This window comes from Copadichromis virginalis, linkage group LG2, assembly GCF_057382275.1.
Source record: "Copadichromis virginalis isolate Kocher_CV1m ecotype Utaka linkage group LG2, C_Virginalis_male_GT1.1, whole genome shotgun sequence".
NCBI lineage: Eukaryota > Metazoa > Chordata > Actinopteri > Cichliformes > Cichlidae > Copadichromis > Copadichromis virginalis.
The window spans coordinates 19,640,653-19,712,741 of NC_140619.1; the positions used below are offsets into that span (position 1 = coordinate 19,640,653).

At 40.4% G+C, this 72,089-nt stretch overlaps 2 protein-coding genes and 1 long non-coding RNA gene across 4 annotated transcripts; 2 read left to right on the top strand and 1 right to left on the bottom strand.

Annotated features, from left to right (window-relative positions):
• Positions 1–18,495: 18,495 nt before the first annotated feature.
• LOC146717180 (uncharacterized) lies at positions 18,496–24,942 on the bottom strand. Of its 2 annotated transcripts, XM_085472610.1 has the most exons (10): positions 24,741–24,942; positions 24,502–24,608; positions 22,255–22,373; positions 21,736–22,152; positions 21,426–21,651; positions 21,097–21,246; positions 20,186–20,403; positions 19,944–20,097; positions 19,753–19,862; positions 18,496–19,189 (listed from the first exon to the last, which is right to left on the bottom strand). In XM_085472610.1, exons 1-10 carry the CDS (start codon positions 24,869–24,871, stop codon positions 18,878–18,880), a joined length of 1,944 nt encoding a protein of 647 aa, XP_085328736.1. In that variant the 5' UTR covers positions 24,872–24,942; the 3' UTR covers positions 18,496–18,877. The 2 variants fall into 2 exon arrangements, with proteins under 2 accessions (XP_085328736.1, XP_085328733.1); XM_085472607.1 differs by lacking the exons at positions 21,426–21,651; positions 21,736–22,152; positions 22,255–22,373; positions 24,502–24,608; positions 24,741–24,942 and having other exon boundaries at positions 20,186–20,400; positions 21,097–21,154.
• A 180-nt stretch (positions 24,943–25,122) lies between these two features.
• On the top strand, positions 25,123–29,070 carry LOC146717181 (uncharacterized). Its single transcript, XM_085472588.1, has 3 exons — positions 25,123–25,503; positions 26,482–26,580; positions 26,713–29,070. Exons 1-3 carry the CDS (start codon positions 25,123–25,125, stop codon positions 28,837–28,839), a joined length of 2,607 nt encoding a protein of 868 aa, XP_085328714.1. The 3' UTR covers positions 28,840–29,070.
• Positions 29,071–35,215: 6,145 nt separating this feature from the next.
• On the top strand, positions 35,216–36,047 carry LOC146717182 (uncharacterized). Its single transcript, XR_014922904.1, has 2 exons — positions 35,216–35,406; positions 35,691–36,047. It is a non-coding gene; the product is annotated as an uncharacterized LOC146717182 (long non-coding RNA).
• The last annotated feature ends 36,042 nt before the right edge of the window (positions 36,048–72,089 follow it).

Sequence of the window (72,089 nt, forward strand, 5' to 3'; positions counted from 1 at the left end):
AAATATTCCCTCAAACCAGCCAAGTATGGCATAAAGATCTGGTGGAAATATGATGCCAAAACTCATTTTACAAAACTGTGCTGAAAACCACTGATGCTCACATTATTAGAAATGTTTGCATCTATTATAGATGGAGGAAATGTAGGCAGGGTTAGCTCATTGATTGTATTTTGTATTGTAACACTGGTTAGACATTCTGGAGCAGTTAGCCAAGCCAGGCAGGGTTGTTCTGACTATGCCACCAACTGCACAGTCGTCCTGTTGAAAGTGTGACTATATTACAACACTTTAAGGTAATTTGTCAAAGGTGTGCATGTGCCGAGAATAGTGAACCTTGGGATGAGGCAGCCACACACAAAGACTTTGCATGACCAGTTCAGCAAATATCACACATGGGTGCTCATGCACACACATGCAGTGGTGTGCAGGCAGAAATATGGGGGGTGCAGGCAGCCAAATGAGTAAATATCACAAACACGGGGACACGCATCTTTGCACAGCCACATGCACTACATGAGCAAATATCAGCTGTAAAAAAATGTGATAGGCAGGAGGAAAAATCCATTTGTGGGTAGACAGGGAAAAGACATCCCGTTCAGAAGTTATGAATAATGTAACACAGTAATCACAGCCACTGGTAGAACCTTCTCACTGCACATATTCTTACTTCTGTGACTTCTCAGGATGTGTTTCATGACAACGGCTTACTCGAGAATAACGTTGTAACTGCTCACAGCTCTGAGGATACATCGGTTTAATTGGGGTGTTGATTTTTTTTATTGTAAAAGGACACAATTATAGTGGAGCCAAGCACCCGCCCTCATGAACCTTCAGCAGTACTGAGGCATTCATCTGCCTTACTAGATGCTTACTTATTGCCAGACTATCGAGGCGCATCCACTGCTTAGGTTTCATGTTACCTTCAGCTGAACTTTAGAACCCAATCTTTCATTGATAGACAACTGGCCATGTCAGCACTTTTTACACTAAGTTCTTTAAAAATCTATATGGCTTTGATGGCACTATAAGGGAAGACTTTAATCCAGAATTCCATAATTTAAAGCTAATTTACAATTGCTACCAGCAGAATGTGGTAGTAAACCACTTATTCTGATCGTTTTCAGGGGGAGGACACTTAGATGCACAGAGTTACAGTTAGAATATTAAGTGTTACTATGATTTGGGAAAAATCCTTCAATTCCACTGTTAACCCAGTGGCCAACTCATTAGGACACTAGTCAAAGTAAACTTTATTGTCATCTGTATCCAGTGCAGCATACAGAGAGACGAAACGACGAGGCTCCGGTTACATCAGTGCAACAATCGCTAATAAAAAGAAGAAGAAAATAAATATACGCTTAAGTCTTAAGAGATCGAGAGAAGTTACAATTAGAATTTACAATTTACAGTTTGGGGTGGTTTAAAGTGTAGCAGCTTGTAAACCTGGAGTAAAAAAATTATCCATAGATTTTTTTTGTTGGAAAGTTAATAATAAGATAAAATGGTGACGTTTGTCACAATGAAGAGACCTTTAAAAATCCAACCTGTCATGTTCAAGTTAATAAAATAAATCCGGCTTTACAGGCTCCAGGGTATAAATTAGCTTCCAGACTGCTAAAAGCATACATCTGGTCAACAGTGTTTTCAATATAAAGCTACAGAGTGGTTGTGAGTCTGAAGGGAAAGTGGGTTTGTTTATAGCTCTGAAGACCAGTTGTCCAGTCCCTGCTTCCACCAGTCTGTATGTTACAGAGTGCAGATGTATTCATCTGCCTGCATTCTGGATGTTTAGGCTTCTGGTCTATTCTTTGTATAACTTTTGTCCATGAAAATTCAATTATGTTGTTATCATTCAAGCCCAATGATTTTCTCCGAGCCAATGAAATTCTGTTCCTTGTGTCATTCTGCCTTTCAGATTCTGACTCGCTTCTTCCGGCTCCACCTCATCCTGATCAGCACAAGTGTCAAGACTCTCCTACTTCTATTGTTTGACTCTATTCTGCTTTGTAGCTTCTTCTGATTCTAATCGCCAATTTATTACTTAAACGCTATAATTCAGTAAATGAAATGAAGTTATTTTAAATGATCTCACCTCTGAGCCAAGCCTCTGCTATAATTTGAGCTAATTACTGAGCAGCTAACCTTAGGCTGAGAGTAAGTGAAACCTCCTTAAAGACACCATTGCTCCTTTCATTCTTCATGTGGCCACTGGAGGTCACTTACCTTTAAAACTACTTTTAGACTGCTGTGTCATGTGTGTCTTAGAGGGCGTTTTTATGTTCATACATGAACTTTTAACTAATTTGTGACAATTTGTTTGGGAGATTTTCCAAAGTTGTCCATTCTCAAGTGTGGCCCACAGCAGGAGACACTCTGAAGAAGTGTTCATTCTACTGGAAACATGTAAGGTCGAGGAGATGGAGTTTCCTGTATAGACTGTACAGGAGGCATGCACTGGACTGTTGTTTAGGATGTTCTGTTCAAACAGAGAGCTGACAGGTGAAACACAGACTAACGCCCGACATGACTGTGTCTTACATTTGGGTCCTCAGATGAACCTCCGTCTGCTGATATCCATACAAGTTCATGTGTGACAGTGGTTTCAGACACAGAGAGACCCTAGAGTTGCAATAAGTCTGTAAATGTGCTTAAGTCCATTGTTAGCTCACTGCTGCCTTGTGGTCTGTTGAACTGGCAAATACAGCAGAGTGAAGAATAACAACATAAGACAGAGTCATCTGCTTTCTAATGACTGCAACTAGTTGTTATTAGTCTGTTTACTATATACTGTATGGAAACTGGATACATAGGGTGGGCCATAGAGAACTGAAATCAGACAAAAAGTAAACAAACATTTGCCATCTTCATGCTTTTATGACAAGCAGGGAGGTTTTACAAGCTGTTCCAAGCCGTGTTGCAGATGTGCAGAATCCAAACAACCAGTCAAAACCTGGAGAGGCTCACAGGCTGTACAGTACACTCCAGAAGGAGACCGTCCTCCTCACTCGAGTGTGTTACCTAATTGAACTTTAGCTGCATGAGAGGCATGAAGCTGTATCTCATTAAGGCAGCGAGCATGAAGGATAGATCTCCCTCATATCTGTGTTTTAATTGCCAGCTCTCCTTTATAATCAGATTAGCTGGGAGAGCAGTGAAGAGGCAGATAAGACAAAGGAGTAATTGAATTAGAGGCAAGGCAAGAGGGAGAAGGAGGGAAGAGACCAGACAGGAGAGGATGTTTAAAAGAATGAGACAATAGTACACTGACTGCTTGTTAGTAAGAAATGAGGAGTGCAGGAAATGAAAAAGAAACCCAAAAACTAGAGACAGATGCTCTCTGTCTCTCTGCCTCAGTGTGTTGGTCGGCTCAAAGTCTTGCAAGGTTCATGCGTAAGCGTTGGCTGGGGTTTGGGCATCATTATTCAGTTTATTACAGGGTTATCGTTATAGCAACAGCTCTGTCCGCCTCTTGATAAGATAGTGGTTATCAAACCCACTCATCATCTGATGAAAGAATTGAGATGGCTGCAATGATCTGATCAGCAGGCAAAGTAAACACAACTCTGTTTTATTTGTATGGATGCAGGCTGAGTGATCATGCAAGCCTGCAATGAAAAGTCCTGTTGAAAAATCAAGTGCAGTGCGTGCAGTATTAATGTGGCTACACGGGGAACTGCTAAACACGACATACAGCACAGAATCATTTCACAAGTTATGTCCCAACTCATTAACAGCAGGTTTTATCCTGAAATCAAGGAAGCAAACAATTTACCAAGTTTGTCACGTTGTCTAAATAGCCTTGCAGGAGGTTGTTATTACTCCGTCATAATATGATTGTGTCTAATGCAAGTGTCTTGCTCTAAATGTAATTTGGGGTTCAGTTCAATTGGCAGGAGGATGCAGATCTGTAGCTGGTTGATAAATGTGTCTGACACGGGTGCCAACCTGTCAAGAGCTGTCTGCTAAGCTTCGCCTCTGCTAACTCGAGTCACTGAGCTGGACCACGTCTGGGCTTGCCTCCTGGAGCATTTTTAGTAAAATATTATAGTAGCCAAAATGCTAACCTCGAGCCTTTAAAAAATTCAAATCCACTGGGTGAAGATGTTTTGAGATGGAAGAAATTACACTATATATATATATATATCCGTAGCCAGTCTTGTTAATGATCTCACTGAGGGGGTTCAGGCCTATGCAGAACAGCAGTGGGGACAGAGCATCTCCTTGGTAGATCCCGCACTTGATGGTGACTTGTGCTATGGGCTTGGAGTTGGCCTCTAGTGTTTTACGCCACATCCCCATTGAGTTCCTGATGAAGGCTCTTAGGGTCCCATTGATCTTGTACAATTCTAGGCATTCCAGTATCCAGCTGTGGGGCATTGAGTCATAGGACTTCTTGTAATCAATCCAGGCAGTGCACAGGTTGGTCAGTCTGGTCTTGCAGTCTCGGCTGACTGTTCTGTCTACCAGAAACTGGTGTTTTGCGCCTCTGGTATTCTTGCCAATTCCTTTCTGTGTCCCGCTCATGTATTGACCCATGTGCCTGTTCATCTTAGCCGATATGATGCCTGACAGGAGCTTCCATGTAGTACTGAGGCAGGTTATTGGTCGGTAGTTGGAGGGGACCGGTCCCTTCTTGGGGTCCTTGGGGATCAGGACCGTCCGACCTTCGGTTAGCCATTCCGGGTGTCTCTCGTTAACTAGCAGCTGGTTCATTTGTGCTGCCAGACGCTCTTGGGGTGCAGTCAGCTTCTTTAGCCAGTAGGCGTGAACCATGTCGGGCCCTGGTGCTGTCCAACTCTTCATACTGGAGACCCTTTCTTGGATATCTGCCACTGTGATGGTTACTGGACCCTGTTCAGGGAGGTCGCTGTGGTCTGCCCTCAGATCCAGTAGCCACTGAGCATTGCCGTTATGGGTTGCGTCCTTCTCCCATATATATAGATCATTAACAAGACTGGCTACGGATACCGACTATGGAACGGAGCAGTTGTCAGCCACCTCCTGTACATGGATGACATCAAGCTGTATGCCAAGAGTGAACGAGACATCGATTCACTGATCCACACTACCAGGCTATACAGCAATGACATTGGAATGTCGTTCAGACTGGAGAAGTGTAGTCGGATGGTAACAAAGAGAGGGAAGGTAGTCAGAACTGAGGGGATTGAACTACCAGAAGGCAACATCGCAGACATAGAGGACAGTTACAAGTACCTGGGGATCCCGCAGGCGAATGGGAACCATGAAGAGGACACTAGAAAAGCTGCAACCACCAAGTATCTGCAGAGGGTCAGGCAAGTCCTGAGGAGTCAGCTGAATGGTAAGAACAAGATCCGGGCCATCAACACGTACCGTGATCAGGTACCCTGCTGGGGTAATAGGCTGGCCAAAGGAGGAGATAGAAGCCACTGACATAAAGACAAGAAAGCTCCTTACCATGCATGGAGGGTTTCACCCCAAGTCCAGCACCCTGAGGCTGTACGCTAAGTGGAAGGAAGGGGGCCGGGGACTGGTGAGTGTCAGCACCACAGTCCAGGATGAGACAACGAACAGTCAAGAATACATTGGGAAGTGACCAACTGACCGAGTGCTCAGTGAATACCTCAGGCAGCAGAAACCCAAGAAAGAGGAGGGAGACGAGGAACCATCATGGAAGGACAGGCCCCTGCACGGTATGTACCACCGGCAGATAGAGGAGGTGGCTGATATCCAGAAATCCTACCAGTGGCTGGACAAAGCTGGACTGAAAGACAGCACAGAGGCACTAATCATGGCAGCACAAGAACAAGCTCTGAGCACAAGATCCATAGAGGCTGGGGTCTATCACACCAGGCAAGACCCCAGGTGCAGGCTGTGTAAAGATGCCCCAGAGACAATCCAGCACGTAACAGCAGGGTGCAAGATGCTAGCAGGCAAGGCATACATGGAACGCCATAACCAAGTGGCCGGCATAGTGTACAGGAACATCTGTGCGGAGTATAACCTGGAAGTCCCGAGGTCAAAATGGGAGATGCCCCCAAGGGTGGTGGAGAATGACCGAGCTAAGATCCTGTGGGACTTCCAGATACAGACGGACAAAATGGTGGTGGCTAACCAACCGGACATAGTGGTGGTAGACAAACAGAAGAAGACGGCCGTAGTGATCGATGTAGCGGTTCCGAATGACAGCAATATCAGGAAGAAGGAACACGAGAAGCTGGAGAAATACCAAGGGCTCAGAGAAGAGCTCGAGAGGATGTGGAGGGTGAAGTTAACGGTATATATATATATATATATATATATATATATATACACAGTGGGGCAAAAAAGTATTTAGTCAGCCACCGATTGTGCAAGTTCCCCCACCTAAAATGATGACAGAGGTCAGTAATTTGCACCAGAGGTACACTTCAACTGTGAGAGAGAGAATGTGAAAAAAAAATCCATGAATCCACATGGTAGGATTTGTAAAGAATTTATTCGTAAATCAGGGTGGAAAATAAGTATTTGGTCAATAACAAAAATACAACTCAATACTTTGTAACATAACCTTTGTTGGCAATAACAGAGGTCAAACGTTTACTATAGGTCTTTACCAGGTTTGCACACACAGTAGCTGGTATTTTGGCCCATTCCTCCATGCAGAGCAGTGATGTTTTGGGGCTGTCGCCGAGCAACACAGACTTTCAAATCCCGCCACAGATTTTCTATGGGGTTGAGGTCTGGAGACTGGCTAGGCCACTCCAGGACTTTCAAATGCTTCTTACGGAGCCACTCCTTTGTTGCCCGGGCGGTGTGTTTTGGATCATTGTCATGTTGGAAGACCCAGCCTCGTTTCATCTTCAAAGTTCTCACTGATGGAAGGAGGTTTTGGCTCAAAATCTCACGATACATGACCCCATTCATTCTGTCCTTAACACGGATCAGTCGTCCTGTCCCCTTGGCAGAAAAACAGCCCCATAGCATGATGTTTCCACCCCCATGCTTCACAGTAGGTATGGTGTTCTTGGGATGCAACTCAGTATTCTTCTTCCTCCAAACACGACGAGTTGAGTTTATACCAAAAAGTTCTACTTTGGTTTCATCTGACCACATGACATTCTCCCAATCCTCTGCTGTATCATCCATGTGCTCTCTGGCAAACTTCAGACGGGCCTGGACATGCACTGGCTTCAGCAGCGGAACACGTCTGGCACTGCGGGATTTGATTCCCTGCCGTTGTAGTGTGTTACTTATGGTGACCTTTGTTACTTTGGTCCCAGCTCTCTGCAGGTCATTCACCAGGTCCCCCCGTGTGGTTCTGGGATCTTTGCTCACCGTTCTCATGATCATTTTGACCCCACGGGATGAGATCTTGCGTGGAGCCCCAGATCGAGGGAGATTATCAGTGGTCTTGTATGTCTTCCATTTTCTGATGATTGCTCCCACAGTTGATATTTTCACACCAAGCTGCTTGCCTATTGTAGATTCACTCTTCCCAGTCTGGTGCAGGTCTACAATACTTTTCCTGGTGTCCTTCCAAAGCTCTTTGGTCTTGGCCATGGCGGAGTTTGGAGTCTGACTGTTTGAGGCTGTGGACAGGTGTCTTTTATACAGATGATGAGTTCAAACAGGTGCCATTCATACAGGTAACGAGTGGGGGACAGAAAAGCTTCTTACAGAAGATGTTACAGGGTCTGTGAGAGCCAGAGATTTTCCTTGTTTGAGGTGACCAAATACTTATTTTCCACCCTGATTTACGAATAAATTCTTTACAAATCCTACCATGTGGATTCATGGATTTTTTTTCTCACATTCTGTCTCTCACAGTTGAAGTGTACCTCTGGTGCAAATTACTGACCTCTGTCATCATTTTAAGTGGGGGAACTTGCACAATCGGTGGCTGACTAAATACTTTTTTGCCCCACTGTATATATATATCCCTTGTGTGGTGTTCATATTTTTGTTACTCGGCCAGTGTTCATGGGTCTGGTGGACCCGCTAGAGTTTTGGCTTTCCAAATTAACACTATCAAACAATTTTATGTTAAATTACTCAACAGATGTTTACTTCATCCCAATTACAAGCCATATGAACAGCAAACATGGTTAATTTTTTCCCTTTACCTTTGTTAGATCACATTTATGAATTAATGTGCTTCTCGTTTTTGTTTTTTGTTTTACATAAAATGTTATAAAAAAAAAAAGCCCAGTTATAATCAATTGGAGTGAGTGGAAAGACAACACATTTACACGTGAAGCAATATGTTTCACAACTAAATGGGATCAGCTGCTCATCAATGGTGAAATTAGGCCCAGGGTTGTAAAACACGGGGAGGTGGTGCACACACTTATCCCACACTGTCCTGATGGCAGCTAGCTTGTCTCTCTGCCGTCGAGCTGGTCTGTCGTCTCGGTTATCAAAATGGATAATCCTGGAAATTTTGTGGAAGTTTTCCAGAGACATTGATGCATGGAAAGGTTCTTGCCGGTTTCTGCATCCCACAGGGATTCTGTGGATTCCCCTTTGGACCTGAAAACTCCTGCAAGGATAAGAACCCCAAAGTAGGCCTTTGGGGTTCTTAGATGAATTTGGTCCATCTCCTTCCACCTCTCTCCAAAAACATACCTTCCTTCTAGATTACTGCAATCCAGAATAATTTTCTGGATGGAATCTGGGATGAAAAGCTCAAATGAAGACTTGATGTCCTGCACATGAGTAACTGTCAGCCGTGTTGGCCCTGGCTTATCACAGTAACAGCTCTGCAGGGTGGCTCATTTCTTGGGCAAGAAGACCATTCAATTTCACCAGTTATTGACATCCATATTTCTTCACTTGCTGTCTGGTGGGCTTGTTCTGGTCCTGGAGCTGGCTGCAGATGGGGTACTCGTCTTCGTTTTGTTACTAAATGGTGCTCAACCTCATCCTCTTCTTCAAAGTCACTGTCAGACTCTGAATTTTCAGAAATGTCAAATATTCTGAAACGTCTTTGTCAACATCATCATCCGAAGCCCCTCTCTCTTCCAAAATCAATTGGATGGACCTCGCAGCAGATAATATTTTACCATCTTGATCAGTTGTGATAAAGAACCACACTGGAAAAGTCTTATTTATAGTATTATGCCCCTAATTTGCAGGTGGGACAGGGTATGAGAAAATAAAATTTGGATCCCTCAAGAAAGAGGGTAAAATGTGTGGGAATGTAAGAGCAGACGGTGTCGATAGTTGAATTTTCAACAATGTTGCAACTTTGTGCGGGAGCAGGAGGGGAAGAAAACACTATCAGCAGCACCAGAAGGGAGGAAGACAGAGTGTGGGAACACAGGACCTACACTTTCAACACTTTTATTAGACCTGGGTCCAGTGGACCCGAACACCTTGTATGTAATGTAAATGCGTGGGGGGAGGTACAGTATGAGGTCATTGAAAATTAGTTCGGATTTATGTTCTTCACAGAAAATAAGCCAAAGCCAATGAATTTCAGGTTGAAAAAATTATTAATTGTTTAATTTTTCTTTTGAGAAAAACTGAAAACGGGTCTCACAGACCCGAACACCATACAAGGGATATATATATATATATATATATATATATATATATATATATATATATATATAAAATTTGTTGCTCAATTGAATTGTCAAATTTGGAAACATATGATTGTATGAAAGCCTTGTATATGCCATATACAGTAGATGGGTGATTTCATGAAAGGTTTCATTGGTCCACTTGTCCAAGAACTAATAGGCATTATCCAGTATCTTTATAGTATCATATAGAATACAACAGTTCTGTTGCCTGGAATATTTTGCACCATGCCAAGTGTCTTCTTGAACATAACTCAACAATGGCAATCAGCAAAGGCACTTGGACGAATTTGATTGCAGCACCATGAAGGGCTTACAAGGAGCTGCCTCTTTGACCTGAAATGCTCTATTCATTTGGCAGTATGTGCTTAAATTGGGTGTTGAGTGATGGTTTTTATTTAATTTGTGCTTGAATTTTACTGACCTCTTCTCTTCCAGCAACCTTGAGAGCACATTGCTCTAAACAGCCTGGGTCTGTGATCAGCCAGAAACAGGAAGTGAGTTGATGTCATTATCGGCTGAATTCTGCTTTTACACTTTTAGGAATTTAACAGTTTGGCCAGGACGATTTCTGAAGCAGCCACCTTCATTGCCTAGTTAGAACATTAGTGAGATAAGACATTTAAAAAATGTTCAAATTTGACATTTACATTACTTTTTTTGAAATACTGTGTATACAATATTTGCATGAAATGCATTAGATTTTAAACTTTATTTTCATCTTTGCTGTATAGGTACAGTATATGAAGAGACGAGATGTTGAGACTCCAGTTACATTCAGTGCAAAAAACACATCAAACATAAGAAAAATAAGAAATAAATAGCATGATAATAAAGTTCCTTTGTTTATTTTTCCTCTTATTTTATTTATTTATTTATTTATTGTGTGTACAACCAAGAGCAACACTACAAATGGCTTTGAGGAGACAGTGTATCTTCAGTGTCTTCAGCTTCATCTGCAATAAGAACTACAAAGTCACATGAAAGACATTAAATTCTCGGAGAGAGATCAGCTGTGAGATGAAGCTGGAGGCGGCCATTACAGCCGGCTTTTTGCACTCCCCTCCAGTGTGGTGTTACTGATGTATACTGAAGTCTCTCTGGACAGAAGACAGTGTGACAAGCGACGCAGCGCCATCAGCTCCAGAACACCACACGTGTCTGCATAGGGATGCATTTAGGAACTTGTAAGTCACGTGCTTGTTGAAGGTGCTCAGATGCCATTACACAGTTGCTGCAGGTATGCTAGCAAAGCGAACAAAAACAGAGTTGGAGTGTAAAAATACAAATAACACAAAGGCCATTGAGTCAGCTAGCAGTTAGCATGAGCTAAACTAGGGTTAACATTGTACTCAACTACCACTGACTCATAGGAAAAGGCAAATCTCCAGTGAGCATGTAGCAGTGACCACAGCTTTAGATGAATGCTGATCTGCTATATTTCAATGGCCAACTGAAGAAGAAAGAAAGGGAAAAAAGAAATCAAGTCTTATAATTTTGTTCAGAATTTATTTGATGATTTCAAGGCATCTGTGAACAAAATTTTCAGTAGAGTGGAACTGGTGAAGATGATGTGATTAATTTTTGAGTAGCAACACGCTTCAAGACCTGGTGGCAAGGAAATTGCTGAGTGCATTAATTATTACTCACTCAGTATAAAACAGATGTCTAACCACAGCCTAGATGTATCAATTTTCTTTTCAAAGTCAAGAGCCAAGCAAATACTTCAGTCAGCGGGAAAGCCTAAGCAGACAGCTTGTCATCTCTTTATTGGAGTTGAGGTAGATGTAAACAAACACTTAAAAAAATCAAAAAATTAAAAAAAGACGTCCTTCTTGATCGCCTGTTGCATTGAGGTTTGTCCGTGTTGAGTGCATCATTAATGTTATCTGGGACTTCAGCCTCTACTAATTTTCATGTGATTCTGCTGGAGTAGTAATGATCTTTAAAGGCAAAAATAAAAAGGTACAGTATTTAACTGCAAGTTTAAAAATCCCCAATGGGAATGCTGTTAGCAGCAAAACAGCCAACAGCACGACTGGCTAGCAGACATGAACACTGAGAGTTTGTTTTTGCCAAATTCGTCCTATAAAATATGGTATTTTGGTCAAACTGTAATTAGACATCTGTTCAGTATCAAACATATAGTCACTTTAGTGCTCATATTGAGTATATATGTTTTACTAATGACGTAAGTCCAGGAAATACCATCTCAAATACAATGTGTCCTTCCCTTCAGCAGTTATGGGGAACAAATCCTTCAGGATGTAAAGAATGATACAACTTTTGTTTGTGCATTTGTTACCTTAACATGAAGACTTTAAACAGGGAAACTCTACACACTCTACTTATGTGCTCATTGAAAAAGGTAAGATGGTGTTTCTGGGAAATGAAAAATCACTTGGTAATGGTTCAATACCAAAATTTGCAGTATGACAGCACAAATGTGTTTTGTTTGCACTGATTTTCACTATCTTTGGATGGGTCCTTGTTAGGTTTGGGTTTGTGAGCATGTAGTCTAAGGTTCATATCGTTAACAGGTTATTTTGTGACAGTGAATCTCAGGGCACATTGCACAAATGTCAGGTAGTGTAACAACTGGCTTTCTTCTCAAGCTTATGATAAGTCCATACTCCCAGTGTTCCCTCTGAGACGCTAGCCTTTCAAAAGTCACATTGATCACCTGTGAGTATGTGGATTGAGCAGCACTATCACTTCTTTATCTGTTTCATGTTGCATCTTTAACTTTGACATTTCCTTCTTTTATAAACAACACTTCCTACAACTTTACATAAACAGAATCCGTGCAGAATAAAGTTGACAGTGACAAAATAGAAGAAAGCAGCAGGAAAAGGAAGTAGGGATGGCATGACAAAGGTCAAGACTCAGCCAAGTGTACTTAACCTATGGCACAGTCCCTCACCCGCTGAGCCACTGGGGAGACCCCATCATTGTCACAGGCTGCTTGAAAGAGAACAGTCAGCAGGGCACAGTGGCTGCCCCTGGGCAAGCCCCGGCATAAAAAAAATCAAACGCACCCCAGCAGTGTGAGTAATCTCACGGCTAATGTCTAATATCTAATGGCCTTAATCAAAAGCCCCTGCTACGATCCTCTCAGCACTGTGATGATAAATCACAGCGCTAATGAAAAATGGTCCGTATAACAGCACAGCGCTGGTAGGCCACGGCACAGCCCCATTTGTTAAAGCAGCTTCCTGCGGTTCTGGTGTCAGTTTAGCTTCCTGTCCGCCTCCCTCTCTACTGTTCGCCTCATTTGTATTAGCATCTCTCTCTCATTTGATTTAACCTCTCATTCTCATCTGTTCTCACTTCTCAACATTTTGTTCTAATTCCCATTTATTCCTCCACTTCCTGCGGGTCTCTCCCATCTTCCCCCATCACGTCCTTCCTCTTTCTCTTGCACTTTCTCTCCACTCTCACCTGTCTTTCCCTCGCTTTAGTTTGCTGGCTAGCAGTGTCCAGTTCTTTAATCTCTTCTCAGCTGCCCCCCCTCATTAGTTCCCTAACGCTGTTCTGTTGTTCCGTCGTCTCTCTCCCTCTCTCTTTACCTCTCTGTCTAATTTGTTAACCAGAGGTGTCATGTTGTGATCTGTTCTGTGGTCTTGGTGGGTAAAGCTGCATGGTGAACAGAGCTGCTGTGAGGAGGTAATTAACCGCTCCTCATTTAGACAACAGGCTCAATCAGTGAGACAGAATGACTACATGTGGGCTGGAATGCCAATTGCAGAGTCCTCAGGCAGGCAGACACACACACACACAACCTCCTCAAACGACCTTCAGAGGAAGAAGAAGAAAAAACCACCAGATAATGAAGAGTCTACATTCATGCTGAGGATGTATAGATTTTTCAGAATATGAGATGAGAACATTTGTCGATGCCTTTAAAAGAAAAAAAAATTCTACTTTGCATTTAAGAACATTGGCGGCTCCACATGGCAGCAGCTGGTAAGTGTTGGTGAAGCGTGTTTGAACTACATTTCCCAGGGCTCCTGCGAGGCAACATCAGTAAATGACACTTGTGTTTACACGTCCATGCAGTCCGCTACGCCTTTTAGCTCAAGGCAAGCACGGTGGTGGGAGGGGAGAAAAGGGAGGGAGGTTTCGGGGGGGGCATATAGGTTCTTCTCTGAGAGCCAAAAAAATAATGAAAATATGGGTTTGCTTTGGAAAGCAGAGGGAGCGTTGAGTGGTCCATTCCTGGATGTTTTCTTTTCTTTGGCTTTTTGCCCACCATAAATAGCAATAAAGGCAGACTCCAGAGACCTGGGAGGAAGAGAGAAAGGGGAATAACATGGAAATTGCTGTGGCCTCATTATTAAGAGAACAGTGCTGCATAACATTCAGCTTATTAGGTTTTCTTTATTATGTTATCTTTCATGGTTTTATGTGATGTTTTAACATGTCTGTTCCATATTTGGTGTTTTGCACTGCAACACAATAAATCAAAAATGGAAGCGCTGGTAGTTCGTGTCAGTCTGTGTGCTGTCAGTAACAGTACCTGCATGCTCCTCTATACACAAGAAGGATTTAACCTTCTAAATCCTGAACAACGAGATGTGTATCAAACCTTCTGACAATAATAAAAATAAAAAAATTAAATATCAGTTTGCATATATGAGTTTTGATCATTTTTCTAAATCCTCCATTTTTGTGCAATTTATTGCTGGAAATTGTGCAATTTGTTTGGGTAAAAAAGCAAATTAATGTTGTAGAGGTTTCAAAAACTCACAGAAACACATGTACTCTGTTAAGTATGATACCGTGTGCATTGTAACGCTACAAACTTCCGTTGATGACGGTTTTGCAAAGCATGTAAAGCATCTAAAAAACAGCACGAGCACAATTTCTTACAGTTGGTGGGAAGAAAAAAGTTTTTTTTATTATATTGGATTTTGGTTATTTCAAAGCTAATCCTGATTCCTCATGTTGTACAAAAATCATTTCTCCTCATTATAATTCATCCAGTTTCCTAGAACAAAGAAACCATCCGGCTTTGCGTTACCGTAAATCCACTGACGTCCGAACGAGCATCCATCGAATCCACTCACAAAAAAAGCAGAAATGAAAATCAGTGCCTTCCTATACTGCTGGATATTAAATGACATGAGCAACAGTTTCAAACTCATGTGAGGAGACGTCTTCCTGGTTTGTATCAGCTCCACACAAACACTGTTCAACATGAGATCGGCATTGCTATGTTCAAAGAAAGTTGGCAGTGTTGGGATTTGAACCCAGCCCTTCTCCGCGGTGTAAGCCTTTGTCCACTCAGCCCATTTGAATGAACCTGCGGTACTAAGAACTAAATTGACACATTGTCACATTGCAGTTGTTGATTAATGGGCTTCTTGCATTGGAGCAGTTCTTAGAGATCAGTGAGTTCTGAGCTTTTGCTCTGCAGTCAGCTGACTTCAGTTCCTGTGGAGGACGAGGGCAAAGAGCCGAGGCCTGTGTCAACAGAGAAAACCCTGGACAGGAGTCACCAGTTGTTATTTCCTCTGACGAACAACTGCAGAACATTTTAAACTCAGTGTTCACATCATCTTTATTTAATCTTGTTGATGTATCTACATTAGTGACTTTTCCACATGTTTGAAGTACCCAGAGTTGGTGATAGCTGGAGCCATAGCAGAGGATAGTTTCAGTCTTCTGCTCCTCTTGAATTATTTACTCAGGCTGTGACTTCGTCCTGTCTTCCTCCCCTCACTCCCAGCCAGTTGCAACAGCTGGCTGACCCCACCTGAGCCTGGTTCTGTTGGAGGTTTCTTCCTGTTAAAAGGAAGTTTGCCCTTCCCACTGTCGCCCAGTGCTTGCTAATAAGGGGTCATGTGATTGTTTTCTTTGTGATATTTCAGGGTCTTTACCGTACAATATAAAGTGCCTCGAGGCCACTGTTGGGATTCGGTGGTATATAAATACAACTGAACTGAATTGAACTGATGTCAGAGATGTTCTGTATGCAAACTGCACACGGTCAAGACATGTTTCAAAACATGAACTTTGGATGACGGTCGTTGAGGTGATTTTTCCCAGTTTTCAGTAAGAGTGAGATAAATCACATAAACTTTAGGTACTAGCTCAATAGTTTGGGACAGTTTGCATCAATCAACGGATTCAGCTCTGTGTTCCATACAATTAAATCTGTGTACATGATTTAATTATAGGACTGGGCAGTGAAGGAAGAGAATCACACCGTGCTGTGCACAACAACAAAGGCTCTGCTATCAACAATACGTGATCTAAAAATGCGTTTTTAGGTTATCAGGAGCTTCCTTGTGACAAGGTTGTAGTCACTGAGGCCTTAGGTTTTTCAAAATCAGTAAAAGCTGAATATAAAACAGCAGAATGTACTTCCACTTTTTAGACTGTGTCTCCTAAATGGGTGGGAGGCTGTAATGCAGGGCCTGGCAGGAAGCTGCCTGGGCTCCAACCAAAGACACTGATTTCCATCTGTAGCTACTGGCACATTTATTATCTCCTTTTGTTTCAGTTTAGTCCTAACAGTGCTGCCCTATGTTTTGTGTGTTTGTGCGTGCATGGGATTCTGTTTGACCTTGTCAAAGTCCAGTTTAGCTGTGAGTGTACAACATGGGCCTTTTTAAAAGTCTGTTTTGGGTTTCCACTCACATTCATAGACTCCCAAAGAAATGAATACTACATATGATGAATTTTGATTTGTTTTCATGGTCATAAAAACTGAGACTGCCTGGTTTAGGCTGCCTAGTCAGGCATTTTTCTCTGGTAGGACATTGGTCATTTATCCTACCAGCACGCAGCATGCAGAAAATTGGTCTTAAGTTTGGAGTTTCAGTTTAGAGAATGATTTTCATTTAGAGTTGCTGGAAGAGGAATAATAACTTTGCCACTTCCTCTAAAGCTCGGGTCGCATTGCTCGGCTAAATTTCAGATGGGCTGCAAGAAGTTGCAAAGGGCGCTCCATGAAAGCGATTAATCATTGTCAGAGATCTTTGATTTAAAATGCTGACATAGCATATTTCCTTGAATATAAAACAGTGTCTATTCAAACGATTAATATTGGTTGCAAAAGTGAGTGGTCTTAATGCATTTTCACAGGGCATTTCACCCACAAGAAGTTTGAAAAATGGAGCACACACTCAAAGCATTTATTTATTTCTAAGCTGACCCCAGAACAACGTGTCTGTGCGAAACTTTATAGAAAAGAATGATTAATTACTGATTTGTTTTATTCCAGCTTCAAACTGCAGTTTACATCTTCAGTCATTTAAAAGTTTAGTTTAACCAAAAAGCAGATTTTAAGATAAGATAAGATAAGACTTTATTGATCCCACAGCGGGGAAATTTTTGCGCCACCTCAGCTCAGGTACAGATATATGAAGGAAATACAAAAATACAATTAAGTACAATCAATGAAAAAAGTAAGATAATACACTATATACAATGGTAGCATACACAGTATGTGATTATGGATATAGTTGGAAATATGGAAGACATAAACTATATAGCTTGGAAGGTCATGGAAGGTCCATTATGCATGAAGTGGTGACCGTGGATGTCATCGTGATTGAGGAGTTATAGAGTCTAACTGCTGTTGGGATGAATGATCTGAGAAAGCGCTCCTTCCTGCAGCGAGGGTCTCTGACTAAAGGAGCTGCTCAGCCCACTCACATACTCATGCAGTGGGTGATGTGGGTTGTTCATGATGGATGTCAGCTTTACGAACATCCTCCCCTCACCAACCACCTCCACAGACTCCAGGGGACATCCCAGCACGGAACTAGACCTCCGCACCAGTTTGTCAATCCTGCTCCTGTCCCTGTCCGTGCATCCACTCCCCCAGCAGGCCACTGCATAGAAAAGGGCAGATGCTACCACAGTGTCATAGAATGTCCTTAACAGAGTCCTGCAGACTCCGAAGGACCTCAGTCTCCTCAGCAGGTGGAGTCGACTCTGGCCCTTCTTATACAGGACGTCTGTATTTGTAGTCCAGTCCAGTTTATTGTTGAGGTTAACACCCAGGTACTTATAAGAGTCCACTATCTCAATGTCTTTCCCTTGGATGTTCACCGGTGTTGTAGGGGGTGACTTCCTCCTGAAGTCTATGATCATCTCCTTTGTCTTGCCGGTGTTGATTTGGAGTACGTTGGTCTCACACCAGCCAACAAAGTCACTGATGACCCCCCCTGTATTCCTGATCATTCCCGTCTGATTTGCATCCAATGATGGCTGTATCATCTGAGAACTTCTGTATATGGCAATCGTCCGAATTATAACAGAAGTCTGAAGTGTAAAGGCTGAACAGGAAAGGTGAGAGAACCGTGCCCTGTGGTGCCCCCGTGCTGCAGATTACCACCTCGGACACACAGTCATGGAGCCTCACATACTGTGGTCTGTTGGTAAGGTAGTCGATGGTCCATGCAGTCAGCTCCGGCTCCCTCTAGCTTCCCTCTCAGTACACTGCAAAAATGGCTAGTCTATATTTAGGAAAAAAATACTACATTTGATACAAAAAGCACTGAAAACAAGTGAAATTATCTGTCCATGCAGCAAGTTTATTTTACTTAATAAGAAATCTTGAAATAAGATTTTTTAATCCAGAAATAAAAGAACACATTTGAGAATTGAAGAGGGTTAAAATAAGCTTTAAAGAGCTCAATTTAAGATAAAATTACTTGATATCAAGTCCCAAATATTAGTTAAATATGCTAAATTACAGTCTTTTTTATGTTTTGAATTCTTACTTGCAGCAAATGAATGCACTGCAACGAGAAAAATAGTTCTAATACTATGAAAAACTACTCAATATTAGTGAAATATGATTAATTTGTTTCTTGATTCAGGTTGGCTTATCTTAAAATAGAGCCGAATCAATATTAAATCCAGGCAAAAAAACCTTAAAACAGACCTTTTTCCTACTCCTTGGCTTCTACTGAAATCACAACCAGGACAAGAGTGATATGCCAACATTTATTTCTCTCATGAGAACAAAATCCTTTTTTTTAAACAAAATAGGGCTGCTGCACAATCCCTAAAAGTCTAAATCAACCCTTTAAAAGGCCTAAACACAGAAAAAAAATTACAGTTTTGGCCTTAAACTTTTGTGACAGTCACATAGTCTCACAATGTTGTAAATAATGGCATTACTGACTTAAAACTTTACATGCCTCAGGTAAAGTGTCACTAAGAAAAAAAAACAACAACTTTCATTTGTAAAGCATCTTAAGTAAAGCCGTTTCTCAGGACATTGCTAGGCAAATTAGGAACAAAGTTGTACAAACGTACTACAAAACTAAACAAACTGCAAATGACCTGATAAAATCCTGCTTGGTATTCACCTATTTTTCAAAGAACGACTTCCACTCAGCTATTGCTTTCTTATATGCACTAGTGGCATCTTGATCATGGATGGCATCAGTGATTACCTCAGTTTGTATGACAGAGAGGACCGTTGCAACACATTTTGGGTATGTTAAGTGCAAGGTGTAGTAATATGCCATCAACACCAACATTCCTTCCCAGAAATCCTCCAAGGAGAGAGTGGTCACTGGTATGTTTCCTACAGCAACAATGCTGGTTGTTCCATCAAAAAGCAGCACTGGGGAGGAGAGAGGCCGCTTCTCCAGGTATAGCATTGCATCTTCACCTGGCTAGAAGAAGCACAAAAAAAGGACAAATTCTTCAAGATTTTAAATGAAAGGGTTGCTGTGCATCCAAACAGCTTAAGACACAAAAAGCAATATCAAGAGTTTAGAATGCTCCAACTGATTTACTGTTGGAATAGAAGAAATAAATATAAAATATCTGACTTACATAAATATGAAATTTTGGAAATGTATTAATTCTGAGCATGAATTTTCTCTAATTTGCAGCATTTTTATCATGTCTATTTGTGCTTTTTTTCTCATTTGTTTTTTAAAACAATTTCTTTTAACTTTGTTACATATTCTAGTTTTTGAAGGCCTTTTTAAATATATCATTTTACTGCTTCTACTTGTATCCTAACTGCAATGTGCTTTTGCTCTGTGCTGCCTCTCTGGAGTAGGTTTTGAATAACAATTAAGAAATCCTGAATAAGGAGTAATTTAATCCCTGCTGAATTGAACTTCGACCTACTCTTATTAAGCAGGAAAAGCAAAATAATAATATTAATAATAACAATACAAGTAAATGGAGTACAAGTTACAGTGGCTGGTATTGCAGCTGTTCTCACCTTGAGGATATGAAGGAGAGCCTCACTGGCACTTCCCAGCCGCTTTGGTGGTGTAGTTTTTGAAGGAAAAAGAGATGGAAGTGCATTGAAGAGAGTGACAGTAAAATCCACTGTGAACAGAGAAAAGTATCTCAACAAAGCAATCCGAACATATCTGATGTGTGGATTTAATGTATGAAAAGGCCACTTACCTCCACGTACATCCAAGGGGAGAGGAGGTTTCAGGACCTTCTTCCAAATGCCATAGAACTGCACTTTCGAACAAAACTCTGCCCATCGACCCTTCATTTGATCTATGTATTTGCAGTTGGAGCCACCAATGATGCGACGCAGTTCATCCATCGCCTATGACAAAGTTGTGCTCAGTTAGTCAAGAACTAACTAAACCTATCCAGAGAAAGCAAGGAATTTAACTGAAGGTAGTTGAACTTACATTTTGTATGTCTTTGAAGCACGGGTATGCTTCAAATATTTTTCTGGGCCTGTCTTCTTCCCTTGTAATATCTGCGTCAATAAAAGTTCGTCTGGCCTCAAACTCCAGGTCCAAAATTTGAGCAACGTCACTTTGGTTGGGTTTTGCATTGGGTTTCCTGTACATGTTGCTCAAGGTTTTGTAATGTCTTGCCTGCATCTTCAGGCTGTCATGGTCTGCTAGGGAAAGCAAAGAGCAATTGTAAGACATGGTGTAACTAGACTTCACAAAATTCAGATTTTTCTAATCAGTCATTTCTAGTTGCATGGTTGTTTTTAAGTATAATATTTCTGAGAATTAATGTTTAGGTTAAATATGTTTGAGTAATGAACTGACCCTATATGTCCTGATCATTTCCCTTTGTGTCCTTTTCTTATAATGATCATGGATTTATGTTAATTGTTAGTTTGAACAGAATCAAATATTAAAACGACAGTTTAAGATGCCCGTGAATAAAACTGTGGTGAAAATAAGGTAAAGGTTGTTTACTGTGTATATCGTTCACATCAGTGTGAACAGTGATTATGAGCTGATGGATAAAAATATTTTAGGTAATTTGATCTATGACAGAAACACTGTGATAAGGCATGATAGATGTGACCAGCATGAGGATTTACATGTGTAAATAATCAGCACTGAGTAACACCCATTACAACACAAAGTGTTAAAATACTTACTATGGCTAACTGGCAAACTGGAATGAGGGATCTATCATATGTTGATTTTACACACCAACTCGAGTTAATGCCAAACCACTATGATTTATGGAATAAACACTTAGAACGGGGTTCATTGCTGCAACCATATTTTGGAAAGAGCTGTAAGAGGAACCACAGTCAGACAGAGGTAGATAAGGGTGATGGTGGACTTACCAACAACATCATCTGGAGGTGCAGTTGAAGGACCTATATCAGCCCTGGGTGCAGAGCATGAGGCTGACTTGGATAATAGTGGTAAAGCCAGGGTAGTATTGTTTGACGTAGTTGGTACAGTGGAGGGTAGCGGCAATTGGGATTCTTTCACTGAGGAAAAAACAGAAGATGAACAGAATGTAATAACAGGGAATAGCTAGAAAGTTAAGGAAAATACTCAACACTGTATAAATCTTGTGATGCACTCTGAACAGAAAACTGAGGGCAGGTGGTCTCTTTGAAGTTTTAGATGTCCAAAAGTCATTAGTACAGCAGACCAAAGTACACACCTGCATTTGAGTTATCCTCACTGAGGTCATCATTGCTCTCAAGAAGTATGGTATAGTCACTTGAACCACTTGCTTCACCACTTAGGTCACCTTCAGTCCCGTTGTCTGTGTCATCTGAGCTGAAAAGAGTCTTCCTGGGCCTGCCTCGTTGTGGCATGGAGCCCTGCCTCTTCCTTGGAGACTTCATATTTTGGAGTCGTTTGTACAGTTTGGTGTAGATGGTCAGCTGTGGTAAAATAATATATATTTGTACATTCTTTTTTTTATCTCGCTCAATTTTAGATATTGTAGTGAGTAAAGAATGACTTACGTATGGCATGTGTGTGTCAGCATCACGTAACATGGGGTAATAGTCGACAATCTTCTGCGACATTGCTCTCATTTCGAGTTTGGAGGGGTATGTTACTTCTTTCCCCATGGGACTAGCACGGAGGATTGCAACCATGCTGGTGACGGTGTTCCTTACAAGTCTGCAACATAGCTCCTTCGACATCCTACAGTCCTTTTCCTTTCCACTGTGGAGCAATGCAAAGTACTGACTGCGCACCATGTCCAACTCTGAATCTGTATACACCACATACTCTGGTGGGTCTGGCATTTTCATTTTTTTGTCAGCAGTGTAGGAAATGGGAGTGGAAGTTTGAGGCTGACATTGTGACACATCAAAGCCTAAGGGGTTACTCTCGCTTCGATGGAAAGTGTTGGCATCTTGGTCAGTACTCTTAAACTATAACAGTTGTGGGATATAAACAAAAATACACAATTAGGCAAATTAATGCTAGACAATATGGACAGTAATCATCTTCTTAGTGGTATAATGTGTATTTACCTTTTGGCTGATAAAATCCCAAATCTTCTTTCTACGGAAGAAATTTTCATGGCCCGGAAAAAGATCTTTTAGGTCATCCCGGGTAAAGCTCCTCAAAGTTTCCTCATCAATATTCGCAGCTGTAAAAGAGAAAAACAACTTCAAAAGTGATATTTATTTCTCTTTTCCTGGGCGTGGCTTATTACATATTGAGGTCATTTTTTTTGTCAATAAATGTATTTTAGCAATAAGTAATATTAACAGGATAAAATGTCAAACTTAAAACAGTTTATCAAATATTTGGGAATGCAATAAAACTATTTTTGGCTGTCTTCAAGAATGATGTTCCAAGTCTATTTTGGCAAAGACAGCTCAAGGCTATAATGTGGATAAAGTTCAGAGTAGAGTGCAATTAGGGTTGCCAACCGTCCCTTAAAATACGGAATCGTCCCGTATTTCGAAACAAAAGTACACGTCCCGTATTGAGCTAATAAGGGACGCACTTTGTCCCGTAATACAGTGAGAATCAAAAGTAGTCTATAAATGTTAATGGAATTAACGCTTTGTTTGAAAACATAATTCCCAGCCCCTCTCCTGCTTTGTGACCAATGAGCTGACAGCACACTTACGAGTATGACAATTCAGATTACCACTCAACTCATTGGTCGAGGAAAGGTCGCTTACGGAGAAAATACCGGAAGACAACAAATGACCACAACAAGAAGCATGGCCAACAGGGAAACAAACGCAGACACTGCGGTGCAAGTCTCGGACGACAGTAAACCTAAAGCTGGGCAGACACTGTGCGATTTTTTTCAGTCACGTTATTCAGCTCCTGCTCAAACTGCACGATTGACTCGCAGGGGTTAGAAGTTGGTAGGTCACGATGCAGGGTCTCACACTATACCGCCCGATGCTCTGATGCGACCTGAGTGCTCACACTGTGCCTCCATAAAATGAAGGTTATAACAGAAAATCTGTCGCGCTCTCTCTCTCTCCGTCTTACACTCACACAGACACACACACCACCACCATCAACTTTGCTAAATTGCTAATGAAAAACATTGATCGGGCAGCTGTGATTGAGCAGCGATGTAAATCCAACTGTTTTCACGGTTGTTGTGGTCATGATAATTTTGTGATGCCACATCGAAAAGGCTCGGATGAGCTTTCCAAAGTTCTCCAAGTTGTGCCTCCGTCGCTTGTGTCCAGATCACACGCTGCACAGCCGTGCTGCTCCGTCTTTTTCACGGCGTTTACGTGTTTGCGCGCGAGCAGTGTGAGCGGCTCACGAGCGATTGATGATCGGGAGCTGGTCGTGAGGTGTTAATCACTTCTCGTTACCCCACGTATACTACACGACGCACGATGAAGGCCAAAATCGGTCCGATCACTCAAAAATCGGCTCAAAATGGGCCTAAAACCGCACAGTGTGAGCCCAGCGTTAGAGCAGCAATGTTTGTTCCCCTCAGAGAAAGGGAAGAATGGGAAAAGGAAAACACCTGGCTGGAAAAAGTTAATATGGGCATGTGCAGTGAATATCAGCGCTATGTGGCCAGAAGTGTGATAATATAATTTATTTTGTGTAATAAACAACTGCAAGAATAGATGATTACAACAAATAGATGACTAATACATAAAAGTAATACATAGATGAATAATGATGATGAGTTAAGATGCGTAATCATGGGAACAAGCGGGTTTACAAACAGGAGCAGCTGATTAGCTTTAGAAAAGCTGAAATAATACCTCAACTGAAGCCAATTGTACTAAATGCACTAAATGTGCACTGTTACAAGAATGTTTTTCTTTCTATTGTTTTCTATTATTTTAAGTTAAGCAGGACAGAGTTCTTTTAAAGAAAGATTTACTTATATTCTCAAAAGTTAAGCATGACAGGCTTCTGTTTAAGAAGGAGACCTGTTTTATCGTGTTAATGTTGTCATTTTGAGCTAAAAATAAATGGCTAAATGATCATTTGTTTCACATGTGTTCATATCACAAAGAATACACATCTACTTAAATCAAATTCAAGTCAAATGGTTAAAAAAATAATTTCACACACAAAAAAAGAGCTAGAAAATTCACCACACTGGGAAGGGTGAAGACAATTGGGTCGCCCGGCCCTGGCCACGAGGTGTCCCTTATTTATTTTTCAGGGAGTTGGCAACCCTAAGTGCAATCCTAGCTCCAAGTTTCAGAAATGATGCTAACAGATGCTAAGGCTGCTTAGCTAACGTACCAAAATAACTGAAAAATAAGACTTACCCTGCAACACAGACAGTATGACATCGTCAAAGTTGTCCATGCCGTGACAGCAGTTCTCTAGTTCGGTTCCAAAGCCTCCACTCACAGTACCTGGAAATATCCTACGGCTTAAATAAGAACATTTAGCTAAAGTTAACACATTAGCTAGATTGCTAACTAGCAGCCCTCACAAAACACGACTTTATCTTAATAACACCGTTGTACCATAGTATTTTTCAAATCAACTTAATGTTACCAACCTTAAATTACTGTTCACTTTGTTTAGATAAATAATTTTGATCTTCCTAACGGTCCTGATGGTTAACAAAGCAGGGGAAAAGAGTTTGTCCCGCGTGAAAGTAACATCACGACAGGAACTGAGAATGCGCATGCAGAAAATTATTTATATTTAATTTTTTTTAAGTAAAAAAAAAGAAAATAAAAATATAAATTCAGTCTTAAACACTTATTGCCTAAAAATAAATATAACTGATGTAATTTAAACCTGAAAAATTGGATAATTAAGGATGCATATATTTTTAAAATTGCCTACCTTTCCCATGGTCCCACACTCTCATCTGTGGCCTTCAGTGGAGAGCGGTAAAGTAAAGCTGCATTGCTACTGCGCGAAAACAGTTCACCATGGCGCTCTGGAGATGTATGATCTGTTTTATCTTTGTTTCTTTAACTCTGAAGGTGCTCCTTAGCCACATAAATGCAGCTCATGGTCGAAGGCAGGATTTTTGGGTTTACTGTGGAATAGATGGCTGTGAACAAGATTTCAGAGTTTTTAACTCATTCTTTCGCCACATTAAACGGACGCACCCTCTGTATTTGACGAATGGAAGCCCACCAAGAGGATGGAGGATCCCCCCAACATCCCACTCTTTAGGATCGGAAAATTTTGGTGTTTCAGTCTTTGCCAACTGTAGTACTGCAACAACAACCAGCACCGTGGAAATATCAACTGGTGGATCTTTGGCTGAAGTGCAGGAGCCTCAGGTTGTTGACAGCCCGATCACGGTAAGTGTTAAACTAAATAAAATGTAGTGTGGCTTCTGATGACAAATTTAGCTATGTCTAACTCCTCGTATTTGGTCCTATATTACTTTTAATCATTTTCTCCATTTTTAATCAAGAGAAATTTAACGAGATCTCGCGATATTATACCGCTAGATATTGTTCTTCAAACTGTTACAAGCGATTTCCACCATGGTTGGATTTTAAATCACAATTTCATCCTGCAGGATGAAATGAAAAACAAATAAACAGAATAGCAGTTCAGTGTAGATAGTACAGGCTATGCTGCAGCCGGAGAAGGCACACACTCTGCGGCTGGCATGTCTCTTGGTGAAGTTTGCATCAAAGACACTCTCAGCGCGTTTAAATCGTTCAATGTGACAGCAATTTGGGTATCTCGTAGGAATTACATTTTCAGGTAAGACACAGAGTATTTGGAGGCACTGTAAAAAAATCTGTTGGCTAGAAATACTGCCAAAACATGGATAAGAATGATTTTTTTGAAAATTAAATAAATTAATAAATACAATACAACATACAATAAAATATATCCATATACTAATACTAACATAAATTCTAAGTGCAAATCTAAATTACGTGATTTAAAAATACATAAATAATTTAATAAATACAACAAACATGTAAAGAAACTAATATCTAAGTGCGAACAAAAATTCATTATTTAAAAAGATAAAATCTCATTCTCATGAATCCAATCCCTAGCCTCATCAAAACAATGGACAACCCCTTTTTTATTGTTTCTTTGTCTTTGATTTCTTTTCCATTTTTTTTCTTTATTCCAAAGAATGAATATTATATTATCTTATATTATATTGAATATTCACAACTGTAACACTAATCACTGTCATGCACTTTGTTTTTTAATGGACCAATCATTAGGTGTAACTGATTATACCTGTTATGTAAGAATTTCTATAATTGGCCAGGAGTTTGGACTAACTTTGTTTTTCTGCTCTAAAGGAAGAAGCTGTTGCTAAAACATCCTTTACCAGACACGATATTACCAGATCTGCTGCAGCTTTTGCTATCAGTGTTCAAGAACAGTGCCACTTATCACAGGTATGTTATAGTCTTAATGGATCAATACATTACATAAGGCAATCAATGTCTTACTTGTTCATAATGGAATTCAGAATTTTTTTTTTAATATAAATGCAGAATAAGTTACTTTTGTTTCAAATGTTTTCACAGAGAACGGTCAAACATATCATCTCAGGAGTGCAACAGTATCAGGCTGTTCTTTTGGATACGCTCAAGGAAAGAATGAAGACAGTGTTTGAAGATAATGCCGAGGGAACCACTCAGCTTCAAGATGAGGCTTTGGCTACATTTGATAAATTCATGGATCCTTTCTCCACCATTGCATATGGACAGTGTAGAGCCATAGGGGAAATGTTCTGTCCAGTCAACGCCGAGGAAGTAGTAGTATCCCAGAAGATATGTTGGGTAAAGCAAGGTCTTTCAAGGGTCATGTCCTTAAGGAACAAAAGTTTTTACTATGTACCATTAATTGAAAGTCTAAAGCAGTTAATGACTAATGAGAGAATCTTTACCATGTTGAACACTGCACCACAAAGAAGCAGAGAGGGATTCTTCTATGATTTTAGAGACGGGTCCCTCTTTACATCTCACCCCTTGTTTTCTCAGAGGCCAAATGCATTGCAATTAATACTGTACACAGATGAAATTGAAATATGTAACCCCTTAGGGTCCCATGCTTCTGCAAACAAATTGGTCATGTTTTATTATACTTTAGGAAATATTGATCCAAAATTTAGGTCAAAGTTAGCTGCAATACGACTTCTTGCTATTGCTAAAGCAAGTGACATTTCTCAGTGGGGTATTGATGTTGTACTGAAAAGAATACTTCAAGATCTATCACTGCTTTACAATGGTGTAAGGATTGAAATGTCAAATGGTGAAATTGAATTGTTTGGTGCTGTTATAGCCATTTGTGGAGACACGCTAGCCCAGCATGAGATTGCTGGCTTTAAAGAAGGGATTGGTTTTGCTTATAGCAAATGTAGACACTATGAATGCAACTTTGATGATATGCAAAGTGTTTTTGAGGAGAAGAAGTTTGTTCAAAGAACTCTGGAGAAACATATCAGGCAGTGTTTTGAAATAGATAAAGCAAGCACAGATTTATTGAAAGCGTCCCTCAAAACTACTTATGGAATTAATAGAAGAAGCAGACTAGTTGATGTTCCTGCATTTGACCTGATCAAACAAACTCCACAGGACATAATGCATGTTATTTTTGAAGGTGTTGCATCAATGGAAGTTAAATTTGTATTAAAACACCTAATTCTCTCAGGACAATTGGAATTAGACAAGTTTAATTCAGACATTCAAAATTTTCCTTACTCACCTCTTGAAATACGGGATAAACCATGTCCTATTAGCTTTGGCACTTTAGCGGCTAACGACAACAAATTGAAACAGTCTTGTGGACAGATGCTAATTCTTTTAAAAATATTACTTTTTCTTTTGTATGGTGTGGAGAGTGAGTATGTTGTATTTATTAGAAAGTTAATTATGATAGTTCAAATAGTTCTTGCTCCCATTATTTCTTTACAAACTGTATTGCAACTGAGAAATATGATTGAAGAACACCTGTATCAGTTCAAGCAACTTTTTCCCGAAGCCAATATAATACCTAAGCAACATTATATGTTGCATCTTCCCAGTCAAATCTTATCCCTTGGACCTTTAATAAGGAGTATGTGCATGCGCTTTGAGGCAAAGCACTCCTATTTTAAACAGTGGGCTTCTAAGTTAAATTTTAAAAATGTTTGTAAATCCCTAGCAAACCACAATCAATTTCTTGAGTGTTGTCAAAATGAAATAGGCACTGAACATCCTATTTTTGCAAAAGAAAAGGAATCTGGGCCAGTATCAGCTGTTAAAAATAATGAATATGTTAGGAAAAAAATTAAAGAATTTTTTGGAATAGATGTCATGCAGTCTGTTGTCTCAGTGAAATGGTATGTTCTAAATGGCAATAAATACATTGCTGGGAAGTCCATGATTATTGCAGATGTGGATGGCACTTTCCCTGTGTTTGGACTGATAAAGGATATCTTTTTGATTGACTCATCTTTTATTGCTTTTGAGTACCAATGCTATGAAACTTTGAATTTAAATGAAGACTTATTGGCATATGAAGTAACTGTGCCCATTGTTGCTCAAGCTACAGAATTAGCCCATGAGCTCATTGATTACACTTCATACTTTTCTATTAGTTTTAAGGACAGTGTGTTTGTTCCAATCAAATACAGTCTTTCTGATATTATTTCCCATAGAAATCACCCTTAAGATTAGGGTTGCACCAAGTATTGGCTTAGTGTAGTTTGTGATGATATAAGTTGACAGTCATTAAATGTTCCCTAAACCAATGTCAATGTTGTACCACATAATGCTGGCATGCTGGGACAAACAGCTGTCTTTGAAATGTGATTTGTATCATAAATTGTGGTTAATTTTTTTCCCTTATATGTACAACTTTGAAGTCAGACATGATTTTGAATAAATAATATTTTCAACAGATGCCTTGTGTGAATTTCCTAAATCAAGCAAATTGAGTTTGTCACTCTATCTTGAAACAAGTGATATTTTGAGAGACATCTGGTGAGAGACCTAATGTAGGCTATTTTAAGAGTTATTCTTCCCATTTCTGGATTTCTGTACTAATATAGACACAATTATATGGTTATTCTCGATTTAAGTTTATTATCTAAAATCCAGACTTAGAAACAAGTAAATCTTTTTTAAAACAAGGCAAATAATCTGGCCTGTCTAAAAATAAGATTTTAAATCATGGCAAGCACCAGATAATTTGCAGTGTAGTGCGGGTTGGATGGTGTTGAAAGCACTGGAGAAGTCAAAAAACATGATCCTCACAGTGCTCCCCGCCTGCTCTTAGTGAGAGAGGGATTGGTGTACCAGGTAGATGACAGCGTCATCCACCCCAATTCCAGAACGGTAGGTGAACTGCAGGGGGTCCAACACTGAGCCCACCAGTGGCTGAAGGTGGTGCAGTATGAGCCTTTACCAAGTGTTTCTAGTCAGGACTTAGCATGAAGCCTGTTCATTACACCTTACTCACATGAAATGGTTGCTAATCCATTTTCTTATTTCCGTTAGGCATGTACTGTATATCCATAATTGGATTTGGATGGATTGTGTTCAGTTGTCAGTTGCTATTAGAGGCTTCGGAGATAACGAGTCAGTGGGCGATGTGTTTTATTTTATTTTGTCAAGCGTATTCACTTCCTCTGCTCCCAGTATACGCCACCTTAAAAACAAGATCAAGAGTGGATGCTCAAAATGCCCTTCACTCCATTCCTTGTGACTAGGATAATACAGTCCCCATCAAAAGTTTAAGACCACTTGAAAAATGGCAAAAAATCCTATTTTGCATGGGTGGATCTTAACAAAGTTCCAAGTAGAGCTTCAACATGCAACAAGGAGAAATGGGAGCGAGACAAAATATTTTATTGAAAACTATGCTTAAACTGAAACAGGCTGTTTTACAGCTGATCAAAGGTTTAGGACTACATGCCTTTAAAAGGCCAAATCTGTGCAAAAATTCACTGTCATTGTCTGTCAAGTAGTCACACTGTCACGATGTTCTGATGGCAAAGGCAAAACAAGCTCTCCCTTATTGAACGTGGTCGGGTTGTTGAACTGCATAAGCGGGGTCTCTACAGCACCATCACTGCTGAGGTGGGACGCAGTGAGACAGTGCTGGTGAAATTTTTTGTTCCATAACTCTCAGGATCATTTAAGAAATTCCAAATGACTGAGCTGGACGATCCCATTGGCTGTCCATTTTTCAAGTGGTCTTAAATTTTTTATCGGGAATAGATGTCAGAAGCTTATCTGCATATGGATATTTTGTGATATCTTATTCATTTCCCAGTTTTTCTTCGTTCAGTTTCACATGCATTTGTTAAGGGGAGGCGGCTTATCCAATTTTGCCCCGTCTCACAGAGACGTCTCCCAAAATGCTCTTGATATTTTGCCCCTTTTGGTGATGCTGTTGATGGTTTTCCTCATGTCTTAACAATGTATTTCCAAGTCTCTTTCTTCTTCTTGCCAGTCCTAGTACAGTAGATGTCGATTACAGTAAATCATCGACTGCTCCATCATCTACCTACTTGTTGATCCTGAGATTAATCATCGATAGCTCTGCAAAAATCGACATGAAATCAAAAAGCCAACAGTTTACAAAACTTTAAATGATTCCACCTCAAAGTGTTTCATCATTTCAGAACTTTTTGCCCTTGGTGACTTTGTGTTAACTTTGTAGGTTTGTTCTAATACAGTGACTTATAATCTGGCAAATCTCTGAGAGACACTAATCTTTGTCTGCAGCTGCTGACTGACTGACTCTCACTATAATCTTTCAGGGGCTGACAGCAGCACCACAACATGCTTTTGCTGGAATCTCAGCAGAGTTTGTTCGAATTTGAAAACAATCACCAGTCAAGCACCAAACAAGACAGCCTCACTGACATGGCTGCCACAGAAAATTGCACTGACCAGTCTCCAAATCAATGGCTCAGGCTCACAAAAAGGCATTTATTACCATCTGTGGACATTGGCACTGATTGCCTTCCTCTCTTCTCTGGCCTGATCAGAATGATTCCTCTGTATGACTTTGTTGTCTTGCCCAATTGGGAGTTCTATCCCTCTTCTCTCCCCCTCTCAGCCTCTCTCTGTTGCCCTGTCCAATCATTTTTTTTTATCTTCAGACAACTGTGCTTTACCAAGCGCCAACACCAAAATAACTCTAAACCAGATTTTCATTGCACGATTAACCTCAAATAAGCATCAGTATAGTATAATTATGGAAACATTCAAAAGCTTAAATTAAACATTGGATGCACAAATAACATTTCCACAAAACCTGTCATGTAACATTATGTTTTACATGCCAGAAAATCATTTCTGTGTTTATGTTTTTTAAGTCTGATTGCATTGCTCATAACCACATATCTCCATTGTAAGAACTGCTAGTGGCTATAATACCTACAGAGTTGTGTTTATCTGTTTCATTTTAGCCTGATGTATTTTCTAGTTTCAGAGATGAATCAACACAAAATATGTCTTAAATGTAACACAGTTCAAATGTGAGTGTCGCTTGTGATTTTTTAAGGACACATACATTCAAAGCATCACTACTGTGAAACACTTCACTCTGCAGTAGTTTTGTTTGCACAGTGTGAGAATGCCAAATTCTGACATTTCCAAAATGTCCCGACCAGAGGCATCCTGGTACTGGGAAGACTTGAGTGGAACTGGTTAAAGTTGTCCTCAACCACGATGACAATGTCAATCATACCGAGTGAAAAAAACAGTCATGAAACTCAGATCAGATATTTGTTTATTTTTTAGCATCTTTGTTAGTTAGCATGCTAACCCGATACCATGGCATGCTAATACAAAATATAATAAACCTTCTGTCTGTGGGTCAACGTGTTCCAAAACCGAAGGACTTCTCCATCAGTGTCAGCTTCATTTTATATTTTGTAGCAAATTTTAACATTTTTCAGTGTTTATCAAAATAGTGAGTGCAATGAAACTTACCTCTTGATTGAATCTCTTTTTTCTGCTTCCACTTTCGTTTGTGATATTTTGCAATGTGTTCTGTCTGTAGTTTTTCATGTAATGTTATGAGCACACTACTTGAGAATTATCCAACATATTGAACACAATGTTTTCACCAATAGCAAAGGGGAAAGGTGTATTCCCTGACTCGTTGCCAAGTGGCTCCTAACTTGCTAACTGTTGCTTGATGAAATTGGTTGGTGACCAAAATCACCTTGTGATTACTTTGGTCACCAGCAGACTGCAGTTTCACTACCACTAGGACAGTAGCTGCTAATACAATCACTAGTATTCTGGTACTGTACACATATGCTGCACAAATATAAATCCATACAATGGAATCAGCCAATGTGGTATAAGCTGTACAGTACAGCAACTCAACAGCAGTGAATCATTGAACTCATTCTGAGAACTGCCTGAAGAAACGCCGACTGGATATGCAAATGCTAAGAAGGCCAGGTTCAAGTTCATGTGCAAAGCTGTGAGCTGAGCATATGTAAATGTTGGTCTATGCATGAAGAGCAGGAATCATGTGTTACCTTACTGTACAGTATTAAGGTCATAAATCATGACTTATTCTGTTCAAATGTGTCATTAAAATATATTCTTTGGCTTCATAAAGTATTGATCGCTTTAAGTGACACGACTGAACTGAGACATCAAGCCAATGTCAAATTTCTAAGTTTGAAAACTCACAGTGTAAAATAGTACATCAACCCAATCACATCCTTTCCTCTCCTTAAATAACTCGACTCTCGAGCCATTTCCTCTGTTTTTCTCTTAACTTTTAAAACCCCTCATTAACTCGAGATGGTGTCCTAAATCCTCCATGATAGAAGGGAATATATTCTCCGCTTTTAACTTATCCTAAGGGATGAGATGAGCCACTGGACAGTTGGATGGAGGAACTGGGTGAATTAGAGGAGGCTATGAAGTTTTATTTCTCTCACGTGGATGCAATGAGTGAATGGGCTGATGAAGAAATGGATGGCAAAAGATAAAAAATGAACTGAGGAGGCAGGAACCTTTAGAAGGACTGAGTCCTTAACACGTGGATGATAGTTGGAGAGCAAAGATGAGTAAGATGAAGGTATAAAATTAAATTTCACCTTCGTTTCTTTACTGCGCTGTAAGATTTTGATTTGATAATTAAAGTCTGTAATCAATCTCAGGGACAGTGTGCATCAATACATTGTTCTCCAGTCATAAAGAAAACAAGGCTAACCACAGCATCCATAAATCCTGCTGCTTTATTGTTGAAGCTAGCGTGAGTTATTCCACAGCTTATCATCAATAACTTTATTCCCACTGGACATTAAGTTGTTAATCCGCAACTGCTGTAATTAACACTCTGCGATCTTGAATACTGCTTGGTGTCAGATTTTTAAAACAGCAGCTTTTTATACACTTCTCCTAGTGCTCTTCTACTCTCATGAGTAGAGAAGAGACAGGAGAAAGACAGAACCTTAGGATTCCACAGTGGGAACATGGAGAGAATAAAGGAGGTGCAAATCACTGAAGATTTTAAGGACCAGCTAAAGAACATGGCTGATAGAGAGCCAAATGCCTACCAAGAGCCACAAATCTAAATTCAGGACTGTAGTCCTCTGTAAATGACACACAGGCCAAAACTCCACTAACAGTAATTAATGTATCTAACTGTGAATGTGTTAGATAGGGTTTGTATAGTCAAATAGTTTTAGGGTAAAGAAAAAAGACTTGTGATTGGCAAATCATTAACAAGTGAGTGTAATTGGATAATGCTCCTTTCTGATTCTAAGAATGACCGTTCGGTTTAGTGTTTATTCTAAAACATGTGATTGAGCCCATAAAGTTATCAGGACAGTCTTTAATGAGGTCACATGTCAGTGCAGCAATGGCCTGTTTTCCTAAATAGGGATCACCTGTGGTTACATGTATCTTCTTGACAAGAGATGAACATAATCAAAAATCCTGTCTGGAAGTGTCTGAAGATGTACCTGCTCTGTTAAAAAAACGTTATATTTCATAGAGGGCAAATCATTTGTTCCCATGTGAATGAAATACAGGAAAACTGTCTCTGTCATGATCTGGAGGTATGACTGGAAAATTCCATCAGACACCTGAGTTCCTTGGTCTCCACCCCTGGGTGGAGCCATCATCCCTCCTGCAGTCCTGCACACCTGAAGCTGATTCTGGGTAATAGTACTACTCTCTGCTATGAATTAATCAGTTTTCTTAATAAACACTGTAAAACGTCTTTGTTGTGGTTCCCTGCATTGCCTGTGGCCATTGTTTTCCTCCAACAAGGTTTCTGGGTAATGTAGGTAAACTTACATACTGTTACTTTTTATACTAAAAAAACAGGGTTAAAAAGAGTTCAGCACAGTCAGTTAAAAAGCACATCATAATGCAGACAGTGGCATATCACATTCACTCAGTCACTCACAGAGAGTGTGGGAGGAACAAACAGTCAATATCACATAGTTCTGGATGAGCAGGCATCATATTGAGCAGATCCATGAATCAACATCTAACCTTCACCAGCTCTGCACTCACAAGTACGGCTGCGTTTTGCTTCAGGCAGTCGGCCGCTCGGAGAGATGCGCTGAGAGAAACGCATGAACCCAAATAAAAAACATCAAAATGTGGAGCTCTCCCTAAAATCACTCCCTATGTCAAGGATTAGGACAAGTGTGGAAGAAACTGACCGAGTTGCCAACTTTGCCCAAGATGCAGCGTTAAAGAACATCAATCTGGTTACCTTACCTTACGTTTCCTTGTTGTTCCCATTTTTCCTCCGTATTACACTCTTATTGCAGGTGGATTGAATTCTGCTCCACAGAGGCTGCTTTTGTTCGAGAAATCCTTTTATTTTCTTCTGACAGATTTCTCCCTCGGTTTCCCATAGAAACAGTGATAAGCTGTTCAACAGGCTCCAGACTGCAGCTGCACTTCTTATTCTCATTTCGGATCAGTCTGCCAATTATTTTATGTATGTTCTGTATAATTTAAAAGCTACTACTCAAACAGCAGCCAGTTGTACATTTGCTGCAGTTTGCTGAGGATTTGCTACATTAGGATCTCTGGTATGTGTAACATATGTGTTAAATACTTGTGAATTTCACCCAAAACACTTTCTTTTTTTGGATTAAATATGTCATTTTTGCATCTCACTCTCCTACCTGTGTGATCTGAGTCTGTGTGCGTTCATGTGCATGTGTGCGCTGCGTGGTGACGTAGGCGCGTGCATGTGTGCCCCGGTCACAGCTCCTTTCAGCATGGCCGGAGGTAAGTCACTGCCACGTTGCTCTCAGCTAATTAAAGTTTGTTCGGATCCCAAGCTGCAGTGTGAATACAGCTGAACCGCCGCGTTTTTGTTTGTCATTAAGAGACTCATTCGGGATAAGTTTTGTGGAGGGCGGAGTTCACTAATATACACTTATAATGAGTTTTAGTAGAGAACGCAGCTAAAATGCTAGCATGCTAAGTTAGCCTGATCGCTAGCGGCTTGAGAGCGTACTCGCGGCAGTCTCTCTTTTTTTAACAGCATGCACTCTTTTTTCCTTCGTCAGGAGAGGTGTACTGGCAGTCGCATGACACACACAGATCGAACGCATATTTCTGTGTTGCAGGTATGGAGATGTTCTTATGTTTTGGAGATGCAGTCTTTCATTTATTGTTCTTATAAGTTGTTTTGATGTTTTTTCAGTGACATATTATTTATTTTGTGCTTTTTGTTTTTGAGAGCTTAAGTTAATGTTTTAAAACAATTTGTTGTATTTGATTCATTACATTAATGTACATTAATGAAGCTGCAGGCACAGCTCCTTTCAGCATGGCCGGAGGAGAGGTGTACTGGCAGTCGCATGACACACACAGATCGAACGCATATTTCTGTGTTGCAGATGTGCAGTAAAGAGCCAAAGACCCAGTACTGTCTCCTGCCTCTTACTTTCACGCCAGAACACAACGCAGAACAACAGGCGTAACACATGAACGGGTTACATATGCACCACATGCATTTGGGTTTTTTGTTTCTTTTACAAAAAAAGAACATGCTATGCTAAAAATCTTTGTTCAAAATCAAGTTGTAGGTCCAAAGTTTCAAACAATACAATCAGCGAGTAATGACATTAGGAACAGATATCGCTTACATCATAGGTGTCAAACTCTGGCCCGCGGGCCAAATTTGGCCCGCAGCCTAATTACATTTGGCCCGCGAAGCCATACCAAATTACTATTAGAGCTGGCCTACTGGTATTATACAGCTAATATATATATTGTTTAGTATTAAGCTTTGCTTGTTCCATATTCAGTTTTTCAGCAAACCTTGTTTGAGTCCATAAGAAAAGATTCATTCTTATATCTGGAGGAAGATTTTTTTTTCTCAATAAATATTAATGTTAGCCCGCGACTTTATTCCAGTTTTGAATTTTGGCCCACTGTGTATTTGAGTTTGACACCCCTGGCTTACATGGTCAGGTCTTAGGCCTGTGATCATAGATGCCCCATCCACCTGTTGTGGAGGAGCAATCACAAACAGTAGGCTTAAAACTGAACTGCAAAAAATATTTCCAAAAGTCCAAGTAGACTCCAGAAATAAATATATAAAGCAGGGAAAGAAACACTGAAAACAACAAAAACTGTGAATTCAGGCGCCACACAACAAAATGCCCTCAGGTGGTTTCTCACTGCTCAGTTCATAGATCCAGTTCTATGCACTCCTTGCACAGCTGGAAATATTCAGTTTTGATCATTGCTTCTTTTTTTTAATCCAACAAATAGTTGTCATAATTATATTCATGCTCTGCTAGAGACTAGCGCAAATGTTCCTCATCTTCCACTCAATTTACACCGCTGTAGTTTCACTCCCTCCCTCGAATCCACTCTAGCCCGCACACTTACATGCACATTCACAAATGTCGTCCCAAGAAAGTCATAAACCATGAAATTATTAGATTACAGCAGAAAAAGAGCTGCAGGATGTTATGGTCATCTCGGCCTTAGCCATGCCCCAAACAGAATTTTTATAACTCTATGCTTGACTTGGTCCTGATGAGAACTAGCCTTAGCTCGCGCTGAGTGTTAGCTTGGCTGCACAGCATTACGCCGGCCAAAGCACAAAATGGTACTCAAGTGTTGGTGTCCTGGCAAAAACAAAACACAAGCAGACACCTGTTCGCCTTCATAAACGCAACTCCCTGTGAAAAGCTTTACCTCTGAGCCCCGATTAGCTCTTCACAGATTTAACATCTAATCTGTCGGCTTCTGTTCCTCCTTCTCCCTCTGGGATTTTCTAACAGGTCATGTACATATTTGTTTCGCACTAATCTAACACAGATTTCATGGCTAATGAACCCTGCTCCTCTCTGCTTACTTCCCAATCCCTCTCAGTCTGTTTTAGAGGCCTTGTGGAAGCTCACTGCTTTATTATTGGATCAGGGTGTGTTTATAGCAAGACTGGTATTTTCTAATAATAATCCACTAGACAGCATTATGGTCTTGCAGCGTGGAGGCCAGTGCACAGAACCCCATCTTGTCACCACGCTCATGAGCTTAAACGCTATGCTTTGATTCTCTGAGACAGCAAAAACTTGCCAAGATCACATAACACAGAAAAAGTAATAGGAATCACATCAATGTGGAAAAATATAGTAAGGGTTAACAAAGGACTTAAGGACCTCAAGTGGAGATGAAATAATAGAAAATGGCCCAGTGAGCCAGAAGTTTGCACTTGTCTGAGGTCGATATCCTCCTGGTCAATAAGCAGAAATAAAACATAATGAAAGGATTACGAAAACTGCGTTTTGGGTGATTCAGCTTATGAATTCATGCTCCACTGTGACTGCAGGTCACTAAACAACTATGGTTCTGAAAAATTATTGTTTTAGCAAATTTTATTTAAAGCATCAAGAGTAAAAATGTTTGTTTTTTTTAAAAAAAAATCTCTGACAGTGTTTTACTGTTATACACAATGTTTATGGATGAATGTTAATGATGTAGTCCATTGTACTGTTTCAGATACATGGAATTAAGATTATTTTACATTTTTTTTACCTGTGATGTTTGATGATGTCAAATAAGCTGCGAAGCACAGAGCTGTAATAACATTATAGAAGAGTTGTCAAATTATTAACTTTCATTTCAGGATTCAAATAAAGTAATAAGGAGGTCATAAATACATGTGATAACTTTTAGAATTTGTTCAGTACAACATCAACACTATTGGGTTTTCTGTCTTGTGGCCATTAATACATGAACTGTTATGATCTGAGTGGTTTTTATGTGCCTCCTTTAACATTGTGTGTGTGTGTGTGTGTGTGTGTGTGTGTGTGTGTGTGTGTGTGTGTGTGTGTGTGTGTGAAATAATTAACACATCAAAAACCTCAGGCAAGGTTGTATTATTTGATCTTCCATCACAGCATTAGCATGGCTAGAACCAATATTTGTTTCCATTGCTAATTAACAAAACGATTAAACAACAGATACCCCCAAGCCAGATTTTCTAATTTAGTGTTTTGTGTAACTAACGATGAAAAGTATAAAGGTGTTGAATTCAGTGTTGCATATTCAGCATATGTAGCTTTAATTTTTGGTTTTGCAAAAATCAAAGAATCCTATTACATTTTATTTTCTTAGTCATATTAAGAAAATTATTCATGTAGAGGAAGAAGAAAAATGGTGAAGCCGGGCTAAAAGTTTGGAGGTGTCGTGAACACTACTACTATTAAAATGCACAAAAAGGACAAGCGTGAACACAACACTGTTAACAACTTGCAAGCATATGCAGAGAGTGATGTTAAAACTGAACGTATGCTGACCCGGGCCCAGCAGCCAGAGCCTGAACTGTAACAAGTAGCAAAGGCAGTGATGACCAGGTTTGTAGCACTGTAGCCGTCTACTTGTACATGTTTCTGCAGCAGAGTTTCAGCAACAATCGCTTTGAAGTTTCTTTGGGTTATTTTTGTTCTTAAACTTTTTATTTGTATTGTCAACTTTGTGTTCACATTAAAATAAACCTTGTATGTGTCCTCATTAGGTTTATATTGTAACACATCCTGTAACATAAAGCTCATGTAAGTAGTCCAATGAATCATTTTCTCTGGGGCAAAATTAGGTAAAGTAACGAATTCAAAAATGAATTCAATACAAATGAAATAAATAGCAAGCGATTGTAGGTGAGGGGGAGGGATGAACCTGGCACCTTCAGTGGCTGACAGTGGGGACTTAGCAGCAGCCATCATTTTGGTGGTGTTTGGCTATCTCAGCCCTCAATCATCTTTTAAATCATCAGAGGGGTGCAGCTGCCTGCAGAGGAAAATCTTCTCATGGTTTGGATAAAACTGATCCAGTTTCCTCAAAGTGTTTTAAAGTGCCACTCACTGCTCCCTCCGAGTCGTGATTTGATGCTGAAAAAGCCCTGTGGCCTCAGAACACCAATTTCACTTCTCACACTTTCATTTAGTTCTTATGTGTAGTTGAACAAGTCTCTGATGAATGCACCAGTAAATTCTCTCTGAATAGCATCTAAATTCTGCCTCACTGAAAGCACACAGATACTCAAAATTTGCATTAACTTTATTGTTCACCTAGAAATATTATACGATCTATACAAAAAAGATTTCTTTGTATGACTCCTTTTGATGTGCTCCTAGGGTTTTGGATGCTGTATTTCTAATACATCCTTAAAAACCTAGCACAAGTGGGCAGTCTACATCCATTTATGATAACTGGGTGCCTTGAAAAGCGCTATATAAATCCAATTCATTATTATTATTATTATAAGTCAGAGAACCCATAGCCTCCTATTGAAGAGAAATGTGATGGATTTGTTGACTACTGGACTCATTCAGCAGCTACAGAAACAGCAAATACTGGACTGTATTTGTTTCAAGGATTAAAGCAGTTTATTTCAAAAGCACAGAAAACAAAGAGAAAAGAAACAGCGTGCAGCGTGTTCTTAGAGGACTTCAAGGACTCCCGTCTCACAGTACAGTGAGTATGTTCAGTTATGATCAACATGATACCTTTCATTTTCTGTCAGCTAAAGAGACAGAAAGGTGATGCATGACAAGAGGTAAGAACAGTGCAGGGACAAAATGTATCTGAGACAAGTTTGAAATAACAGAACAATAAACAAGGTGCTTAATATTTAGGCAGATAAAAGTCAGTACTATCTCACTTGTTTCATAAATAACTGAAGTCTCGTGTTTACGTACTTTAACAAGGTTAACATGACGATAGAGCAGTTATATAATGGAGTAGTGGATTAGAGATATTGATCTGAAAATAAGTGAGCACGCATACAGTGGGGTAAAAAAGTATTTAGTCAGCCACCGATTGTGCAAGTTCCCCCACTTAAAATGATGACAGAGGTCAGTAATTTGCACCAGAGGTACACTTCAACTGTGAGAGACAGAATGTGAAAAAAAAATCCATGAATTCACATGGTAGAATTTGTAAAGAATTTATTCGTAAATTTGGGTGGAAAATAAGTATTTGGTCACCTCAAACAAGGAAAATCTCTGGCTCTCACAGACCTGTAACATCTTCTGTAAGAAGCTTTTCTGTCCCCCACTCGTTACCTGTATGAATGGCACCTGTTTGAACTCATCATCTGTATAAAAGACACCTGTCCACAGCCTCAAACAGTCAGACTCCAAACTCCGCCATGGCCAAGACCAAAGAGCTTTCGAAGGACACCAGGAAAAGTATTGTAGACCTGCACCAGACTGGGAAGAGTGAATATACAATAGGCAAGCAGCTTGGTGTGAAAAAATCAACTGTGGGAGCAATCATCAGAAAATGGAAGACATACAAGACCACTGATAATCTCCCTCGATCTGGGGCTCCACGCAAGATCTCATCCCGTGGGGTCAAAATGATCATGAGAACGGTGAGCAAAGATCCCAGAACCACACGGGGGGACCTGGTGAATGACCTGCAGAGAGCTGGGACCAAAGTAACAAAGGTCACCATCAGTAACACACTACAACGGCAGGGAATCAAATCCCGCAGTGCCAGACGTGTTCCGCTGCTGAAGCCAGTGCATGTCCAGGCCCGTCTGAAGTTTGCCAGAGAGCACATGGATGATACAGCAGAGGATTGGGAGAATGTCATGTGGTCAGATGAAACCAAAGTAGAACTTTTTGGTATAAACTCAACTCGTCGTGTTTGGAGGAAGAAGAATACTGAGTTGCATCCCAAGAACACCATACCTACTGTGAAGCATGGGGGTGGGAACATCATGCTATGGGGCTGTTTTTCTGCCAAGGGGACAGGACGACTGATCCGTGTTAAGGACAGAATGAATGGGGCCATGTATCGTGAGATTTTGAGCCAAAACCTCCTTCCATCAGTGAGAACTTTGAAGATGAAACGAGGCTGGGTCTTCCAACATGACAATGATCCAAAACACACCGCCCGGGCAACAAAGGAGTGGCTCCGTAAGAAGCATTTGAAAGTCCTGGAGTGGCCTAGCCAGTCTCCAGACCTCAACCCCATAGAAAATCTGTGGCGGGAGTTGAAAGTCCGTGTTGCTCGGCGACAGCCCCAAAACATCACTGCTCTCGAGAAGATCTGCATGGAGGAATGGGCCAAAATACCAGCTACTGTGTGTGCAAACCTGGTAAAGACCTATAGTAAACGTTTGACCTCTGTTATTGCCAACAAAGGTTATGTTACAAAGTATTGAGTTGTATTTTTGTTATTGACCAAATACTTATTTTCCACCCTGACTCACGAATAAATTCTTTACAAATCCTACCATGTGGATTCATGGATTTTTTTTTTTCACATTCTGTCTCTCACAGTTGAAGTGTACCTCTGGTGCAAATTACTGACCTCCGTCATCATTTTAGGTGGGGGAACTTGCACAATCGGTGGCTGACTAAATACTTTTTTGCCCCACTATATATATATATATATATATATATATATATATATATATATATATATATATATATATATACTGTATCTTGGTGGGGGACCAAATTCTGAAATTTACTATACTGGTGGGGACCAAAGTGGATTTAGTGTCAGGGTTACAATTGGGTTGTGATTAGGCATTGAGGCCATTTTTCACACTCAAAATGTGGTTTATGTGTGAAGCTACATTTGAGTTAGGTTTAGGTGTAGGGTCATTCATTTTGGATGGTTAGGGTAAGCAGCTAGGGAAAGCATTATGTCAATGGGATGTCCCCACAAGGATAGCAAACCAGACGTGTGTGTGTGTGTGTGTGTGTGTGTGTGTGTGTGTGTGTGTAATCTGCAATTGGCAAGTGTTAAGCTGTAACACTGAGGTCAGAGGTCAAATGTGACACATAGGTGGAAAATATAAATTTGATATTTACAATCATCATATACCAGTATCATTTTCAAAATGTTGCCAATGCTAACAAAAGCAGGAGAATTTTAAGCAAAGTTTTCAAGATAAAAGAAAGTTCGACCTTAATTCACCCTGAGAGGTCAGAGGTCAAATGTGACATGATAATTATAGTCAAAGTTGCTTTAATATCTATATGATGTCAAAACAACCAATGACAGTAGTTTTATTATCACTTTGACCTTCAGATCAATCTGTTGACCTTGTAGTTGAGGTCAGAGGTCAGATGTTACTTTATATTTTACATCTTACGTGGTACTTTTCATATGTTTACAATATACACACCACAGTCTACAAGACTCTTTGTTCACCTTTAAGATTCTTGGTGGATGTAAGCAAAATGTTAATGGATTGTTAACTTGACTCCACTCTGCACCCCTGCAAAGTTTTATTATAATTCATTCAAACTTTTCAAGCTTGCCATGCACACAAACACAAACTCTTTGTCAGATGTAATTATACTATGACACATATCACTGATTTCCATAGATTTGTAAAACATAAAACAGAAGTTGTTTAATTAGAACCTACTAAAATAATTCATAAAACACCTTTCAGAGAAAACCTTAGCATCCAGGCAGGGTCAGGGTGAGCAATAAATGGGTACATGCTATAGTCACATATAGTCTGAAACAGTCTCTTTAGTGACCATCAACAAGGAAACTCTTAATCAGGTCTGTTTATAGAACTTTACCTTCACCAACAGAGACTGACAAAGAAAAATGACTCCAGAGGTGAATAACGTAAAAATAAAAGACTGCACATAAAAATCAGAAACAACAGCAGTTCCTGACATCCACATATAGTTGCTGACTCTTGTCTTTGAAGTTCAGCACTCTTGAAGAAGTACTTTAACTAAGTATAATTGAGCTGATAGAAAAAAAAAAGTCACTTTGACATTTGAAAGCTGTGTTCTGTCATCCAGTTACTGTAATGGAAAGGAAATTTTGTGGAAGCTTGAAGGAGGGAAAGTAGGGAAACCTGACATGGAAAATTATGTTGGCACATGTAAATAAAAAGTGCTCTTCTCCATGACTACGAATTAGTGTCAAGCAAAGATTATGATGCAGAGCAACCCTTCTCCATTTTCTGCTCTTGTTTCTGTCAGTCGTCCAGTCAATCTTACTGTCTGAGGTTAATAAAATAATCCTTCATGCTTTGGTAAACAGTTTGACCTCATAAGAATCCATCATGTTTTTTTTATGTTTAATAAAGATGTTTAGGCATAGCACTGACCTTCAGACTGCTATGTATGAACATTTGATCCAGTTAATGCATGATGAATGTTTAACACACATGCTGCTTCTGGCAGTGGGTTCATATATCAAAGCAAGACAGAGTGTGGAGCCGTATACCTTGTAGTTTCTATATTGCCATCTACCCAAATATTTGCTAATTAGCTCAGAACAAACATTACAACAGAGCAAATCTGAAAGCAAATCAGCCCGAAAGGAAATGCCTGGGTATCGTCAAGGTCAGTGCTGTGCAATGGGACTCATGCTGTTGATGCGCCACTCAGTCTCTGAAGACACTTTTAGTGCTTTTACGTCAGTGTTTTACATCAAGTGTTATTCCATCCAGGAATGGCAGCGCAAAATGCTCCAAAGTTAGGCAAAATAGGAAAAAATAAGTGTAGCTACTCAAGCTTTGGCATGAAGGCGAAGCATCTGTTGGGATAACAAGCCTTGAGTCGAGTTGAGTTGAGTGGCACTGCTATTTAGTTTAATGTATTTATTTATATAACAAATCACAGCAACATTCATCTCACATTATATTTTAAGGTAATGACACCACAATAATACAGAGAAAAGCCTGATAATCATAGGACACTTATGAGCACGCACTTGGCGATAGTGGGAAGGAAGAGCTTCTTTTTAACAGCAAGAACCTGCCAGCAGAACCAGGCTCACCAAGGGTGTTCAGGGTGCCGAACATTTGAGCCAACGTTGGCTTTAACCACTGCTCGTTCTTTCTAATAAGATGGGTTTCCAAACTGGGACCAGTGTAGCCAAAAACCGCTCGTGCTACTTTCTTAGGCTGTGGATGCCTGTGGATCCTGTATTGTATTGATTCTTTCACCTTTCACAGGAGCTTATCGCTCTGTCATTACTTCCTGTTAATCAGTCAACATTTTGCTTTCAGTAGCCTCATGTTTGGGTCCTTCAGTACTTTCATATACATATCTCTCCAGAAGTATTTTACAAAAGAAAATTGGTGGTTTTGTGGTGTTTTTTCAATTATTTAGACTTAGTGGCGATGTTACAGACATGGCCTGGTATCGAAGTCTCATGAATATGCACCTTTATTAGTTGATCGTTGACAGGTGAGTAGCAGGGAAACATGCCCCCCCCCACTCACACACACTCACACACACACACACACACACACACACACACACACACACACACACACACACACACACACAAACAAACAGAAAGTGAGAAAAACTAGCGGAGGAAAAAAGAAAAAAGAGGCACGAGTCAGCAGGGACCCTGACAAAGGTGGCATTAATCAGGGTGAAAAAAGTGCTTTTCAAAAGTTTTGTTTTATCACATCTATGTTACAAAAAAGATTTTTTTAACGAAACTTGTGTTGTTAAAAGAGTGCCATAAATCTGCGTGAGGGCATTTGCATGAGCAAACCTGCTGTTCAGCTTGAACCACATGCCTCCTCTTTGTTCCTCTGAATAACAACAGTTCCTACTGATACATAAAAAGTGACAAAAAACAGAAAAGCTTGCTATAAAAATTTGATCATCAGTTCAGTTTTATAATTGAATTCCAAACCCCGGCTCATTCGATATTACGCACCACTCAAAGTTAGTCCTCTGCATTCTTTCTTAGCTGGCTGACACAAGCTTGTGCTTTTCAGGACTCTGTTTTTTTTTTTTAAGACTCCAACTTTCAGAAGATGGAGAAATGAAATGAAGCCATTTGTGGCACATTAAACCAAATCCATGTCAGACATTGTGCCTCTCACTCCCTAGGCATAGCAATTTAGGCATTTGGCTCTGAAAATCCTGGCCAAATAATGTAGCTGCAGCTTTTATCGTGTGATCCCCAAGAGCCATGCATTCAGCTAGCTGTCAAATTATACATGCAATGAAAAAGCACATAGAAATCTGATCCGCTGAATCACCACATTTATAAAAGCCCCAGGAGTCATAGTCTCAGTTTGTTTGCTGAACTCATGAAGGTGTATATGTGGTTGGTGAATGAAGGCGGATAATGAGTGCTTTTTGAGCATACTGATGGATCACTTTCATACTGTAATGATGAGAGCTGCTGTGAATGGCTCCAACTATTTTACATACAAGTGATAAAATATGCAATTAGCTGGACCATCCATCACACCCATTATGCATTTATACTCTGAGAGTAAGAACGCATTGATTAAATGCACCACCGTGTGTTGTATTCCAGGGTGAGAGGTTTTGGTAGCCTGACCAGCCATGAATCATCCTTAAATGTTTGGCACGTTTTGTAGTTTTGCTTCTGTATGCCACCACTGTGAAGTCAAACAGTCAATATTTGGTCAAAATGCAGACTTTCAGCTTCATTCAAGGTGTTTTGCAAAACTGTTCTGTTTACGAATTGCAGCTATTGTTATTGTTATGTCTTCCATGGTGTTCTTCTCATGCATCTCCAAAACTATTTCAAGGTATTTATTGATGACCTATGAGCAAGCACTGATGACAGTGGGAAGGAAAAACTCCCTTTTAAGAGGAAGAAACCTCCGGCAGAACCAGGCTGTTGTTAGTTGGAGTGAGGGAAGGGAGACAGGACAAAGACACCCGGTGGAGGAGAGCCAGAGATTAACAATAACTCATAATTTAATGCAGAGTGGTCTATAAACGTTTACACTACCAGTGCCTTCATTTCATCTTTTGCAGTGAGCTGAACTGAAGGCAGTTTTATTTGGCCTCACCAACACCATGTTTGGCCATTACATGCCAACACTAGCTGGATTTACAAATCCTAAAATGATTGTACTTAAAAAAAAAAAGAAAACCACATTGAAGGGAACCAACGTGCACTTCAGAGACACACATGCCAGGAGACAGAGCTCTCAGAGTACATCTATGAGAAGTCTTCGCCTTTTTATGACTCATTTACTAAAGATTCTGATTATACCTTACATTATACACTAAGTCATTGGTTTGAAGTTCACTTATATATAATAATAAATATTTATTAAGCAATTAAGTCATTTCACATTATTAGATCCACAAAAATAAATCTTAGACATCATCCCATCGTCCAATCAGTGCACACCAGATTCTTGGATCACATCATACATTTTCAAAGAGGATCTGCATGTGCTAAAAAATGCTGCAGAACTGGAACAGGACCATGTTTTAAGCTTATTTTTTTGAATATTTGGTGTGTAATGTAAAACCTTGATCAACTACCATAAACAACACATGAACAGAAAGTGTGAATGTTTTGCTAAAGAGTCCAAGTTACTCAGTGGCAGAAACTCATAGACCTCACTCAGTCTAATTTGCAGGCGGTGTAATATGTGGTGGAGTAAAATTCTACTTTTACTGGTTGTACAGCCTGATAGTTTGGTCCGTGTGTGCTGCTCACAAACTGATATATTTAATTAACGGTAGTAATGATTCATTCGCATGTCTCTTTTTAGATGGTCACTAGGCAACACTGTGACACCATAATATATTATGCATCACTCGTTACTGAAATTAAATTAAAATGCTGTGATGTTTGCATCAGGTTCTAGGTAAATGCCACAAATGAGTCATTATAGCCCATTAGCTGACAGTTTCTAGGTAACATGTTGATGTCATAGCATGTGATACGTACAGATAAAAACCTTCGGGGGGCCTTAGGTGTACCTGTGTACACACCTGTGTGCCAGAGATTTTGTGTATTCAGTAAGATGTTTTGTAAATCCACTTTTTGTGTTCATACATTTGAAAGCAAAAGCAATAAACAAACTCAAACAAGAAGCAACAAGAGAAAAGGGCTTGACCTCAGGGAAGCTCCATCATTCATTATATGATCAGGGTCACTGTCAGTGCTCTCCTCCTGGTGTGTACCTCTTACTTTCACTTTATGTTGAAAGTGGGAAATAAAGTCCACAGTGTCTTTTTTGTGTTTCTCTAGTCAGTCCTCTCATGTAGAGAGCTGCACCTACACTGCCTATTATTTTCTATGCTGTCGCACAATGAGCAATTACATTTTTAGTGCACAATCATCGAATGCAGTTGCTTTTGTTTTCAAATAAATACCGTCTTTGCACTTGAACTCCATCAATAATTTTGAAATATTATATTGTAATATTGTTTTTCTTGTGGAGAAAAATGGATTTATTGCAGTAATTGTATCGCCCTAACAAATAAGGTAAGGCAGGGCTTCAGCCTCGCATTATAGGGACCAAGGGAGCTTTTCCATTCAAAGCCAGCAGTGAATTGAGAAGGAGAAGATAACAGAGCAGAGCTGAGGGTTGAATATTGCCTTGAAAGCCTGAAACATGAATCACTTTAAAAAGGCCCGCCGAGACACAAAGAAATAGCTGGAACACCAGCTTGGACACACACAAATTCAAATGTATTAGTGGATGAAACTACACTATGAAAGAAAATAACAACTTTAAAGAAGAAAATCAGCTCCTGTGTGGTGTCTTTCCTTGTTTTCTTTGTTCCTTTTTGTTCTTACATTGTGTGTAGGTTCTTGCTTCTCCTCCTCCTCCTCATTCTTTCCTCATCTTCATCTTCTTCTTCATCCCCTTTTCTTCTTTTCCCCTCTCTCTGTTCATTTTATCACTTTGGATTTCAGCTGCCTCATATATTCCCACAGATAGCAATACAAAGCAGTGAGCGGGAACTAATCTCCGATGTAGTTCATAAGGAGTGACATCTTTAGAAACAGTCTAACATATGGGAGGTGGGGCAGGTGGGGGTGAGGTGGAGGAGGATGCCAACGAAGCCCGCGGATTGCAGGAAGACAGGAAATTGTGGTAATGGTACACAGGGGAGTAGAGGGTTGAGGAAAAAAAGATAACGGAAAAGTTTTTGACTGTGACAAAGCCTATTACAAGATGTCTTTTCCCATTGTTTTCTTCAGACACGACATTACCCAGCATTCTCAGGACGCTTTTTAAAAAAGCAGTTTTAATATACAAACATTTTTGTGACCTTTTCCCTTGGTTCTCTTCTTTCTTGTTCTTATTCTTTTTTTATATAAGTAGCACTAAAGTGCAAAATCCTACCAGTTTGTGGCTATGGCTGCATGTAACACTCTATGGTTCTCAGCAGGCTTTCACTTTTATTTTTACCTCTGAGAATGTTCTCCACTCTGCATGCAAAATGTCAGACTCAAAAATATGTATACAAGCAAGAATGCTTTTCGAGTTTGAAGCTGTCATGAAAAAACATAAAATTAAAACTAAAACATGCATTCTATTTGCTCATTTCTCATGTTTTCATTCTAGCTAGCATCACTTTATAACCACCTCATGTTCTTTAAAGAAAATACAATAAATCCTTAATGTCCTAGCTATTAATATTTTGTTAAAAAAGAGGCAACCCCCAGGGCTGAAAACCGCAGTTCTCCTAATGGCCACTTGGGGCTTTTACCAAACGTAAATAATAGCACATTTTAGATCCACTTTACAGCAATATTGGTCTCAGTCAAAAATGTTCCTGTATTGGGCTATTTAAAAAAAACAACAACTTATGAGTGACTAATCTGATGATATGGGGATACAATCAGTAGCTTTAAGGGAAAATCGGCATTCCACAACTGGGTGAAATCAGTCACAAAAAACATGCTGCAGGAAAACACTCCATGTGATTCCTTTGGTTGGTAGCAGATTGCCACTGTCAATTCAATTCAATTTTGTTTATACCAAATCTCAACAACTGTTGCCTCAAGGTATTGCATGAAGACAGAAAATTGATACACAGGGGAGTAGAGGGCTGCGGGAAAAGATAATGGCAGTCTGTTTGACAAGATGAGATCCTGCAATAACATAGAGAAAACAGAAAATGAGATGATTATTATGAACAAACACTTGGTGAGAGTAGGAAGGAAAAACTCCCTTTTAACAGGAAGAAACACTTCAGCAGAACCAGGCTCAGGGAGGGACCAGCATGACTGGTTGGGGGTGAGTGAAGGGAAACTGGACAGAAGACACACTGTGGAAGAGAGACAGAGATTAATAATAACTAATGATTAAATGCAGAGAGGTCTATAAACGCAGAATCAAAAGGGGTTAGTGAAGAAGAAACACGAAGCCCCCAACAGCCTAGGCTTCTCGCAGTATAACTAAGGGAGGATTCAGGGTCACCTGATCCAGTTCTAACTAGATGGTTTATAAAAAGGAAAGTTTTAAGCCCAATTTTAAAAGTATGTCTGTCTCCTGAATCCAAACTGGGAGCTGGTTCCACAGACTGAGAGCTGAAGGCTCTGTCTTCAATTCTTCTTTTAAATACTCTTGGGAACAAAGGTCACGTGGTTTGCATGGAACTTGTCTAGTTGAGTAGTTGTAAAAGCTGAAAAAGTGCAACATGAGCCAGAAAAGGAGAGCGTTCACCTTCAAAGTAAAAGTTCGATTTCCAGTGTCTTCCATGCTGGTTTTTGCCAGCCATTTGGGGAATACTAATTTTCCCTCATGGTGGCTACAGACTGATCTCTAGACTTGTGTGACTGGGGCCTCGTGGCAGACAAATTAGCATTGTGGTTAATGGTCATGTGACTACCACTGTCTATAAGCATCATCTCCATTAACTTAACCATGTTTGGGTCGTAGTTATCATCTGGAGTTTTTTTTCTTGGAGCTTTCTGACAAATACATTTGGCACACGTGTGCGGTACCAACCAATGAACAATTTTGTACTTCTGTTTAGGTGAGGGAACTTACACTCAGTCTGCATTTGTATCGGTCGGGGCTGGATTGACATGAATTTGACAACAGATTACTTTTCAAACTCACTTCATATCTTCTATCTTGAGCAAAAGGAAATACACAGAAAGCTTTTATGCATCCTGTCTGAGACATTTCTGCTGGAGAACAGAATCTATCTGCTGCTCCTGTGTTGTGATGTCCACAGACCCACCTTTGTCTTCACTGCACTGACGGTGCTGATCATCTGCATCCTGTCCTGAAGTTTTTAATATGCCACAGATTTCAACTGATTCAAGAAATACAAAGTCCATGAGTGGTTGTTTGTGCCCTGCAGCACAAGTAGCTCCCGAGATGCAGTACTGCAGTTCACACAAATACGAACACATCGCCGCTTGAGTCCTACTGTAAAACAGTCATCTTGATGGAAAATTATATAGCTATAGATGTACAATTATGTAGAAAAAATATAGCTTTATATGTTGTGTTTTAAAAGCTTAAATTGATGAAAAAGTAGATAATGTAGGAAGAATATTATTTATTATTTTCTCTACAGTTTGTAAAGACCAACCCTGCTCGGCAGCTTCCCACGTGCAATGACACAGTCACGTGCATCTAAATAATAACTGTATGTATGGATTGTAAGTATGTATTGAGTTCTTTCTACTGCACATATATAGCATTAATTACACTGCTGAGCTCTTGCCATGCTTTGTACTTTGTACTTGTCCCCACTGTTCACACTGTTCTCAAGGAAACTGAAGTTTCTATCTCTGCAGGAGAATCGTTCTCATTTCTGCCCCTGGTGACATATTATTGTAATTTTTTTTGTGTGTGTGTGTTTCTTGTTTTTATCCGAGTTTAACGTTAGCTGTCAAATTTCAGCAGCTTGTTGTTTTATGTTACGTTTTGGACTCTGTACTTAAGTCTGCTGCCCTTTAGCTACGCTGCCAGAAATGCTCAACAAATTTCAAAATCAACCATGATTCATTTGCAACAGTTAAGAACCTACTTGGCTGCTTCACAAATCCCACACCGGATTTTTCTGTTTGCTTCTTATTCCATTGTTCAAGAACCAACATAGAACTATTCAAGCTTGACATTCATTATTTAGCTGCATGACAGTTTTGCATGTCTTAGTCTTTAATTACTTATATGAGATAACTTACCTATATAGTCACAGTGTAACACATTCAGGTAACCCCAGTCTGATCTGCCCACAGCTGAGCAGCTTTTGTGCAGTGCTTAATGTTAAGAGCCTTGCTCAAAGGCAGTGGTGTTTGTCTTAAGGCGTCAATGCTCAGATTTGTATCCTGCTGTACAAGAGACTGAACCCATCACAAACTCCATATTTTATTCTATCTTTTAATGCTGGCAGAAGTATGTAAATATGAAGCAGTTCACAAATGAAAAAATAAGCAAATTAATTCTTGCATGCTTGTAATGTAATTTCACACAGGAAAAATTAACTACTTTGGTTTTTAATCACACATTTAAACATACTGTCTCTGATCCAATCATGTGGCAGCAACACAATTCTTGTAGGCATATAGAGATGGTCATGACAACAGACTTAGCAAGTGAATAGAGAAGAAAGGTGATTTACGCAGAAGAGCATCTCTCTTCACTGAACACCTGTACACAATATTTGTGAATTTCTTGAACAAAATAGCATTGTGTATGATGAACAAAGAATTAGCTGAAATAATATGTGTACATCTGCAAGCAGATGTTTCACTTAATACTTGAATTAGAACATGTTAAATTCTGTTAATATAAAGTGCTACAGGGAGGACATATTTTATTCTTATCACATTAGCTCCCTTAACAAAATGCCACTGTGATTGTTCCACAGGCATTTGGATTATCACAGGAAACAGGCTCTGGGAGAAAGAAAAGTTGATGACTCTCAGTGCCTGTGGAAAAACAGCTAAAACTAGCAAATAAATAAATCCTCTCCTCAAACAGGAAGTCTCCTGCAAATCACTGTGGTCGAGATGTGCGATGAGGAGGAGTCAGGGTGGAGGCGTTTAATAACTCTATTTGCACTTAGAGATAAGATTGAGATGAATTTTCCCACATTGGGTTTGATTAAACAGGCAAGTTTAGCAGGTGCAGGCTCCACCAGGTATTCTCAGATTAGCACATATTTCAGCTTACCTGGTGTGCTACTCTACATGAGCTGTTTGGATAATGCTTTGTTGAAATGTGTTTTATCACTGTGATTGGCGCTTAGACCAATACGATACAATAATACAATAAGGTCACAGTAATTGAAACAGCTCTACATCCTACAGCTGTGGTAGTGTGGCCGAGTGGTCAAAGGCGCTGGATTTAGGCTCCAATCTCTCAGGAGGCGTGCCAATTATATACCAGTTAAACATTATTCCTTCCATAGGAAGTTGTTCTGTATAGGGGAGCTGCTTCCATCTCACCCTGGTCTTCTCTTCTCTCACAACCATCCTCTGCATATCCAGATTCTTCTCAGTGGTGTTTCTCTTCCTTCTGTCCCGCAGCTTCAATATCTTCAGTATCCTTCATCCAGTGTATCCTCCACCCTGCCTGCACTTCTTCTCGTCTGTTGAGCCCTCACATCTAAACTCATCAACCTTCATTATCTCCATTCCTTGTATTTTCATCTTTCCACCTGTCTCCCTCTCATCCACACACATGTATTCTGTATTCAACTGACTTTCATTCCACACCTCTCTCTTTCACCTGCTGCCTACTCTCAATACAGATCACAGTGTCATCTGCAAACATCACAGTCTACCTAGAATCCTGCCTGTCCATCACCATTGGACACAAGAAGGGGAGCAGACCTCATTCCCAATTTAATCACACCCCCACCCTAAACCGATCTGTCCCTACTCCTGCATGCCACACCACTCTTTCACTGTCCCCTTACATGTCCTGCACCACCCTCTAATACTTTGCCACTCCTGACTTAATCATGCAGTACCACATTTGATCTCCTGGCACGTTATCATGTGCTTCCTCTGGATCCACACATCACAGCTCCTTCTGACCTTCTCCATCAACAATTCAATTCAATTCAATTCAATTTTATTTATATAGCGCCAAATCACAACAAAAGTCGCAATTAAGACTTAACACCTAGTTTAAAAAAAGCTTAAGCTGGTGTGAGCTCCTAGCCACTTAGAACCATGATGGATTACTTAAAAAATGAGTTGGAAACACCAACTGCCAATTTAGTCTGTGTTTTCAGCATTGTGAGAGCAGGCACACCATCAAACCGACACACTGCAGGGTCAGAGGCTGGGAAAAGGTTTGTTTGAACACTCTGTATGTGGAAATGACACCAAATACTCAGAAAAGGTCAGACAGAAATATACGTGCAACTTGGGATTCTGTCTGCATAGTGGCTCAGTACTATGCAAAAGTCTTTAAAAGGCTTCAAATTTAATCTTTACCAAAAACATTTATGATCCATTTATTTTTTTATTTAAAGTCTACAGGGCATATTTCTGTATATATATATATATATATATGATATATATCATATCTTATATCATCTATATCATATATCATTATATATGATGTCTATCACTCCTTACTCTTTACTTTCTGCAGGTTTTGAATGAGTTACTATGGCAACACAGATACCGAATGACTTGCTTGCTAAAGAGATGGGTGTGGGAGAGTTAGTATTTGTGTACCAGCACAGACGGAGCAGAAAAAGAGTTTAAGAATGTAAGCAATCACTTCTGAACAACAGAGCTAGACTGAATCGTTTGATCCACAGACTAATCTCGCATCTTCTCTAAGGTACTTGCACCTTGAGTTTTCCGCCTAATACACAGTCAATGCATGAGAAGTTTTTTTTCCTACTTCTGAGTGCACAGAATTCCCAAGCTGGATCAGCAGCAGCGGTGGTGAAGAACGCTGGTGGGAAGTTTGAGCGGCTGTGGCAGAAATGGAAAAAGGCATTGATATCGCTTAAGCTTCTCATAGTACAGCTTGTAGGTGCTTCATCCCACAACCAGTCACATTTTTTTTAGCAAAAGTTGACGTCTTTTCCAACTGTAGCAGTGGGCAGTGGGTTATGTCCTGTATCCTTCTTATTGCCATGGTGATTGGCCCACATGCTCTCCTGCTCCTCACATTAGTTTCCTGCCCACTGGCCTATTCAACATTTGTGTGGAGTAAAAGGATCTTCAAAGAACTTGGTTCCTTCCATTTGCAAGCATTTATATTTCAGTATAGTTTATTTAGTAGTATGACTCCTTATCTGAACAATTGTCCTGCTGTTATATGGTCCTTATACTGTCTCTGTAATGGTGCCTTTATTTAGTTTTAGCACTGAGGCTACATTTTTATGTGGTCATCATCATCATTTCTCGCTCTCTCTCTCTCTCTCTGCACATTTAAGAAAGAGAAATAAAGGAGATAATCAGCAGCTGCCCCTCAGACTGGTGTACTGCATCCTTCCACCTGTGACATGGAATATCTGAAAACAACTTTATAAATACTGGCTTAATAAAAGGCTGTGTGGTTACTCCCAATCCTTCCCTCTCACTCTTACTGCCATCCTTCTGTCACAAATCACCCCTGACACTCATTTCCACCCACTCCACCCTGCTTGCACTCTCTTATCTCTTTCAGACTCCAACTTCTGGATAACATGTACTCTAGTCCACTTGTGTGCACCTTCCTCCACTCTTATCCATCACCCTGTCTAAGTATTTGTTCAACACAGCTATTTCTGTCCACTGCCATCTGTCCTTCTACGTTTCTCGCCTTAACACCATACCAACCCAACACCTCCTCTGTTCCCTTCACCTACATGTCCACTGAATTCTGGTCCAATCACCATTCTCTTCCCCAGAGAGACACCCTCTACCACATTATCCAAATTACTCAAGAGTTCTTCGTCTTTGAACTGACATCCAGCTCATGAGGTGTACGAACTAACAACATCCACAATCCCTCCTTCAGTTTCTTCAAACTCGTGATGTCTCCACTCTCATCTCCTTCACCTACCTTTCCTTCTCTCCCACTGTGTCCTAACATGCCTTCTTCCTTTCTTCTTCCCTCATCTTTAGCTAGCAGTGGCACGATTTCCACTGGCACCCTATGGGCAAACAGCAGCAGAGGCAGCCGTTGTGAACCCAAGCCACGAATTATTCAGTATGGAAATTTCATTCTTTATGATGCACATGTCTGATTTGGCAACAATGTTTCTGCTGGATGCCATCTGTTTATGTAACCCTCTCCCTTTGTCTAGGCTTGAGATCGGCACTGTTAAGTAGGGCTAAACATGGAATTCAAAATGTTTGTGGTCCTGAATATTCTAGTTACAGAGATTAAGATAACTCGTACTGGTTACATGGACTAGTATTTATATAGCACTTAGTCAAGACACATTTATACTACAAGTCACATTGATATAGAGATTCATTCTATGTCTTTTTTCCCACACACAGAGTAACAACCGGATTCAGTACAAACCACTGTCCTTCCAATTACCGTATTTCCCGGACTACAAAGCGCACCTGAATATTAGCCGCACAAGCTAAAATCAGGGGAAAATCCTGTTTTGTACATACATTAGCCGCACCTGACTAAAAGCCGCAGGTGTTTCAATGTTGACTTATCATATGTAAGAGAATATGCACAAAGGGAATTGTCAGGGAAGAGATGGCTGTTTGGAGACACACCTCTTTTATTAATATTTTGAAAAACAAGTTATGGGTACATATTTGCATAACTTTTTAGGTATATGTACAAATAGCGGTAATTACAAGTACAAAACATGTACTGTGCTTCATAAATGAGTAACAAATGTAGTACATAACAATAACCTACAGCACACCAGAAAAATAGATTCGGACTACCTTTTAGGCTCAGGTGCAGTGACACGGCTTTAACAAGAAGAAAAGTCAGTCATTCATTACAATCTTTCTCTTCTTCCTGCACACTAAAACCACCAAAGTCCTCTTCTCCAGTGTCGGATACGAACAGGCTCAGGATTGCTTCGTCATCCACTCACAGCTTCTTTCCTTCGTTGTCACTTTCAAAACCAAACAAATCCTCGTTGTCAGTGTCAGAGTCGAACACCCTCTGAAGGGCCGTGGCGGTGTCCTCCTGGCGGTGGACTTCAGGAAGCACACTGCCCCCCCATCATCCTGACTGACACCCTCATCACCTCTGTGGACTCATTCCGCTTCCTGGGTACCACCATCACCCAGGACCTGAAGTGGGAGCCCACCATCACCTCCGTCATTAAGAAAGCCCAGCAGAGGATGTACTTCCTGAGGCAGCTGAAGAAATTCAACCTGCCAAGACGGACGATGATGCAATTCTACACTGCAATCATCGAGTCCATCCTCACCTCCTCCATCACCGTGTTACCGCTGGAGCCACTATCAGGGACAAACAGAGACTGCAGCGTGTTGTGCGCTCTGCTGAGAAGGTGATTGGCTGCAGACTCCCATCTCTGCAGGACCTGTACACCACCAGGACACTGGGGCGTGCAGCTCGGATCTCAGCTGACCCTTCTCACCTTGGATACAGTCTGTTTGACCTACTCCCCTCAGGCATGAGGCTCCGGTCCATTCGCACCAGAACCTCTCGCCATAAGAACAGTTTCTTCCCCTCTGCTGTTGGACACATGAACAATAACCGTATGACTGTTCCCACCACTAACACATGACCCTACGCTGTGTTCACTGCATCATTCCATGTTTGGCACTGATCACCACCTGCACTCATGTATATATCTATCTACTTAGCACTTTTAATTCTTATTCTTATTTTTATTTATTTATTTATTTATTTTTCATGTCTGTTTAAGCGTAATTTATGACAGTATGTTTGCACTAAGCACTGCAGCAATTTCCTAATGTTGTAAACCTGCTCAACATTTGGCAATAAAACCCTTTCTGATTCTGATTCTGATTCCATCATGCAGCAGTCCAGCCCTTCGAAATCCGTTGGTGATCATGGATGTTTTCACACTTTTCCACGCTGTCAGATTCCACCGGTGGAGTTGAGCATAACTTGCTTTTCGCAAGTTTATCGCCGCTCATCATCCACACCTCCTGCTGAACGCGTAGCGCTACTTTGAAGTTTGTTTTTCGCGCTACTTGTACGGCACTATGTTGCCTGGCGGATGGACATGTGACCAACATACCACTCTTGAACCCCAATACTGTGTGTCTGATCACATGCCCTTCCGCCAGGCAACGTAGTGCCGTACAACAGCGGAACAAATAAAACAAATCATCTTACGATATGACAAAAATCATGGACAATCCATAGAAAAGCCGCACCTGACTAAAAGCCGCAGGGTTCAAAGCTTGTGCAAAAAGTAGCGGCTTATAGCCCGACAATTACGGTACTGGATAATCTGCTCTACCACCTGAGCCACAACTGCCCAGTGTATCCTAAGATGACACTATGTAAAATAATATATACAAACCAAAGAATGCAATCATGGACGAATGGCTTGGCATCTGATACATATGATTTTTCATGAGGTCAGGCTAGTGCGACACATGGAGCGATGAAAGCTCTTATTCCAGAACTCTGAAACCACTTTGAGTAACTGTGTGAGCCTTTTTCTGAGTCACACCCATTAGGTTTGGGTTTGTGTTCATTTTAGGATATACGAAGGAGGAAGGAAAAACTCAGGGAGGGGCGGCCATCAGCCAAGACCAGTTGGGGATGAGGGGAGGACAAAGACACGACGTGGAAGAGAGCCAGAGATTAATAATAACCAATGATTAAATGCAGAGTGGTGTATAGACACGTCAATAGCTTGTTCTCTACTCTGTGCCTTTTCTCTTATTTTTGTATATATCCTTCTTAATTGTCTGTGAAGGTTCTCAGTCATCCAGGTCATCGTAGTCAAAGAAAAGCGTCTGGACTTCTTTAAGTTGCTTGAAGACGTTTCACCTCTCATCCGAGAAGCTTCTTCAGTTCTAAGGTCAAATGGTGGAGAGTCCCAGATATAAACCTAGTGGGAGTATCCCCCCACAGAGGGACAAAAGGACCCCCTGATGATCCTCTAATCGCCTGAGCCAAGGTGTGAAACTGGGTGTGGGTCCCAATCAGCCAGAGTTTCGGGTGAGTTCATTGTGAAACCTGGCCCCACCTTATCATGCGAATTCCTGAGATCAGATGGCCCAGGATGTGAGTGGGCGTTAAGGCGTCTGGGAAGGGATCTCAAAACTGGATTATAGATGGCAGAGAGTTGGTGTCGTAAACCCCCGCCTCTGTTCAGAATCAGAATCAGAATACTTTATTGATCCCTGGGGGAAATTATTTTTTGTTACAGTGCTCCATTATAAACCAACATCAAGACAAGACAGACAATACACTAACTAAGAATAGTACAATATATACATATATATACATATATACATACATAAGTCACTCATAAATAAATAGCTGAAAAAGAAACGTGTAGTTATAGCAGCAAACAGTGTGTTAAGTGGATGCGTTGTACAGGGAGATGGCCACAGGCAGGAAAGATTTCCTGTGTCGTTCAGTGGTGCTTTTCAGTAATCTCAGTCTCTCACTGAACGTGCTCCTGTGACTGACCAGTGAGAGACTGAGATTCAAAGATGGTCGCTCACAGTGGACATAGATGGCTTCTTTCACTCCTCTTTCAAACCATCTGTCCTCTCTGTCCAAAATGTGAACATTGGCATCCTCGAAAGAGTGTCCTTTATCCTTAAGATGCAGATGGACTGCTGAGTCTTGTCCTGTGGAGGTGGCTCTTCTGTGTTGTGCCATGCGCTTGTGAAGTGGCTGTTTGGTCTCTCCAATGTAGAGGTCTGGGCATTCCCCGCTGCACTGTACAGCATACACCACATTGTTAAGTCTGTGTTTTGGCGTTTTGTCTTTCGGGTGAACCAGTTTTTGTCTGAGCGTGTTGCTGGGTCTGAAATACACTGGGATGTCGTGCTTGGAGAAAACCCTCCTGAGTTTTTCTGATACACCGGCTACATAGGGGATGACAATGTTGTTGCGTCTGTCCTTCTTATCCTCCCTCGCTGGTGTCTGATCTTCTTTTCTCTGCCTCTTTGCTGACTTTAAGAACGCCCATTTAGGATAGCCGCACGTTTTGAGTGCTTCCTTTACATGTGTGTGTTCCTTCTCTTTTCCTTCAGGCTTAGAGGGAACATGTTCTGCCCGGTGGTGTAGGGTCCTAATTACTCCAAGTTTGTGTTCCAGAGGGTGATGGGAGTCGAACAGGAGGTACTGGTCCGTGTGTGTGGGCTTCCGGTAAACTTCGATGTTGAGTTTGCCTTTCTCTTCAATGTGCACAGCGCAGTCCAGGAAAGGCAAACAGTTGTCCTTTGTGTCTTCCCTGGTGAACTTGATGTTTTTATCCACAGAGTTAATGTGCGCAGTGAAGGATTCCACTTCTTGCGTCTTGATTTTGACCCAGGTGTCGTCTACATATCTGTACCAGTGGCTGGGTACTCTTCCTTTGAAAGAGCCAAGAGCCTTCCTTTCCACTTCCTCCATGTAAAGGTTGGCTACAATAGGTGACACGGGGGAGCCCATGGCACAGCCATGTTTTTGTCTGTAAAAGCCTTCATTGTACTTGAAATATGTAGTGGTGAGGCAGAGGTCTAACAGTGTGCAAATCTGATCGGGTGGTGTTGGAGGAAAAGGAGGACCCAAAATGCGGCAGTGACTGATGATTCGAGTGATGTTTATTTACAAGTGGTGGAGTGGCAAAAACAGGCAGTGAGGCATGACAAAACAACTGAAGAAACCTAAACTGGGAGAACTAAATGACAAACCTAAGAGCATAGAAAAGGGGTGCGGGGCAGCGAGCCGCAGAGACAGGAACAAAACGCCATAGAACACAGACGAGCCGACAACGAACACAGACGACACCCACTATATATACACACACAAGGTAATCGGGTAATCGCACACAGGAGGGAAGAACAGCTGATCCGAATACACATGATGACTGGAGGACACAAGCTGAACACAATGACAACAGACAGAGACCTTCAGAATAAAAGAGGAAATCTAGAACACGAACCGGACACAAGGGGGGAGGACACAGAATACCAAAATCAGAATAACTAGAACAGAGGAAAATAATCATAAAACACAAAACGCTGGGTCAACGACCCAGCACCTTGACAATTCTATTCTATTCTATTCTATTCTATTCTATTCTATTCTATATACTGTAACTGTAATTATCTATCCTTGGTGTTCATTAGAATTGGGATAAATGAAAGCACTTAGAGGATGTTGCCTGCTTTTATGCATCAGTGTAACCTGGCCGTGGCTCTGCCAGGATGCTGTGACCATGCAAGAGTATTGTAGGTTGATCTGCTTTGATCAGGTAGCTAAACTGCAGATCTTGATATGCAGCTGAATGGAATCTCAGCTGAAAAAGATTGACCCCACTTAACTCTGTTGAATCAGGCTGAGTACCAGCAGTCAATCCAGAGGGTTTTAGCCAGCTCCCCTCTTAATCAGCAGGACCCGTCAGCCTTTCCAGCCTTTAGTTTTAAACTTTTGACCTGATGCTTTTTTTGCTGACAACCCAGGGAAAAAAAGCTTTTGTCTTTCCCAGTCAGTCTTTTTTCATAACTCTTAACTTTTCATCTTTTGCTGAGCGCTGTAGAGTTTGAAGGATATTTTAAAACATCAGCATCCTGCTGGTAGCTTCTACATATTTAATATTCATCTATGCAGGAAGCATCAGTTTTATTCATTGACTGTGACAAATTTAAGTAAACACAAGCCATGTTAAGTAATTTTAAGTTTTCATATTGAACTTAAAGTGTAGGTGAGAAATATGTGAAAATAAATTCCAATAACTTTGGTTTAAAAAGGTGCGAAACTTTCTACTCGCCCTAGGCCTGGGATTCTGAGGGGCTGTACCTTTGCTGTTCTAAGGACTTAATTGTGATGGACATATAGTTTAGATGAACTGTGAGTCTACTGAAGCCTTTCCCCCAGTGTAGGGGTTCCAGCTCATATTACCCCTGGCAACAGTGGAACTTAACCTTCTCCATCTTTTCTCGCTGCCCCTTTAGCAGCTTCTTCTCAGTCTTCTCAGGTGGGTTGCCTCTATTACAAATGTGATCTTCAGCTCCGTGTCAGTTACAACTATGTTACTTTTTATGAGAAATCACCTGCTAAGATGTCAGTAAATTAAAGTGGGTGAGATCTGTCCAGGATGTGACCTACATCTTGTCCTGTGAGAGGACAGACTTCAGCCCCCTTGGAGTTCCAAGTTGGCTAATCGGTTGAGCGGACAAGTCTTTGACACTAACATGTGAGTTAATCAAGCATTTTTTGATTTTATTGATCTAAAGTGATATTCCAGAGATAATCAGAGATGTGTTGGCCTCTAACTGAATTCTTTTATAGGTTAATATGACAAAGATACAAAATATTTGACCCTTGTAAGATGAAAAAAAAGTTTGTGAAACCTGATTTTGTCTTCTGTCAGGTGTATTTAAAGAAGTTTTCATCAAAACACCAGCTGTCGAGCTCGTTTTTTTTTTTTTTTTGGTTTTTTTTGAGACAGCTAAAAGATAATTAAGTAATATTGGACCCACTGCCCACAGATGGAGATCTTTGGATCGAGATCACTGACAAAAGTGCACCATCACCTGGCCAAAAGCTTTTCACATCACTCGTCTTAGAGCTCTGAGTGAGGGATGCAATGATGAAAGTCTCTCGAGACTGTATCATTGAGGAGGTAGCTTATAATCCTCTCATTTGTCATCATTTTAGATTTCCATAATATCAGACATATTATTACTTAACAGCTCAGAAGCCAGAGTTGCAATATATAATCTACTGCTCACCACTTTGAAAATTAAGAACAGCGAAGATAATGATGTGTTTGCCCTTTACGAGAAAAGTTAGGCCATCTTCCAAAATGAGCCCTCATAAAGCTTGGATGGTCACTGGGCACTATTGTCTATAAAGAGATGAGGAGAGGAAATTAAGGTATTCTACTATATTATTGTAAATGTATTACCATGTTTGATATTTACATCAGTGGACATATTCATTTTTATTGTCATAAAGTTAGAAATAAATGTATCACATTGGCTAAAGTTCATTTTAATTTAGTAAAGTAATAGAAACAAATGTGTTATGAATGTGATTTGGCTCTTAGGCTCATGCACGTCACGAAAACCAGAAAACCACACAACACTTTTTAATTGTCTCACATACTTTATACACTGATCTTGCTTTGAGACACTTTGGGGACTGTTTTCTTTATCCACAGCAACCGATTACCTTTGTGTGGAAATGGAATCAGATCTCTTTTGGAAGAGTTTCTGTGAAGTTCATCACATCAGTGTTGAAGAAAAGGTAAAAAAGTCTTCAGGACATTTCACCACTTTCTGAAAAATTCAAGCAAACATCATTGAGACAGTAGTAAGTAAACATATTTTTACATCTATCCTAAGTCTACAAGCACTCTGGTGTTTCTGTGATGATATGGTCACGAATGAGAGTGACACATTCACTTCCCCCTCAAGTGAAAACTGACATTCACATGTGTTCTGGTAATAGTTGATATTTCAGAGTCTTGAAACCTGAAAAATTGAAATAATCAGTCGAATCTAAAGGAAAGGCTGCGCTGCCAAAGAGAGCTACAGAAATCTTTTTCATTCCCGGTGCACAAACCAGCACTTGCTTCTCACTAATACGTACAAGGTGTCCTTCTAGAGTGCTGCTGTTTTGTGCTGGGTAATGGCCACACTGACATAGGTCTCTAATTCTCACATGGATGTAACATGGACGCTTGTGAAAGAGTCCTTGGTGTCACATTTAAATGCACTGGTGAATTTTGACCTTACGCTCGTCTCCTCTTCCTTCGACAAAGACTTTATGGCTGTTTAAAAGGGGGTTGTTATGTCTCAGCTTTCAGTACTTAGGTTATAGCAGTCTGCCAAATCATCACTGCTCAGTATACTCCAGCAAATCTGGAGCTGTGCAGATCACTTTGTGATGGGTTTGCATTCAGCTTTAACATACTGCTGCATATTGTTCAGCTGATAAAAAACCATTAGTACTTTGCTTAGCAATTGGCCATCACAAAAACAATGAGCCCGACAGGTTCAGATCAGCTGTAATTATGGCTTTGATAGCTGCAAGGCTAGACATAGTTAAGTAGGCATACTGTACCTCCCTCAGAGGAGTAAAGTTGAAGACGTGCAGAATACACTACTGTTATCCACTTCCCACAACACATCATGCAGCAGTTACTGTGTCCTCTTTCTTTTTCTGTGTGTTTGTCATTCATAATAAATTTTCTTCTCTGACGTCCATAGTCAAAAAGGAAACTGATGAAGACCAAGCTGCATGGAAAAGCAGGTACAGCTACTACAGATACATAAACGTGGCTAAAGTAGGGTGACCATATTTTGATTTCCAAAAAAGAGGAGCGTCTGTGAGCACAGAACAACCACTCACAAAGCAGCAAATTGAGGATGATGTCACACATAAGTAAGTAAGTAAAATTTATTTATATAGCACATTTTCACAGATAAAAATCAAGTTAAAATTAATTAAAAGCCCGATACCTTAGAACCATTAGAGTGTGTTAACAGCTCTGACACACTCATCATTCATGCCATTCCCGTCATTCTGTGTACCTGTAAAGTAGGAAGAGGATTATCATAAACTACACAGACTTTCTGACAGTCAGTCCCCAGATGCTACAAACATATTTGAGTCTCATTTTCAACACAAGGACTCCCCAGAGCTGTTTAGATATACAGGGAGTGCAGAATTATTAGGCAAGTTGTATTTTTGAGGAATAATTTTATTATTGAACAACAACCATGTTCTCAGTGGACCCAAAAAACTCATTAATATCAAAGCTGAATGTTTTTGGAAGTAGTTTTTAGTTTGATATCTGTGTGTGCAGGTGACTATTACTGTGCATAATTATTAGGCAACTTAACAAAAAACAAATATATACCCATTTCAATTATTTACTTTTACCAGTGAAACCAATATAACATCTCCACATTCACAAATATACATTTCTGACATTCAAAAACAAAACAAAAAAAAATCAGCGACCAATATAGCCACCTTTCTTTGCAAGGACACTCAAAAGCCTGCCATCCATGGATTCTGTCAGTGTTTTGATCTGTTCACCATCAACATTGCGTGCAGCAGCAACCACAGCCTCCCAGACACTGTTCAGAGAGGTGTACTGTTTTCCCTCCTTGTAAATCTCACATTTGATGATGGACCACAGGTTCTCAATGGGGTTCAGATCAGGTGAACAAGGAGGCCATGTCATTAGTTTTTCTTCTTTTATACCCTTTCTTGCCAGCCACGCTGTGGAGTACTTGGACGCGTGTGATGGAGCATTGTCCTGCATAAAATCATGTTTTTCTTGAAGGATGCAGACTTCTTCCTGTACCACTGCTTGAAGAAGGTGTCTTCCAGAAACTGGCAGTAGGACTGGGAGTTGAGCTTGACTCCATCCTCAACCCGAAAAGGCCCCACAAGCTCATCTTTGATGATACCAGCCCAAACCAGTACTCCACCTCCACCTTGCTGGCGTCTGAGTCGGACTGGAGCTCTCTGCCCTTTACCAGTCCAGCCACGGGCCCATCCATCTGGCCCATCAAGACTCACTCTCATTTCATCAGTCCATAAAACCTTAGAAAAACCAGTCTTGAGATATTTCTTGGCCCAGTCTTGACGTTTCAGCTTGTGTGTCTTGTTCAGTGGTGGTCGTCTTTCAGCCTTTCTTACCTTGGCCATGTCTCTGAGTATTGCACACCTTGTGCTTTTGGGCACTCCAGTGATGTTGCAGCTCTGAAATATGGCCAAACTGGTGGCAAGTGGCATCTTGGCAGCTGCACGCTTGACTTTTCTCAGTTCATGGGCAGTTATTTTGCGCCTTGGTTTTTCCACATGCTTCTTGCGACCCTGTTGACTATTTTGAATGAAACGCTTGATTGTTCGATGATCATGCTTCAGAAGCTTTGCAATTTTGAGACTGCTGCATCCCTCTGCAAGATATCTCACTATTTTTGACTTTTCTGAGCCTGTCAAGTCCTTCTTTTGACCCATTTTGCCAAAGGAAAGGGCGTTGCCTAATAATTATGCACACCTGATATAGGGTGTTGATGTTATTAGACCACACCTCTTCTCATTACAGAGATGCACATCACCTAATATGCTTAATTGGTAGTAGGCTTTCCAGCCTATACAGCTTGGAGTAAGACAACATGCATGAAGAGGATGATGTGGACAAAATACTCATTTGCCTAATAATTCTGCACTCCCTGTACTGGCTGTGCTTTTTGTTTTGCTTTATTTTTTATTATGTGAGCATATTGATTTAAGCCTTCTCTCTCTACACCAGCTCCAAGATGTTGGAGACATCTGGGTGGGGGTTCAATGTCTGTGGAAACAGAATAAATTCTTATAGATTTTTGGTACGCCTGCTGCTGTAGACAGCTTACTACAGCTGTTTGGGTTTTCTTGGGAGAAGGTTGTTTGTCTTTTTTATTCGTCAGAGGCCTACCTGACAGCGCTGCATGACAGCTAAGTATGTAAAGGCCACCTAGTTTCCAATAGTGCAAGGGTAAAGAGCTTGCCACAGTGTTACCAAGACAACAGCATCCTATTGAACATCAACTAGAGCGAGGAAAATGCTATCATGCTATCTTGTTTCTTCAAAGGCACAAGTCAACATATGACACTCTGCTTAGTGTATCACATAAACACACGCATATATTCATACTAGAATTGCACTAACATAAGCTGGAGATAAATGCATTTAAAATGCTGGAGATAGAAAACCAGGAGTTTCAGTTCACATAATAATGCAGAATTTAAAGCATATTGTGGAGAAGACAGGAAATGGTTATAGAGAGAAAAACTACAGCTGTAAAGTTTTAATGTGGGAATCTAAGTACTGACTCACTTTTTGAGAGTTGCCCAAGTGGCCCTATTAGGAACTGCACTAATGTAAAACTTTACCACTTTTCCCAACTGTTGGAACTTCTGCAGTTTATTTATTTCCAGTTTAATTTTTTGCCCTGGAGGTTCCAGCTTGGTTGAACAACTTAAGAGGTGCCTGCCACTGATGTCAGGGGGAAAAAAAGGACCAAGAATTACTTTTATCCCAGTCTTTAGACGTCTGAAGGACTTCCAGATTGCAGTCCTAAACTATATGCACCATCAAAGGTGTCCCTTTGAGGAGTGCCAGTTCGCTGTATGGATTCAACACTCAGTAGATGATGACGCAGCTTGCTAAATGCAACTCAAATCTGATGGAGCTGGATCTATACGAGGTGATAAAGGCCCTAGGCAAAGAAAAATATTAAGGACACAAAGCACCTTAGCAATGGCCTCTCTCTTCAGCTGTGGTGTGGGAAATGAAGCCTGAAGACCAGACAAAGAGTCTCACTAGAAGCTCATTTCCTCAGGCCATCAGAATTCCTAATGAGGACGATGCCCCAGGCCTGCATGGTGGGCCTGTAAGCGCAGACAGGGAAAATGCTCTATACCTAGTGTAGTCTCAGCACTTCCTTGAATAATGAATGCACAGTCACTGTTGCCATAATGCCACGAGCTTGCCACAAGCACTGCATCTGTATATCATCTACCTCAAGATAAATATTTAAACCCACATGTTGTTGGTTTTTTTTCTATTGATTATCAGTTAACTGCTTCAGTTTCTACCTTTGCATTTTTTTTACACAGATTATTCATATTTTGTATGCTTGCTCCACAGTCAGTGATGAAAGAAAGTTAGCACTTCACAGCAGTTTTATGGTACGCTGTTGACATATTTTCCAGTAAAAGCAAGTGTGAATATGACAACGGTGGAGTCCTGGTTTTAAAAAAGGATCAAAATGACTTGCAGTATGGTGCCGATTTGATTGTGTCAAGTGAATGAGGTGCAGACGTTGTTTTATTGGATTAGGCTGTGAGCTGATAATTAAAATAATTAGACTTGATTTTGTAAATATTATATATCACGCGCTCAGCAAGGGAAATCGTTGCAGCAGTGCAATCATAAATTGTGTGCCGTGTCACCAGCTTGAGATAAAACTAATGATTCCTGCAAACAAATTTAATTGTTCCAGAAGCAGAGAAAAAGAAAAACACTTTACTTTGAGTTGAGAAGTGCATAAGTGAGAGCAGACTGTGGACATATTTGCAGCCTGCTCTGTTTGTATACTCTCGCTGCAAAGGGGAAAATGAGGCCATGAAACTACCACTATATCATCTCTGTGCATTTATCACTGTGTTACAAGCAAAGAAATATGCACACTTTACTACATGGAGGCTACACACATAAAGGTGAAAACCTGCAGAATCATTAGCTGAATGTTTCTCAGAACAAAGAAATGATGCAGTGTGAAGTGGGCTGCATACTGTTTGTTTAGAGGAGTCACTGTTTCACTTTCTTTTGAAATCTCAATGTGTATGAGTCACATGACGCAATAAGTTAGAGTGAAGACACCTGCCTAATATTGTGCAGTTTCCCTTTGTGCAGCCAAAATGACTTTGACATTTTGAGGCATGAACACCAGGTCTCTCGTGGTGTTCTGTGTTGATAATGCTCTGATCCCTTTGGTCCTGTGGGCTGGATTGTTGGAGCCTGAGTGGATTCGGCTTGTTCCTGCAACGTGTGACCGCTTGATTGGATTGGAATCTGGGGTGTTTGGAGGCCTGGTTGACTCTGTGTCAGGTTCGTTGAGCTGTTCTTGAGAAGTTTTCACAGCCTACAGTGCTCTCTGAATCATATGATAATACACCAGACATCAGTCACGAGTGCAGAAAATGAAGATGCTTGTTATTTTCCATGAGCATTACTTTTCTGAATTGAAAGGTAACACCACCCTTTCTCAAAGTATGTTTGATTATCATGTGGTTAAATGTAACCGAGCATTTCCCAGCATTCCAGCATTAGTATAGTGAAAAGATAGTATAGCTCTCTCGTAATCGTGGTCACTCCAGTGCTTGGAATTTGGAAATGCTCCTGCTTCATAAGCATCAACAATTCTTTTCTCAAGCCTAAACTGATGCCTTTAATTTTTGGTGTGATGCTTTCTCACACCAAAAACTGTGGCGGATCTACTCTGGTGACATCATCTCCTTACGGTGAAGATTCAGGGTGTTTATTGTGACGGACAAACGAAGAGAACAGGAGATGGCTGACTGACTGAACAGCTGACTGACGGAACTGAACACACGCAATGACATGACATTAATGCAAGATGCTGGACTGAAGAAACCGAGGAACTTAAATCTTGAGATGTTGAGAGGTCTTGAGACTGGTTCTCTGTGGTGTCTTGTCTAGTGTGGACCTGGTAGGGGGAGAATTCGGAATAGGGGGTTGGGGGGGATTGGAGGGTATAATGGTTGTTACAGCTGTTCTGAAATCAAGATCAACTTTGCTGTTGCTAACTTTGTGTGTCATGGTTGAAATCAATAAAACAAAGTCGGAGAATGAATTCTAAATATGAGTGCATTCATAACGTTACCCCCCTACACAGCTTCAAAAAGTGGTTCAGCCCATACTCTTCCCTGAAATTGCTTTCTAAAGAAAAACAGTATGATCAGGAACATTGCGTTAAAAATCCTTACTTATTCAAAAAAGCACTTGGGAAAATTTGGACATAAATCTTATGCTATGACATTTTTTCCACTAAGTACATTGTAAACCAAACTGTTTGACATGATGTCTGATGCAAGCAAACTGTACATTTGAATGTACCCACTGAATCACAGGTACAATTATGCTTCCTAACCTATTTGTTTCCATGGTTCACCGTTGCAGTCATAATACCAGGAGGACACATTATCAACAAAACCTCTTCTGCATATAACCAGACTTTCCATTTTCTACAATTCTAATGGAAAGTTTCACATTTTGTTCATTTTTTCCAACAAATTCTGTCTGCTCTTCAGTTTTCCATAAGATTCCTGTACATCACTGAAATAGTCCTACCACCCTGGAATAAACAGCATCAAAGGTCTAATGGTCATGAACCATAAAGCTCATGAACATAAAAACAATCCTGTCCTTTAATTTTCTATTTAATTATCTCAGTTATTGCCTCATTACCTCCTCTGAGGAGGTTTGGTTTTTGGTAGTGTTTGCGTGCACGTCACTCTGTCTATAAACCTGATCCTGAGTGATTTCTGACTAAACTCTGCAGGCGTGTCGAGCGGTGTCATGTTACAAATCCATTAAACTTTGGCTCACATCCACCAAAGTCTTCAAGGTCAACTTAATTTGATTTATTGGTCAAAAAGTGACTTAATATAACTAATATAATCATTCTTACAATGTGGTGTGTATTGCTGACATATAGAAAGCACTGTATGAAGATTAAAAACATCACCTCACATTTGACCTCTGACCTCACTTTCACCTGCTTTTCCTTTCTTTCACGTTGACCCCAAAATGTATCTCTATCTTTGAAGAAAGTATTGCCAAGAGAAAGAGAAGCTGCCCAGTTATCTCAAAGTATTCTGTAGTGTAACATTATACAATAATATTATTTAATATAATAAACTTGAGTTATGTCCATGATCAACTCCCACATATGTTTTATGTATGTTGTATATCTTTCTCTAAGTCTTATAGCACTACAAACTAAATTCAAAGTAAATACTGCCCAGAGAGTGAGCTGCCTCCGAGGACTGTGTCTTGTTTGTTTAAGAACGTTGGGGTTTCATTCCCATCATTTCTGTGGTGGCTTCAGACTGCAGTGGTCTGACACGTGAAGGCTCCCTGGTTTGATCTCAGCAGGAGATGCAAATTCCTTGGAGGTTGAGTCAGGAAGGGCATCTGATGTAAAAATCTACCTGAGCAGTGAGCGAATGTGTGAATAAAGGAATAGCTGAAAGTAGCTTTTTTAATTATTATTACCAAACTTAATTTTTGTCTTCTTTTTTCTGTTTTCCAGCATCTCCTTTGTCCGGGATAATCTCAGTATTGTTTACCTGTGTTGTGTTGGATTGACAGTACACACATGTTCGATGGTCACAGATGAACTCCATGTTGGATATGATGAAACCCTGGAGTAAGCAGGATGCACTTCCTTCCCTGTCACAGTCATACCTGAGACACTGAGAACCAAGGTGACGGTGACAGATCTAATCTGGAGCCGGCCGCTAAAGTGCTTTTATCTCAACTCTCCGGAGCCCTGTGACGAAACCGGCCTCAGCGTTCCTTCGTGTTGCAGTCTCCTCTCCATTCTGTTTGTTCTCACCCACTTTTTCTTCCACCTGTTTCACTCCATCCTGCAGCTCCCTTCCATTGACTATTTTCTTTCCTTTTCACCCTTCTTATAACTTTGAGGTTCATTTATAGTCCAGCCTTTGTGTTTTCTCTTCAGTTCAGTTTGTCTTTCTCAGCATCTCTTCCTCTGTCATTTCCAGAATCTATTCTCTCATGTTTACTTCCTCTTCCTCCATGTGTTTATCTGTGTTTCTTTTCCCACCCCCTACTTCATATTTACCACCATCCCTACATTGTAACATTTTAACATTTCTTTCATTGCTCTGTCCCTTTAGTCTCCCTTCTGTTTCTCCATGATGCCTTTTACCTCATTCTCCCCTTCACTGCTTTGTCCTCCCTCTTCACCCCCCCCCCCCCCCCTTTTCCCTTAATCTCACCCCTCCAACAAGTTGGGCTCCAACAGACCTGATCAAACAGTCTCCCAAACCTCAGACCAGTCTACACAGTCGCTCTAGCGCAATCAGACCTGTTCACACCTCCTCCGTTACAGTTTCATGTGTGAGTAAGCATTTTATCACATAGGATGGAATAGCACGTTTGTGTATTAATAAAGTATGCTTGTGTTTGCCAGAGAGAATGAAAAGATGCTTCCTGCGAGTGAACACAAGGAAAAAGTAAAGCAAATTTGAGTTTAAGTAGAAAGTTCATAATCTCGGGTGTGTAAAAAGTGTTCACTTTTACTCGTGGTACTATATGACTGGATATTCCTACAGTAATAGGGTCATACCCACCTGACCTCCCACCATTTAAACCTCCTGTGCTGAATTAATATTTACCCACAACTGCGTTTGTTCTCGATTGATGTGGTGCAATTATCACAGCAGAAAAAAGTCATTGTCACTACTCTGACACATCAAATCAGTTTGTACTTTCGTTGAGCATAGCACTAGATCGCTCACTGTCCTGAATACTGTCAAGCTTTGTATTCGTGTTTTCAATCAAAATACTTCAAACTTTTGTCAAATGTGAATGAAAGAGCAAGGCCGGTAACACCGTCAGTGAAACTGCCCTTAAACTGAAAGCAGAGATAACCACATGTTCTCAGAAGAGGTTCAGATGAAACTAACAGAATTACAGGACATATTGTTGTGCATGTCATGGCTGTGTTAATTACACACAAGCATATACTACAAATATGCACCCATCAAACTACATTGTTAGGCACACCTTGCCAGTAAAAGGTTGGACCCATTTGCCTTGAGAGCTGTGTTCATTCATTCATTGGAAACATCCCTCACTCCCACAGACTTTCTTCCATGTCGACACGATAGCGTCACACAGTTGCTACAGATTTGTTAGTGGCTCTTCCAAATTTCCCATCCAGCCACATCCCAGGGATGCTCTACTGGATGGATATTTGGTGGCAGTGGAGGACATTGGACTACAGTATTTTTTCAGTTTAATTGAATTCAATTTTATTTTTATCGTGTCAAATCAATGAGAATCACCTCA

What these genes read in the sequence shown, in the direction of transcription:
- LOC146717181 (XM_085472588.1), top strand. Translation starts at nt 25,123, where the DNA reads ATGGCGCTCTGGAGATGTATGATCTGTTTTATCTTTGTTTCTTTAACT. An exon ending in TTGTTGACAGCCCGATCACG is followed by an intron (nt 25,504 to 26,481) that starts GTAAGTGTTAAA and finishes TCTGCTCTAAAG; the next exon opens with GAAGAAGCTGTTGCTAAAAC. An exon ending in AACAGTGCCACTTATCACAG is followed by an intron (nt 26,581 to 26,712) that starts GTATGTTATAGT and finishes ATGTTTTCACAG; the next exon opens with AGAACGGTCAAACATATCAT.
- LOC146717180 (XM_085472610.1), bottom strand. Translation starts at nt 24,871, where the DNA reads ATGCGCATTCTCAGTTCCTGTCGTGATGTTACTTTCACGCGGGACAAA. An exon ending in CTGACACACACATGCCATAC is followed by an intron (nt 21,652 to 21,735) that starts GTAAGTCATTCT and finishes ATTTTACCACAG; the next exon opens with CTGACCATCTACACCAAACT. An exon ending in TGAGGATAACTCAAATGCAG is followed by an intron (nt 21,247 to 21,425) that starts GTGTGTACTTTG and finishes TTTTTTCCTCAG; the next exon opens with TGAAAGAATCCCAATTGCCG.